Here is a 70,177-nt window from a genome sequence, read left to right as displayed (position 1 = left end):
TCCTAGCATATTAATACAAACATAGTTTTAGATTTTTATTTTTATTTTTTTATATAGTGTTATTATATTTCTATATATTTTACATAAATATAAAATTACTCTGTGGACTCTCAAATATATATATATATATATATATATATATATATATATATTAAATAAACACATATATTATCATTATTATTATTATTTGTGTTTTTTTTCTTCATAAACCAATCTCCAAGAAGAAGAAAACATTATATTTATTTGATCTAAACTTAGGTAAAAAAAAAAAAGGTTGTCTTAATTCTTTTATTTTCAGTCAAATATATGTCTGAATCTACAAAACCATATATATTAACCTTTTTGATATTTTCGTCTCTTAAAAAAGTGAACGAAGGAAATGTAGAAAGAAAGTCAATTACACATTCACTACAAAACTGCATGCTAGCCTAAATGGCGCGAAAAGTATAGGAGTGTATCTAATTTATTGGCATCTAATGAAAAGCAAGTGGTAATTTTCAGCCATCAATATTCGAAATCTTAATTTCGTTGTATACTTTCAAATTCTCCTATGATATGACTTTTTCTATCGGCAATTATATGAATTTAGTAGCGCTTACGACGTACTTGTCAAACGTAAAATTTTGACTTCAAAAACTCAACCTGATATTGTTTGGTCAGCGATTTCGCTGTCAACCAATGTATAAGAAGATATGAAACAAAATATATTTTCTTTATATATATACAAAAATGGAATCTATTCCCTTATATGAGGTATATGATCTACAACAATGTAGACCGTGGTTTGAACTTTTGGACCGATTATTTGAGGTCAGTTCCGATGGGCTAATCTGTTTAAACTTTCGTTTATATGAAATTTAGTCAACCACCAAAAGTAGAATACTAATAAAAAAAACCAATTCTCAAGCAAACAAAATCACCATTTAAGGCGATTGACTATTTAATTAGCAGACCCCTTCTCTCCATTCAATAATGCGCAAACAAACTTACGCCACGTCTATTGAAAAAAAAGTACATATCTTGACATTAAGAACCATGAAATTTGAAGGGAGTACACTCACTTGCATCAATTTTGGTTATAAAAATATATGAAAAAGCATATATTTTGATGTTTAAAATCTTAAAAAAATTTAAAGATTGTCTAGTTGGAACAAATTCCTCTTAAATGAATTTATTGTTGATCAAAAGCAAATAATATGTTGTCAATCTGATCTAAGAGAAGTTATATTAGTTTCCTTACAAAATATGCGATGACCTAACTCTTGAGATATAGAAAAAAAAAATATATGTATCAGACAAAGACCCAATTTTGAGCATTTTGACATTTATATTACCAAATTCCATAAAAATAATCTCAATCTTTTATGAGACGGAAGATTTCATTTCAATTTTTTATGGATTCCATAATTTTTTTTCCCATAAAAATTTGGAATGGAATATGAAATTCCATATTTCCATATAATTTTTTGAAACAATTATTTTTAATGTTATATTCAGGGATTTTTTTGAAAGGTTTTTATAGGTATAGGTAAAGTTGAAAAAAAATGACAAAAGTGAAAAAATAAAGAAAATAATTTAAAAATGAAATAGACTATGAATGAGTGGTAATAAACATATAAAATATGAATAAAAATAAATAAATTATTTAATAACATCATAATTGATTACATAAAATTTCAAATAAATGAGAAATATAAGTATCACAATAAAAATTACAAAGTTTCAAATTCAAATTTAAATTCAAATGGAAAGATGTGTTGTAAATTTGAGAGGGAAATGAGTGTTTGAGAGAGAAATGAAAGATGTGTGAATAAATAAATGTTAATGAGGATGTATTTATAAGAAAACAATAATTTGAGTTAAAATTTAATTTTTTTTAAATATTTTAGAAGTCAAAAGTTAATAAAATGAACAAATAATTTTGGCCATTGGCTCTCCAATATTTATAAATCCAATGGCCAAGAGTATTAAAAATAAATAAATCAAAACAAAGTAATTTAATATGAAAAGTTGGATATCTAAATTAATATGAAATTCGTCCAATTTTTTCCAATTTAATATGGGGTCCATCCAATTTTTTTATATTAGTTATTTTGGAACTTGGACTGTCCAAATTTTTTTAAAAAAAAAAAAAAAAAAAAAAAAAAAAAAAAAAAAAAAAAAAAACTTTTTGAGTAGTGTCCAATTTTTTTATTTTTTATTTTTTATTTTTATATATATATATAAAAAGTATACGAAATAAGCCATCTAATCTCTAATGAGTTATTTTGAAGTGGCCTATTATATATAAATTCTCTTTTTATATCGATACAGGTATCCCAAACTATTAAATCCCATTTCATGAAGCAGGGAAGACTGACCTAACTGACGAATTTCAATGATATCGGTTTAAATTGTTTTTATAGCTGTAATTATGGGACAAATCACAAATTATACCAATTTCGTATTAATGAAATAGTTAAAACAGTATATTTTGATTATTTTCCAATGTATGTGCGCTACAAATGTCAGTAAAGTGAAAAGCCCCACGAGCGGGTTTGACCTAGTGTTTTTTAGCTCCTCCTTTTTTATAGCAATTTTTTTTTAATATAAAGTAATTAAATATACAATTTCATCTTATATCATTTTTAATGAAGTTGAGTTTTCGTTCCAAAAAAAAAATAATAATAAAAAAACCCGACCATTTTCTCACGTATACTTATCTTATACTAGATAAATCGTATGTATCCTTGGATAAGCAATTCCATCTTATTACTTCGTATCATCAATCATCATGACTTTGTCCGCATGATATTTCTTAATCAATACGAATACGGATGTTTACTTGGTAAACTGTGCGTTCAGAAAATAATTGAATATATTTCCGAACGAGTGCATATATATGGCAATTAGCTTATCCACATCAACACGAAAAATATTTTTCAATCGCGACTTCAAAATTAAAGTATGTTGATCAGAAACAGTCGAACTTATTCGGATTGATTTGTCGTCTAGCTGGATCAACATATATTTGAAAATTGCCGCGTGATGTTAGATTATTAATCTTTTTTTTGAGAAATAGATTATTAATCTTTGTGCGGTGGGGAAAAAAGAAGAACACCCAATTATTTATTACATATCCAATAGTCATACCCTTGCATTTAAGGTGGCTAGGCATGGCTTAAGAACTTGAGAGTATGTGTACAATTTGATAATTAATTCTAATGTGTACTCTAAATAAGAGTAATAAAAACGAAAATCAAAATATAAATGTTTTTAATAATATTTTTATACTTCTTTTTGTTATATAACTAAAATAACCGGGTAAACCGTGAATTGGATCCGTTAAATTTTTTATTTATTTATTTTTTGAGGAAAAAGCAACTGGTTTCTTTCTTTCTTTCTTGTAAGTTAACAACAACGATTTATAGCGTCTCTCGAACTCTGACAACCTCGTAAATTGTCGCTGGAACTAAATAAAACTTGAGGGAATTTAAAATTGGTGATATCTTTTGACGTCATTGGTGGCTCAGTAACGCCAAAAATCTCTTATTATTGTAGTGGCTAACACTATTTACAAATTATTCTTTATTTAAACAAGAACATATATTATTGTTCTTTGTAAGACTATAACTTTGTTTAGTCAAATATTCAATATTTTAACAGGAAGAAGGTAAGCAATAATTGAGTAGTTATAATGAGAAAATAACATATATATCATGTGTTTTAGTGAAATGTCGATTTTAACCTTTGATTTTAAAAAATGTCGAGATCATACCATCTGTTTAACTAAAATGATGAAATTATACCCTGAAATGAATAACAGTGTCACAAATATCTCTTTCATTGATATTAACTCTTATATAAGAAAAACCGAATAAAATTCAAAACAGTATCCTAACTTCCAAATTTTCAATTTTGAAATAAAAATAGCCTTAAATTGAAATTAAATAATAAAATTCATATCTCCCAAGAGATGACTTCATTATGTGTTCGAATTGCAACTCTAAATCCTGGATTCTCTGTTCGAATCTTTAATTTTGATGACTATCAACTGTCGATTTTTACCATTTTACCTCAATTTTTGTGTTCTTCACGATCAAGAGACTGTTGTTTATTTTTTAGTTTTTTTTTAAATAAATTACATATATGACGCGAATGAATAAAAATAATTGGTGTTTACATATAAATATTATAGTCAACGTCAATTAAAATTCAATAAAAAGAAGATTTGTGATACTGTTGTCTATTTCAGGGTATAATTTCGGCATTTTAGTTAAACAGATGGTATGATTTTGATATTTTTGAAAACTAAAGGTTAAACTCGATATTTCACTAAAACACAAGGTATATGCGTTTGGTTATCAACTCAAAAACTGTTTTTGAGTTTTCAAGAAGTGAAAATATGAAACAAAACTGGAAAATGTGTTTGGTAAGGTGTTTTCGGAAAAAAAATTTCAAAAAATTTTGAAGTTGTTTTGGAAAAAAGTAAAGAAAACTGAAAACAAATAAAAAGTGTTTTTGAAAAAAAATTTATTCTCTTCTCTCCTCTTTCTCCTCATCTTCTCTTTTCATTCTTTCAAAAACAAAAATGGAAACTATACCAAACACTTTTTTCAGTTTTTTCACTTTCTCAAAAACAAAAATGAAAACTGTACCAAACAGCTTTTTGAAAACAACTACAAAACAGTTTTTCAGTACAATTACGAAAATTAGAAAACAGAAAACAAAAAGCAGTTTGAGTTGACTACCAAACACAAATGTGTCATTTTCCCGGTTATAATTGATTAGAATGTTTGTTCCAAAAAAATTGGCTCTCTTGACCATTATTATAGACTTATAGTATACAGAATGCTGGGATTAATTTAATATTAGAGGGCAGGTTTCATTCCAAAAAAGGATTTCGCGTATGTGGCTACGTCATTGTGCTACAGCTTTTCAAGTTCTTATTTAAGCAACGTTTTTCATAATACACGGCGTCACATAAATTGACTAAGCAGTCATATTTTAAACCGTCTTCTCGCTTAACATTAAAGACCTGTTAATGAATATAGACAGACATAAAAAGAAATGGAACTGAGATTATTTTCTTTCCAACATAAATCAAACAAGAAGAGACCGCATAGCGCAGTGGATTAGCGCGTTTGACTTCGGATCAAAAGGTCGTGGGTTCGACTCCCACTGTGGTCGGTTGTTTCATATCTTTTTTGTCCACTTGGCGTTGCTGTACTCTAAGCTTAGCAATTTGCAGAAATTTTTTGTCTGGTATAAGCATATATATGTTTGGATTACATATTTGATATTTCAAGTCGGCAACATTAACTTTATTAATCCAGCTGTAATAGTTTTCTTTCGCTTTAGAGAAAAAAAAGTTTCAATATGGGCTGACACGCGTGGTGATGATTATTGGGACCCAACTCTAATTGTTGGGCCTTTAACGAAACTTGTTTGGGCTAATTTGGGTAGAATAGTAAGGTTTAGAAGCCCATAGTTAGGAAGGGCACAATTAAAAGAGACTGCCTCAATGTTACAGCTAAATTATCGATTGAAATTATCCATAATTCCATATATCATCCAGGTCAAATGACTGCCTCAATGATATAGCTAACTTATCGATTGAAATTGACGGATTTATGAAATAACTAGGATTTGTCTAAAACTAATAAACTATCTAAAATTTACAAAAATATGCAAGTATTAAATTTCAATAATTTTTTTTACCATATAATTACATTTTTTGAAAATGATAAATTACTTATATACACCTGTCAAAAATTTTGACGATAACGTCAATTTTTTTTTAAGAACTAACTTTGAATAATTCGCTAAAAACTTAATACTGGATATTTTACTAATCATTTAATTTTAATAGTTTCGGGATGAAATGTGAATTGTGTTGGTACCATCGTAAATCATTAAAAAAATATATTATTTAATGTAATTTCTGTACATGAATTTATTTAAATAATACTATTTAAACAAAATATATTTGTGAGATTTCTTTTAAAACGTATTTAAGATCAGAAGGAAATAGTGAGTAGTGTATGTTTATCTTATTGGGTAAACTATATGTATAATATTCTAGTTGTAAAGTCGGTGTAATATAATTTGAATTATAATCTAACTATTGAACCCATTAAATTTTGATGCATTATACTGTAGAGGTAATCAAATTTCCAACTTAAAATTAGTAAACTTTTTGTTGTTGTCCTATGTACTACGACCTCTAAAGTCGCGATGTATATATGAAATTCCAGAAAAAAAAATGTAAATAACAGTCTACGCTTAGTTACCATATAAAAGTCTGAGTTGAGATAGTAAGTTAGCTAAGTGGTGAACATTTTTACTTATTCCAATGTGAGTTGGGCAAAGTTTACCTTGAACAAAAATGAAGTCTCTCTCCATCTACTATCGATCCTTTTACACTATCGAAAATTCGAAATGTTATATTAGCTCGATCATCTATTTACTATTTTTGGCAAATGATTTAAATTGTCTGCTTGACACTAATATCTAATATCGTCTTAATTTTACACGCATGTTTGCATGGTTAAATCTAGTATCAAGAAAATAAAAATATTATCTATAGATGGTGGGGAACTGAGAAATAAAAAGTGAATCCAAGAACATGCATGAATCTTCTTCTACACAGGAATGAAACGACCAACAAAAACGATGGATACGAAACAAACAAGTCCACAGAAAGAGCACGTATAGAATAGGCCAAGCTTCATGTAATTATGAGGCAGAAGAACCACATGTTGGAAAGGCAATGAAGGAATAATCTATGGTGTACGGACAACAAGTGAACAAAGCACTATATAGTGCGTCACATGCAAGAGTCTCTCTCATACTTCAATCAACACATTTTGTTGCTTCCATTAAGTCCTATCTCTCATCACTACCACGAATTTTGTGTCTCAACACACACATGCCTAACTTCCAACATTTTTGTCTGAAATTCCTATACAAATCAATCAATTACTAACTAGTCCCCACCAGCACCATGGATATATATTGCATATAATTTAACTCCTTATTATATGGGCTTTTCACTTGTCTTTACGTGAATATTGATGTGTCCGTTTTATACGTATGAATCTCTTGCATTTTCGGACTTCAATTTAGCGTGTCTTTAAGTATATTTGACGGTTATTTCAAATTTTTATAGTTAAAATTAAGGTAAAGAGTGAACATCGAGAATCAAGGCGTCTTGTAAGCTAGTTGGAACAAAAATTCAGCATTTACAAGCCAAAACGAGACAAAACGGAGTCATCGGTGAAAAGAAGCGCAAAAATTGGACTCCGTACGTCGCGCATTATTTTCGTGCAAGGTTCCAGAGCTACTTCGCGCGCAACGCACACACCTTCCCACATCGCGCCAGACGTCTGCGGGCCTCGCACTCAAAGCCCCACACTGCGCATCGAGTTGCATCCAGCCAGAGTCATTAATGCAGATTACGCCGTCGCACCATGCAATTCTTTGATTTTTGATGTAGCTTCTTTTCGTTTCAAACGTTTTTGGGCTATTAAATCTCATTAAAAGGCTTAAATTGCTCCGAAAATAACCTTTAAACCTATATCTACGAATTTGTTACCTCAAAGACACATCTTTACTTTCCTTTAGTTTGTGTAATTGTGTTTGGCTACTTTAGAGAGCTATTGGAGAAAAGAAAAAGTGTTCTTCACCAAAATTGACGAGTCGACGAGATTCTCGACCCTTCCTTTATGTGTTCTTCCTCTTTTTGCTTGATTTTTATTTTAGTTGCTTTGAATCCTTGTTGAACATCATTTTTAATTAATATGAATTCTTTTTTAGTTTCAGTCTTTATGTTTACTGATGATCATGAACGCGATTAGAGACTAGATTTTTATAGGGTTTCGATGTGGACGAGATTGATGATGATTGGGGGGTTCGTTAATTAGGGTTAGATGATACTTGTTTGTTTCAATTTATGGATTGCTTGATATGAATTATACTTAATGCTTTCTAGTGCTTGATCACCGTTAGAATTGATATCTACAATTGTTTGCTTTTCAAGAGAGAGTAGATAGTCGTGCAAATATTCATTTCATCATCGTTGACTTGGGTTAGTAGAAAACTCTAGGAGATTATGTAGTCATTTGAATTCTTATTCGTATTGCGTGTAATTATTTTTAATAGGATTAGAAGTCGAGAGGCTAACAATTCCTCAATTGTATAGGTTTGCTAAAACACTTTAGAGAGACTAGTGAGTAATTTCGATAGAGTGAGATTAGCATCCATTGAAATATATTAGTCCGTTTAAGCCCGAAACCTCCAATCTAATTAGTTCCGATGAAATCGTGATCCTTATTGAAATCTCGTGATTGTTTATTACTTTTTAGTTTAATTAATTTCGGTTAATCGTTAAAACCATCTCTCTTTTACTTTGGAATAAATACGCATCAAATTATATTAAATAGTTAAAATAATTAGTATTTGTGGGATCGATACTCATATTTTTGTATACTATATTACTTGGATGATACATACGCTTGAGTGTGTGAATTTATCGCAAAAAATATAGTTAAATATTTTATAGGTCTTCTTCTTGGATTGATCTTCAAATGTATTTGCACACTTGTGGTAAGTACTTACCAGTTTTATGCTCATCTTTTGATGAATTATTTTTCACCTGGCTATGTTATGCATACCGTATTCGTTATATGCATGATTTTAAATATTTTAATACATTTTTTTTTTATACCTTGAAATTTGATACAGGTGCAGCTTCAATGTTTTATTACATATTGTTATTTATTTAAATGGCTTTCTATAACTTTAACTCATCAATTCTGTTCAATAAGGAAAATTAATTACAATTGTTTATATAATACGTATGTAATATGTATCGTGCTTCTTTAGGGCTTCAAAATTAATATATTCACGAAAAAAACTAGCCTAAAGCAAATCAAAACTATAGCCAGCCCTCTACTTTGATCTCACGTGAAAATAGTATATCATAATTTCGTAAAGGAAAAATCAGCTTTGCTTTATTTTGCAAAGGTTATTACTCAATGGTTTTGTATGGGGAAATTTCATTGGGCTTAATAAGTCATTAAATATCAAGATTATACCCTAATATTTAAAAAGATCTAAATATGGACTTTTGGACACATTTTGGACCAAAATATCTCTGATTCAAAAAATACATATTTTTTTTTTTCTCATTTTCAAATCATTTTCATCACAATTCTTTTTATTTTCGAATTGGTTGCGCTAGGATTAGAATTTTCGGTGATCGTTTCACATTGTATCTCATCGTATGGTATCGTATCGCATCGTACGATATCGTACAGCATCGTACGACATCGTACATTATAGTGTGTATGAATTTTATCATATATTATAATGTATTGTATCGCATCGTACGGCATCGTACAACATCGTACGATAAAATTCATACACACTATAATGTACGATGCCGTACGATGCGATACGATACCGTACAAACCCTCAAAATCGAAGCTGAACACATACCCAAATTCTTAAAAAAAAAAAAAAAAAAATTGTATATACTTATTAATTATGACCAGTTGGGCCGCGTTGTTGAATCCCCAATATCCCAATTTATAGGGCATTGCACTACACTTTTATGCTTATAAGTTCTGTATATGGTAGGTTAATAATTGCCTAGTTATTATAATGGTGTTTATGCATGCTAGTATCGTTAACGTAGGTGCGTAACAAAAAATCATGTTCATGTGATATGTGTTGAATATAGGGACTTGGTATAGAGTTTAACTGCCATTTGAATATAATTAGACCGAAAACATAGGAGTTTGTGCTCATGAGTAATTGAACCCAAATATCACAAGAGCCTATTCTTAATTTGTCACCACACAAACTTTTTACTGTGCATTATAAAAGTGCATGCATTTAAACAAGTATAAATTATATTTAAGAAAAAAAAACTATTGAAGTAGTGTGAAATGTTACCAATGTCACACGCACATATGTTGCAACAAGTCACGAACTCAGAATACTTTGTGATTGACGAATCACATTTAAAAATCTCGTCTTTGCTCAGAATCTCTCACAAATTTGTGATAAAAGCCAGTACAGAGACAAATTAACACACACAAAACATACTCACATAAAAACAAGGGACTAAAAAAGAACCAACACTGAAACAATACTCGTTAATCGTCGTGCCTAAAAAGACTCTAGTTCGAAACTATATACGGAGGTCAACGGATGTTGTGATGTCAAAATTGAGTTTCTGAGAAGATTTTGTGCTGAGATTGATATTCTGCACAAATCATACGTAAATAATATATTTGGAAAATCAGTAAATCAACATTACGAAACGTTTCGTCGACACATATAAGAAATCAAACAATTATGAATAAACTATGTTTGATAATTAAACTGTGACATATATATTCATAGGCAAGAGATACAATATGACAATTAAGACTGGGGTCTATACAGAAATTATACAACTATTACTGCAGATCTTTTTCAATATTATAGAAATATAAATTACTCTAGAGAAAGCACAGAAATGAGCTCATGACTTGTGTTGATTCTTGAAGAAGTAAGTAATATCTGCCAAATTTTCAGGACACTCAAAATTGCTGGAAAAAAGTACATCCTAGCACTCAACTTTACCATTCTTCCAAGCAGAGCCGGCCCTGGGCTAAGGCGGGCTAGGCCCAGGCCTAGGGCCCCATATGTGGATGGGCCCCAAATATTTACACTTTTTGCCTATTTTTAAAAATATTTACATTTTTTACCCTAAAAATTTACACTTTTGGCCCATTTTTAAAAAAATTTACATTTTTTACCCTGAAAATTTAAATTTTTATTAATATTTTAGGGCCCCAAAATATTGAATCGCCTAGGGCCCCCGGTGAGTTTGGGCCGGCCCTGCTTCCAAGAAATCATATTCAGAGATTCAGGAATTATAATAATTAAAAAAAAGATAAGGGAAGAATAAAACAGACTTAAAACCCTCTTTATCGATCCACTTCCATAGGTCCACTTCTTTAAACGCGTGGTATAATAAAATCAGTTTCAAATGGACCCGCGGGCTAATTCTTTATTAACTGTAATCAGATTATTTAAAGCAAAGGATATTCCATATAAGCCTTTAAATAAGAAAATAAGAATTAGAATGTAAATAATATATATAGGAATGACTATATGACAAGTGCACAACGTATATGAGTAAGTAATAACTTCTATATGAAATACGTATATTGGATACCTCTTGGTCTTGGAAGTGTATGTAGTTTTGATATATATATATATATATATATATATATATATATATATATATATATATATATATATATATATATCTAGGTTATTAGCTGGGTTTGTCCGGAAGCGTTTTATTGCTTTCTTTTTCTTTTATAGTTGTTTCAGTTTATGTCGTTTTTTAGTCTTTAGTCTTTATGATTAAACGATCGGTCGTTTGTTGGACTTTCGTCGTTTATCATTTTGATGTGACTTATGTACATTTAAATAGGATTCAAGTCCTATCTTTGTTTATGCAATTCATTTATCCTTTTCTCTGAAATTCTCATTCAATCAGAGAAATCTTGTTTCTTGCTTCTTCTCCGTTAATCAAATTCTAAAATTCAATATTAACTGAAGAAAACACTATCAGAAATACATAGATTGGGCTCAGGTTTTGTTTAAATTTCCGCGCAGAGAGATTAAAATTGGTCAACCAAAGATGAACCTGCTCGTACTTTTATGTGAACTTTCTCAGAAGGAAATCACACAGTTCGAGCGTTGAGCTTTATATACACCGCAAACTTTCAAAGATGCGCAACGTTTTGTAACGTACAAATTAGACAAAAAGAAAAAGAAAAAAAAAGGCGTGTACTTCTAGTTCTAGTGAACGTCGCTATAAAGCTATATTGTATTGCATTTCATGTACTTTGATATCAAAATCAAGACAGATATATATGTGATGAGCTGAACTTTTTGAATAATGGTACTTATTTATAAACCAGGATATTACAATTAATTGATTAGAAGGATTATCTACATAACAAGGCTGGCAAAATAGCCGTTAATCACAAGGCAATTGATGAGTTTTACGCTTGTCTTCTTCTCAAGAATTATGCTCTAATTATTTAATGGCTTATTCGACCCCCTTTTAAGGCAGTTTTATGGGGAAAAAACTTGCCCTTTTTTTTTCAGTCACATCATTATACCCACTACATTGCTCAGTGTTTAACTAACAATTGTCCAGAATAAATTAAACTAGTTAAACTGAAAATATTGATTATAATACATTATGATCAGCTGCTGAAAAAGTTATACTTCGCCTCAAAATTATCACTACTTAAAAATTGAAATTAAAGCAACTACTACAGATCAATATGGTATTCTTACGAAGAATGTGATAGTCAAGAAAATATAATATCATATTTATTTGAGGATATGCTTGATGTGAGTCATTTTCAACAAGATAGGGTCTGTGATTTTCCATAGTATATAATATATATATCACTATAATCAACATTCAACAGGCAGCCAAAAGCCTTTTTCTTTAATAACCAATTAATGGAAGGACAAAGGAGTAAGGAAAGGAAGACGCACATGCATTTGTAGCTATTTGCAAGATATTTAATCAAAAGAACAAGTATCCTTATGTGGATCATATAATCCTTCTTTTGTGTCCTATTATATCATTCTAAGTATCTTTCCGCATATTAATCAAATATCGCAACTTTACCCCAAAAAAAAAAAATCACAACTCAACTAGTATCCGTTTCCTCACCAAATATTGGCCGACCATTATCGACTATATTGACCACTGCTTTGTTTCATTACTCCGGATTTTACTTAATCCAATTCAATAAGTTTACTTTCTCCGTTTCTTAGTTCCTAGAGCTACACAAACTGATTGGCTTTATTCGGAGGATAAATATGTCATCACTATAAATATTACAAAAGCCCTAGTTAACATCTGTTTAGCTTTGCACCAAGTAATTTCTACAATCTCAAATTATGTATATTGAGGTGTGGAGTTTAATTGATCGGCAAAGATTGAACAATTTGCAACAATGATTTTACGGATCGATCTGTTAGCTCTAATTCCTTTAAATACTTTGTGCCTTGATTTTAGTTGTAAAGCGCAAGAGAGGATTGTAAACACCTTTGATTTGATTATTTATATGCAGTGACAAAGTAGTCTTAGCTCTCGCATTGAGAATAAACCATTATAAATATGTGTGTTATTGTTCTTCGTATTGCGTGATTCGTTTTTTGATTATAGGTTGAATTTAAGGCTTGACTCTGAATAATGTAATCAACTGTGCATGAATTTACTGTTATGAGGACAAAAATCATATGTCCACATACGTGACCCTCGAATACACCAAATTGCCAACTAAATATACAGAACACAAAAATTTGAGGTAACATCGAATGAGATGCTATCGAGACCATAAGTTAAGATCCGATGTCCATTTAACAGAAATGAGAAGATGGAAGAATTTATCGATTATACTAGGAATAGACACATGAACGCTTACAAAGCAACATCGATATCAACGTCTGTAAAAAATTGATGCCCTAAATTTAATACATCAATTTCAAACCGAGTGAAAGCGCGACATGAAGAGCTATAATTAGACTTTATTTTGAGATGTCGGATTTTAAAGTCATCCACGTAGACAACATGGCAATCTAAGCATCGGATCGAAAACCCACATCTAAATTAAACGTGTGGATATGGAATAAAAGACGTCAGTTCCACAATGAGACACCGTAGAGAAGCAAGGAACGAGTGGAGGAGAGGCGAGGGTACAAATGTAGTATAAGCAACTACACGACGACGAAGGAGAAGTGACATGACATGCGAAATGTGACGGTCTTATAAGAAAGAAAAACTAATTAAAAGAGAATTCGAAAAAGTAAGAGAAAAACTATAGAAGAACACATTACCAGAATTGATGGTGCACATTCATCAGAATTAAAATCTTCGATGCAAACAAATTAAAGAGAATGACTTAAGGGTGAAAAATGAGTCATGACGCAACCTGATGAGTACTCTCTTTCTCTCTCGAATTTGTGGTATCGAACAACGATTTATAACATTACAAACTTAATGATGTCATTTTAAATAAAGTTAAATGATGAGCTAGTGTAATAGATTCATGTTAGTTATATCATGAAGTTCTACCCTAAAGTTAATTGATAATGAAAAGAATAATCTATAATCTCTATAAAACTCTATAATCTTTATAAAATTCATGTTAGTTAGCTTGTGGATTTCTAAGTAGGGATTTAACAACAACAAAACACTAGCTGAGAAATTGAACAATTTTATATATTTCGAGTCACTTAAGTGGCAAAACTAGGGGGAAAACGAAGATCAATTACAACGCATAATTAAAGAAATCGGGGTATTTAACCGGTGAAGTGGGTTATTATGCCATCAATATCGATTATTATTTAGGAAACAGAGGCCGGGAATTGAAAGCATATTATAAAACGGAAAGAGAAAAAAAAAAAAAAAGTTTAAGCAAACAACACATTCCATATGTATACGTATATATATATAACGCTATTAATAACGCTAGCCCTCGAGCTACGGGATTAGAACCACCGTCAAATGTGGAAAAATGCGTCTGCAGGTGTATATCTACTTAAAGTAAATAAATTATGTGTCAATAATTACGAGCAATTGCTCTAGCTAGTCAACTTAATTATTTAGCTTATTTTAGTATATTTAATAATACAGTGGTAATATAAATATATTTACCGTATTGCACACATAATACACTGAAAATAAGACAAACTTTTAAACCTCTTAATCTACGTTTATAATTATGGATTGTTACCAAAAGTAGTACACATCAATTTATATTACTCATCCATAGATGCATATAGTAAAACATTTTTAAGTGACTGAAAACTTTGTGTCATGAATACTATTTAAATTTGATTTGAATGTATTGATTTAAATATCTCCCAACATTCTCTGGATCATGTGTGAATACAAAAAAAATATAAACAAACAAAAAATCAAATGAAACGCGAGATTTATTAATTGACATAGAAAAATACAATTTGTGTATACTAGTTTCAATTAAGGACTTGTGACTATTATACTATGTTAGTTACTAATTTTTTCACTCATAACAATTATTAAAGAAAAAAAGAAGTTACGGCCACTTTTAAAGGTTTAGATTAATCAAACTCTCTGATAAAAAAAAAAGAGAGTAGATTATTAATCAAAACTCTTGAATGGTATCAAACGTGACCATCATATAAATACAATCACACTCATTCTTATTTCTAAATGTGAGACCTAGCTACTTCTTTTCCATTTCCTCTCTAGACACTTGGCCAACTATAAAGAAGCAAACTAGTTCACCAGAGCCACAATTCCAAAAAAGAAAAAAAAAACTACACAAAAACCCGATATCTCAAAACAGCTAATACCATTTGCTATCTCTTTCTCTCTCTACTCCAACCATGAAGAGAATGGAGATCTTATGTTCATCCCAGGGCTCAACAGCCATATGCTCAAGCATAGACCAACGCTCTATGGTCCGACGAAGCCACAAAACCCTTCTCGAACAAAACAGCCCTCGTTCAAGTACAAGCTCTTCTACGATGCACAAGATTCTCAACAAGCCTCTCGTCCCTTGCTCCTCCGAACTATTGCCCATAAACCCCAAGCCTCACCACTTCCAAAACGGTAGAAAAAGCACTTCTTGCTCTACCCATAACGCCACCGCCAATAACGCCAACAAGAAAAATAGTAACGAGTTAGGTCGTCGAAGAAGCTCCGCCGATGTATATGATCTCAAGATCCACCGCGACAACTCTTCTCGCTATCTTCTCGGCGAAACTCCGTCCACCTTCGTCGTCGATTGGTTACCGGAGAAAAACGATTGTGCTAATAATAATAAAAACGGCGTCGCTTCGGAACCCGTGGCCAAGGCTAAGTTAAGAAGCCTGAGTTCTAATAATAATAATAATAACTCCTCGCCTCTCATCAGATCTTCTTCCACTCGATCTCGTCACCAGGTAATTAATATATTATTACTTAAATTATATAAAAATGGGAATATTAATTCATGTTAATTAAAGGTGGTGGTGGTGCTGAGGGTGTCGCTGCATTGCAAGGGCTGCGAAGGGAAGGTCAAGAAACACCTATCTAGAATGGAAGGTAATTAATTAGAGATTAATTGCAAGTTTAAATAATTGATTAGAGGGGTTTCTGGATCACTCAATTATTTGGACTAGTGAATGTGACATGCATTGACGCGTAGATTAGATGTATAAACGGTTACATGAAAGTTTGCTAAAAATGAGCAGGAGTGACGTCATACAGCACAGACTTGGCAGCGAAGAAAGTAACAGTGATCGGAGACGTAACGCCTTTGGGAGTGTTGGCTAGCGTGTCAAAGGTCAAGAATGCCCAGCTATGGCCATCATCATCATCTTCTCCTTGGTCAGCATGAGTCCTCTTTTATATATATTATTTATTTATTAATTGTTCAATCAAGTGTAGTGCTTATAATAAAGTAAGCATGAGCGTGAGTGAGTGTGAAATCTTTTTCTCTCTGTAATTATAAGGAGTAAATGGCTGTGTTTACATATATGCGATGATAAAGTAAAAACCTTCTAAACGCTGATAATAATAAATTGATATAATAAATATTATATATATCAATAGTATATGGTCCTCCCTTTCAAATGGTTTTTTTTTTTTCCTTCTTTTGTTTACAATTTCGATGTCAATAATTTAATGCGACATTGGTACGTAGTGTCGGATGTCAGTGTGTATGATTTGAATGCATTTGTACGTCTCTGATCATTATAGCAATCTCAAGGTTTTGTAAGGGTTTGATGAGTATGAGCCAATATTTTCGAAGTTGATTAAATAAAAAGTGATAATACAATACAGCCAAAGCTTTCAATTACAGATGTACATGCGGATATGTTATGTACTCTAGGCCTGATCAAGAACCATCATATATATATATGTAATTCAGTTCTTCTTTGAACATGATTGCGGTTATTTATCTGCTGGAGTTGTAATAATTAATATACATGAACACACAATATATGTACACCACGCCCATGATAATTAGTTTGTTTAAACCGAGAAAATTCATTATGTGCGTGTGTGTGTGACATATTGTAGGTCATATACTCAACTATCACTCTCTTTTTCTTCTGTTTCAAAAGGTGCTAATTGGACAATGGAAATCATTACAAATGTTTTGGTGAAATATATATTTTTATTAGACACTTGTAAAACAAGAAAGAAAAAGTAAATAAGTTGACATTTGAAAAACCAATATAGCAAGGAAAACCTGGCCGAGAAACGTAGAATGAAAAAGTTTGTTTTTCCTTTAGATTCAATGGCGAAAATCACTGGAAAAGTTGCTAGGGTTACGCTTGTATCGGAATTTAACCACTGTAAAATAAAATCTTGAACGAAATTGTTAAAATTTGTTATGATTTTCATTTTTCACTCGAATTTTAGTTATACATTTTTCTTTGAATTTTTTTTCCTAAACATATATATAAAATCATATAAATTAGGTTTCAAACACACCCTATATGCAAAATACGAGACATAATTTAAATTACAAAGATAACTTACATTTAATACTAATTAATTTCAGCTTTGACTTGTCTCTACGTTTGGTTGCAGTTTTGTGAAAAAAGTTGTCATCCCCACAATTACAATACCAAAATGTTGACAGCAAATGTTTACTTTTGGTTTGAAGCTAGTCCATTTTGAAATGATGGTGGGGCTATTTCGTGTTTTTTTTTGTTTCTTTCCTATATTTACTTTATAGAGTTGTTTAACACTTTCATTATGGACAACAACAGGTGTGGAAGTGAGCAATCTAAATTCTTCACAAAACCCCATGGTTATTAACTTATTATAGATATTTTTTTTCTTTCCTTTGTTACTTTAATTAGCTTGACTAAAACAGACTTGGACGGCTGAAAAAAAGATACAGAAAAAAGAAAGCGGTCTAAAATCACCATGTTGTAGAAAATTCTGGTGCAATACGGGCTCAAATCCAACTTTCTCTCTCTCTCTCTCTCTCTCTCTTTTTTTTTCTTTAAAAAATACTTTGTTGAATTATGTACGCAAGTTTACTTGATATAAAACACATATACTAATTTTCTATAATTTTTAGAATGTGTATATGCGTGCATTAGCAGCTAACGGCAATAATTGAAATATATAAAAGGGAGATAAAGGTAATGTATGGTTCTAAGAAAAATATCCCAAGATCTCAAAAATTAAAGAGTAAATGGCGGCAAAAGTCCTTAAAGTTTCCAGAATCAGCTAAGTTAGTCCCTATTCTTTTTTTTTTACGGTGAAAGTCCTTCATGTTGAGTTTCCGTCATGCCGTTGATCCCCAACCCCATTTTGACGTTAATAAGTAACGATTTTAGGTCAAAAACGTTAGTTTTGACTGAAAACGTATTTTAATTCAGATATTAAACAATAAAACAAATAAAAACAAATAAAACAAATAAAAACGTGTGATAAACCGTCCTTGCGCGCGCGAAGCACCGGAGCTGAGGAGCGTCGCCGGAACCGGAGAAACCCGAGGACTCCGTGCCTGGTCGGAGGAGCTTGCGCGTCCACCGCCGAAAAGAGGAAGCTCCGATGGGCTCGGGACGGCGTTCTCCACCAAGCCCGACGAAGATCTCCGTCGCCGGCCTCTCTCTCCCCTTTCTCACGCCGCGGAAACCCTCGCCGGCGCTCCGGTGGGCCGATTCGCCGCAATCAGGTGTCTCTCCGACGGAGAAGGAAGCTACTCGCCGCTGAACGCCTCGTACAGCTTCTAAAGAAAACGACCGACCTCCGACGTAGAAATTCGGCGGAGATATATGCAGAAATTCTTACCCCCGGGTCCGTGGCGCAGTACTCGAGGGCCGTGGAGGCGGTGTCGGCGTCTCTGATGCGCCACAACGCCACCGTGATTGAGCTCAGCCCCGACGCCGGCGCCGTCATGCGGTGCGGCCTCGAATCCACTCGCCTCTTCTTCCGAACTCGCTCTCCCCAGACAGGCCGCTCCGATTACACCTTCAGAGCTGGGAGGTACTAAAAATTCCATGCTAGTCTCCAAGTTCATTTCAGTTTTTTTTTTTTTTGGTAGTCAGGGACTAGTTGGTGGTGGTGAGAAACAAGGGGGTCAGTACTGATATGTGCGTTGTGGTTATTGTTATGGAAATAGTCTTTGTTGGTGTTGGGTATGGTGTTGTTCTACTAGATTAGCCACACACAAGTTTCGTGTGCATATAATTATGGGTTATTATTTTCCATTGTTGCAGGGTTTGTTGCAGGGTTGTGGAAGATTGGGACTCGTCTCCGCCGTGCATATAATTATGGGTTATTTGTTTTATTTGTTTTTATTTGTTTTATTGTTTAATTTCTGAATTAAAATACGTTTTCAGTCAAAACTAACGTTTTTGACCTAAAATCGTTACTTATTAACGTCAAAATGGGGTTGGGGATCAACGGCATGACGAAAACTCAACATGAAGGACTTTCGCCGTAAAAAAAAAAAGAATAGGGACCAACTTAGCTGTTTCCGGAAACTTTAGAGACTTTTGTCGCCATTTACTCAAAATTAAATAATGTCCCTAGTGATATCCAAATGGGATCTTTGTCTAGATATTTTCTTAAAAACTAAGTCAAGAATTTAAAAGAAAATACTAAGATTAGTACAGTAACATTAAAGCAAATTTGGTAGTATGAGATTAATTTTCACATTTAGTATATGTAAATAAAATTACATACTAGTAGTAGTAATTTTCAATTCTTAATTTGCTAGTATATGTTATCATTTGGTAGTAATTTTCAAATGGAATTATATCCCAAGATCTCAAAAATTAAATTATATCCCTAGTGATATCCAAATGTTAATTCAATTGAAAATTACTACCAAAGTATATTTTGTAGTATACTACCAAAGAACACAAATAGTATAAATCAATAATAAGTTATTTAAAAATAAAAAATATAATTAATAAAAGTGAAAATTAATAAATTTCATTACATATAATACAAAAATTTTTAGGGAATAGATAATACATCATAAAAAAATGTGAAAATTACATACTATTATAAGTGAATTAATTCATATTCATATATCCATTCCACAATTTTAATTATTTTTATGTTCTTGTTTTTTTTATCTTTGTATTTTATATTTTCTTGTAAAGTTAAGAATTTTGTGGCAATAGTATTTGTAGTAGTATCTTTTAGTTATTGGTTTAATTAGATTTGATATCTTTAAATTATTGTTATTAATTATTTTCTTAATTTGATTTGATATTTATAATTTTTTTTTATTATTGAATTAATTTAAGTGGTACTGAGAAAAATTAATTTGGATTATAAACAAAATTTCAAACAGTTAAAAACATATTGATTAAGGTTGAATTAATTAAAATATGTATTTTTAATTAAAAATTATAAATTAATTAGATTATAATAATGCTTAAATATTTTGTGTAATTTTGACACCATATAAACAACGTTACATCAAATTTGATGCAACACTATCCATTTGATGTAAAAACTAGAGTTTCAGAGTTTCGATGTAATTACCGTAAAAGTAGTTTTGGAGATAGTCTAAGGAGCTGTGCATACTCTATCCAAGTAACTAGTCACAATGGGCTTAAATCCTTAAGCAAACAATGGATCTAAATCCCATGTCAAATATCTTGGGAGAAATTACGTGAGATTATTAAAAAAAACTATGATAATAATTGTCACGAAGAAATGAAATTTTTAATGACATTTATATGTCAAAATGTCATGAAAAAACTGTTTCTTATGGACATAGACCACTGGCAGTTGCGACCTAGACCGATGATCAGGGATGGAGGCACAGTGCATCCCCCCTCAATTTGTTTTCTTACACTTTTTGCCCCTTTATAAAAAAAAATTAATTTAATTTTACCTATAAATTTATAATTTAGTTCTCCTAAATTTTTTCTTATACATTAATTTCTCTAATTTACAATTTTGACATCGTCCCTGCTTATGACGAACAGCTATGGTCCTATGTACTACAACCAGATATCATATCATATAACTCGAATTTTATCTTGTTATAATTTATTTTTATTTTTTAGCAATTAAACAACAAAAGAATATCGATAATGTGTTTTTTTTTAATCTTGTTTATAGCCATGACTCGAAATCAGGGCTAAAAGAATTACACTCGTAAAGATTAAGAGAACTTTTAAAATCGACTTAATAATTTACATAGAATACTCATCAAAGTAAGAGATCACTTGCATTTTATAATAACATCAATAGACAAAGTCCTTTGCATTCCAATAATTCACAACAAAGTTCAACAATGTAATACAACGTATATATATATATATGATCAAACTGATTCACCAAATATTAATACTAACACACTTTTGAAAGGAAAGATGAAAAGAAAAAAAAAATCACAAATACCTCACGTACGTCAAATAGTATCAAACACAAGATACTATTAAACGAGGTAGACAGTGAACTCAAGAATGGTCTCAATCCCATCGGTGTTGTGCTGGTCCAGACTCGGCGGGAACGTCTTGACGGTAGCGAAGCCCTTGGCGTTGAGAAACTTTCCGGTCCCGCCCATGACGGCGAGGTGGGACTCGGCGGCGGCGGTCATGTGGACTCCCATGAAAGTGAGCGTGTCGTCGTAGCCGCTTCCGCTGCCCTTGAACATGGCGGTGAAAGCCATGGTCTGGCTCGTCCCGTCCACGGAGCTCGCCACGTAGAACCCCTCGGCCTTTCCCACGAGCCCCGACCCGATCTCGTGGCTCTCCGTGAGCTCGTCGTCGAAGGCCGTGATGGTCCCGAACATGAGCTTCTGCAGCGTCATCCCCGGAGGCAGCTGGGCTCCGTTGATGAAGGGAAACCCCGACCCGCCGGAGATCAGGTTGTTTCCTCCGCCGTTGCCGTTGTTGGAGTTTTGGAGGAGGTTGGCGGTGTTTCCGGCGAGGCCCGTGAAGAAAGGGACGTTGTTGTTGCTGACGATCCCGCCGTTGTTGTTGTTTTGCGGGACCCCGTTGTTGACCGGCAGGACCGCCCCATTGGGCTTCGCGAACGGGACCGACCCGCTCACTGCCGGGTTTTGGACTATCCCGGTTATGGCCATCGCCGATGGGTTCGTCCCGCCCACGATGTCGTGCATGTAAAACACAAGCCCGTGCTCCGGGACCACTGCTGGCCCAGCGCCGGCTCCTGGGCCCACAACGGACCCAGTTCCTGTTCCTGAACCAACTACTGGTCCAGCGGCAGTTCCTGGGCCCACAACGGGCCCAGTTCCTGCTCCTGAACCAACTATTGGTCCAGCAGCAGTTCCTGGGCCTACAACGGGCCCAGTTCCAACTCCTGGGCCCACTACGGGTGCAGTTTCAGCTCCTGGACCAACTACTGGTCCAACGGCTGTTCCTGTACCCACAATTGCCCCAGTGCCGACTTGGGCTCCTGGGGTGGTGGTTGGGCCTGCTGGGCCCACCACAGCGGGGCCAAGGCCGTCATCGTCGTCGAGGAGGACTCTAGACGAGGACGCGCATGAGATTGCGAGAGAGACGAAGAGAATCCATGCAACGGTGGAGACGAGAGGCTTGTTGTGGAATGCCATTTGTGGTTTTTGAGGTTTTGATGATGATTTTTGGGGGTTATTTAGTTGGTGAAGATTGTTGTTGTTGTTGTTGTTGTTGTTTGATGGGAAAGGGTTTGGGGTGATTGGGTTTTTATAGGTGCCTGTTTTGTTTTGGGAGCGAGAGGGAATAAGGAAGATGGAGTTGATGAAGTGGAGTTGGTATTTTTCATTCTTTTACAGAATTGCATTTGTGGGTACCTAAACCAAAAGCCTGTAACATTATATGTTTCCGAATGTTGTTTGCTTTGGTTAGGTAGTTATAATTTGAGCAGCTTCCCTACTCCAAATTCATTGCTAAGGTGATCTCCTGCTATTCCACTTAATTTGATATACCCAACAGGCCCATACCAATAATTTTATTAATAATAATATTTTTTTTAAAGCTGAGTAGCCTAATTAAAAATTGGATATGAAAACAGCCAATCTTTATTAATACCTAATAGAATATTTAAACGAACTACGACACTATAAACGTTTGAATTGCAAAATTATGAACGAGGTCTTTATCTCATATGCTTTAGTCTTATTATGGTAGAGCTGGAACATGCGAAATGGCGGCATTTATAGTAACAGAAATGATTCGACGGAAGCGGTGGTGGAGTGGGCCCTTGAGTTCGTGGCAGATTTTTGAGCTGCTGCATCCGGGGATAACAACCAGTTAGAAGATTGAATCGATTTTTTTGGCCGATGAGCCTGCATTTTTAGTGAACTGATGCGATTCCAATAAAAAAATATATATATATCGAATTACAGTCAGAGGCGAATCCATGAATTTACAATGAGGAGATGAAAATTCATGTGAAATAACATTAAATATGGCTCTGTCTGACAAAGCTTATTAAGCCCAATTTTAATTTTTTTTTTCTAAAAGTTTTAACCGTTTTGAACTGTTATTAAAACATATTTTAATAAAAGTTTCAAAAGCACTTTTGAAAATTAAACTTAACTTCGAAAAGCTACAAATTGTAGCTTTTGGGAAAGCGTTTTTATTTTTATTTTTAACACAATTATTTTTATATCATCGTCTAGTCATTCAGAAATTGATGTAACAAAAAACCAAAATACACTCATTTGTATTTTTAACGAGTCGCACTTTCATTTACAAAATATACCGAGTCATAAATACCTAAACTGTCTGCAACAATCTCTCTACCAAATTTCTCAAACAAAAATGTATCTTTTCAATTATTGAGTCGCGCATTCCGATAACAACATATACCGAGTCACAACATATATGAATCATTTCTATTAATATTTAAAGAGATATCTATTTTGGTCTTTTTCAATAATCATGTTTATTTTACTAAATGCTAAATCTGCTTTTGCTATCAACAAAAGCTAATTTAAAATCAATTTACTAAATATATGTCTACTTTTAAAAAAACAGCTTTTTTTAATAGTAGAATCTAAAAACATTTTTTTTAAAAGAAAAACTATACCAAACGATGCCTATACATGCCTATACTAAATATATGTTGTTCTTGTCTCAAGATTTTTAGAGATACGATCATATTTGATTTTTCGATTTATTAATTTCATAGAAGATTATATTATCAGTTTTAACAAACCTCGGTCTAGTGCTCTTGTTAATTACGAATTATCTTCGAGTCGCACATGATCAATATATCTCTCGCTCGTTTCTTTTGGTTTAAGATCTTCATCGACAACAAGTGAGAGAGTTACTTTCAATCTATGTATTGCTTCGAACTAGCAGAGACTTGAGACTTGATTGTAACGTTTTTGCGTTGATTTCGCAGAGATAAACTTCGAGAGAGGATGTCGTGTAAGAGAGAGATATCTATGATTTAAGGGGAGCTTAAATTGTAGTGCATCAACCTGGCTTGTTGGAAACGGAAATGCGGAAGCCGTCCTTCCTTCCGCGCGTGGCTCGGCTTAGCGGCATTGCGGCTTCCGTCTATACGGAAATTCGGCTTCCGCGGAGCCGTTTACACGGAAAATCGGCTTCCGCGGCTTCCGTCAAATCCGTTGGTGATATGTGACCGTTGGTTGCGTTTTAATCTCGGCCATTGATTTTATTACCGTTTTTTAATCAATGGTCACAAAAAATGGCCGTTATTTTACTGTTTATACACGGATTTATTAATTTTTTTTACACTTTCATCATTTTCTCTATAAATATAACTCATTTCAATCCAATTTTCACAACATCATCCATCAAATTCTCTCTACAATTCTCTCTACAATCTCATCAAGCTCTATGTAATTTATATAATATAGTTTCTAAATTAAATTTTCTATATAGTTTAATATAATATAGTTTCTAAAATATAGTAACCCCGGTTTTCCTCCGCCACAAGTGAGAGTTCATTAATAAAATTTCCGTGGTTCCGTTCACGTTTCTTACTTAAAACAAAAACGTCTCGAAAATATTTTCATTATATAGTTTGTATGTAAAGATAAAATTTAGTTTGCATATTAACCCTTTTTATTAAAAACGTAACATTTTAGTCCTTTTGATTTTACATTTTAATTGAAATCAAAACGGCTTATTGGCTTAACGGAATAATGGCTTCCAATAAGAAACGGAAACGGCTTAATGGCTTAACGGAAGAAAAATTTCCGTTAAGCCATTAAGCCGTCCTTATTGGCTTATTGGAAGGCCGATATTTCCGTTAAGCCAGGTTGAGTAGTGCAGCAGAGATTGGAGGAGACAACAATTTGAGAGAGAGTTTGGAAACTCAAGCTCTCGCACTTGTAATTATAGCGAGCTTCTTTCCACCACCAGACTTACATCGCCCTCCAAATTAAAGTGGTTTGTCATTGAACTGGATTACCAATTATTTGTGTCATCTACTGTTTTTCTAATTTATTGATTGCTTGCTTTATATGTATTGCATAAATAGTTAATTACTCAACCCGATAGTTGAACAACTATCTCATTACATGCCTAATAATTTTATATATATTTGTTTGGAAGTTCCTAACATTCATAAACATAGAAAAATTAGTATAGATATAATGTTAAATATCAACTATATCATAAATTATAATGGCGCGCCAATTATCAATGTCAATACAAAGAGTGGTCGAAATGTATGGCACTGCTAGTTATGCACTTGACAGTAACTAATTTATTAACAAAACAATCAAGTTTAAAATTTTCCGCAACAAAATTACATGGTAAAAAAAACAATTTGAACACAAATTTTTCGATAATGTATAAGCAATTTATCACTTCAAAAAAAAAAGTTAAATTTTTTTTTATTAAATTCTAGTGTTCGCATTTTTTTTTTTTTTTACCATGTCACTAATATTGGACAAACTAGGATAGCAAAAGAAAGACATATCACAAACTTGTAACTTTGTGATCTCTTTTCCTTGCATTTTTTTTATCGAATAAATGTAATGGCGGTTTTCTCCGCCATATGCAAGGGTTTATTAATACAATCTCCGTGATATCCACAAATTTTATTGGTTATTTAGCTATAGCAGGTAAATAAAAAAGATGGGATCTAAGAAGTACTGCCCGTCTATCAGTACCTTTCAAAATGTATTCCCGACCGGTTTTTAAACCCTAATAATTTTTACTAATCTACTTACGTTTTGATTTTTTACAATTCCCAACTCCCCCGCATCACTTGCTTGCATTCTGAGTAATTCCATTTACATTATCCTGAATGTGTCCTTTCGGTTATAAATTCTGTTTTAAATTAAAACTGCAGTTAGTTTTGCGCTCTCTCCAAACAGATCAAGATGCAATTTCTCTTCTTCCTCTTGACTTGCCTCATGCAGTTTAGGCTTTATAGCATCTCTGTAGAACTTCTTTGGCCAATAGCTTTCGCATTCCCGGTCTATCATGGGACTAACCTCAAATTTCGGTCATACGTACATTACAGGAAAATCAGATTCATCATCCCAACTCCTACACTCGTAAACACGACAAATGACTTCACTGTCGATTCCACCAATTCACGCTGTAACTTTATCAGCCATGTATCGTGAAACTCGCAGCATTTCCCGGGGCCTGCAGGATAAAAAAAAAAGGTGTGAGAACATGTTATTAGAAATCGAAACATCCGAAACAAAAGTAGTTGAACGGGCAATTACACACCATGAACGAGTGTTTTATAACCGAAACGGTAGAGTTACTGTTCCGGCGATCACACGAGAAGAGAAGCCTCGTGTGAGGGACACTCTTCCATGTCTCTCCGAGAGCGGGCTTCAGACCGCCTCCCTCGCCGCCCACCGTGTGATTTGTCACCTTCACAAAAAAAAAAAAACGACACGCAATTAGTACAAAGACAAGCTTAAACTAAGCTCATGTGGTTGAACTTGAAAGTACTTACGAGCACCGCAAGATTATATTCGTGTGCCAATTTCTTCAGAAGAAACCCGGCAGAGACCATCAACGCGTGCCCTGCAAAAATACGCGATGTGTAAAACATACGATTGTTTGGGGCGGTGATAAAATTCCTAGGAAAGAATGTGATACCCTGTGAGCCACTGCCTCCGAGAATCGGGGCGATGAGAGAGGAGATCGAATCTACGATAATTAAACGCACCCGATGAGCTCCTTTGGACCGCTGAATTTTCAGACAAGAACCCACATTAAAGATAAAATAAATTAAATTAAAAAAAAAAAAGACTGTTTAGTACAACGCGTGAACCTGGGATCTCAAACCGAGTTCAAGCTCGTGTAAGACACTGAACATTGTGAAAATGTCGAACACGCAATGGCATGCGATGTTGTTCATGACGCTTTGGAGATGAGCTTGATTATCCTACAATTTTTACAATCTGGAGGGAATCAGTGTGAAAATTTCAAAACTACAACGAGGCATCGAAAAAGAACATATAAGGTCAGTGACGAGGTATAAAGAAATCACTCGATATATACGGAATTGATAAAATGGGCGATACGCCGAGGCGAGAAAGAGTTGGATGTATCTATGTATATAACTCGTCCCGAGTGCTTTTTTGCGATATTTGAGGCAGCTTGTAGACAAACCTGAACATATTAGTAAGCATTAGTTTTGTAAACAATTCTCTACAAGAACAAACCACACAGACAATATAAAAGCAATGATAATGAGTTACATACTTGTGTTTTTCCTGAAGATGAAGGACCAACAAATTCTGTTAAGTGTCCCTCTCGCAATCCACCCTCAAGCAATCCATCAACACTGAACAAGGAAAACAAATTATTGGGCCTGTACAGTGACAATTAAGTTAATGAAACTAAAAGGAATAATTGAAAAAATTGGGCAAGGAAAGATATATACCCTTCACACCCAGTTGATAATACATGTTTGTTGTGCAAAGACTCTTCCAAGAGCTCAATGCCATTCATCCAAGGCTTGCGTTGACCGTCATCAATAGAAAGGAGCTTCGTACTGCCCTGCTCGTACATTTTGGCTTTTACTTTACCCTCTCAAGCATTTTGACTTTTACTTTACCAAATGGTCGGATGAAATTCCCCCAATGCTCAAGGACGGTACTTTCTACACTGTGAATTGACCAAATTCCCACGGTTGGATGTAAGAGCTTGAGAAAACAAGTATAAAGATGAGTTGAGAAAAACTCAAAAGTAGCAAATACGAAATTTTAAAATAACAAGCACAAGCACAATGAGCAGAGTGGCATGAAAAATCAATTCATTCTATAATACAGAGTGGTGGAGGCATCAAAATAAACCAAAGAGAAAGAAAGAAGGGCTTACCTTGAAGCGGAGGAAGGGATGATCAAGATAGTAATCCTCGACCGGACACAATAATTAATATAAAAAAAAAAAAAAAAAAAAAAAAAAAAAAACTGAGAGAGAGAGAGATGGGAATTGGGAGAACTGGGTGGAAGAGGAGTGTTTTTTTTTTTTTTTTTAATACGTCGAACAAATTTACATTACTCTTAATCTAACCGTCCAAATCGAAGTATCTAACGGCCTTATATGAATAAATAATCGACAAGGACTGTCGTTTGTAAACAACATATGTCGTTTCTTTCGACCAAAAACAGATATATGTCGTTTCTTAGATTTTAGATTTTATGGCTCAAAATATATATCGGCCTGATACAAAAGTAAACTTTGTTTGAGAATTTATTTGAAAATTAAAATTCAAAATTAGAAATATAAAATAAAAAGTAGCTATGTATTGGAAAAGAAAAAAAAATAAAAGGCTAATATAGCTAAATTTGATAATGAAAATTTTCAATTTGAATAAAATTTTCAAATTATATTACACAGTTTACACTATACCAATTATATATTGGGACTTGAATATCGCTTAACTTTTATTTATCTTTTGTTTGTTTTATCAAATTTTTCTTGATTTGTCTCAACCGGTTTTGATTTGTATATATAGGCCTTTAGTAATGAACAAATACACATAATCCGAGAGGGTGGATTACGATATACATTAAAACATAATGGTATATCTGAAAACGTTGTTATTTAGCCAAATACTTTATGTATAGAAAGAAAATAAAACAATTATAAATATAAAGATATGACAGAGAATAAATATCGAATCAAATCTCTTATCTATAATTCTTCCAAGGTTTTCAGATATGTGGGTTGGTACAAAATAAAAACAAATTACATGGAAGCGCACTTACTATATGGAATGTTATAGTAGTCACGAATACTCGTGTGTATGTAGAAGCGCACTTACTACACGGAATGTTATATGCGCATGCTTTATAGGGAAGTTATATAGTTAAGTGAAAATAAATAATAACTTTTTAATTTTTTTTTACAGCATTATGGTTTTATACTTCTGTGGTTTAACTAAATAATTAATTTAAAGAAATAGATTTGTAATATAATTAAAATTTGTCTAAAATCAGTAAAGTAGCTAAAATTTACGATATATAATTAAATATTTTGATTACAATTATATTTCTTGAAAGTAATAAATTATTTATAACAATCTTCAAAAAAATTAATTTTTGTGTAAAAAAATTGACAATGAAATTCTAGCTATTTTATTGAAAATTGAAAATTTTGGTTATTTTGACAATCAATTAATTTCAAATAGTTATTTTTATTAAAAAAAAATCTTAAAACTAATGAAAAATGGGATTATTTTACATATATAAGTTTGATTATGCGATCATATCACGTATTATTCTCTAGCAACTATAATATTTTAACTGCAGTTAACAAAATTTAAACTAAACACAATGGAAACGAAGAAAGTAAAATAAAATAAAATAATATCAAAACCGTTTCGAATTCGAATTCAATATTCGATTTTAATTTATTCATTAACCATCTATAAATACAGAACCTCAGAACAGAGTCTCACTCACGTCTGTTCTGAGAAACTAGTTGAAGCTATGGACCTCGATCTTTCCCCAAAGCTGGCGAAGAAGGTGTACGGAGGCGAAGGCGGTTCTTACTACGCCTGGTCTCCGGCGGAGCTTCCGATGCTCCGGCAAGGCAACATCGGAGCCGCCAAGCTCGCTCTCGAGAAGAACGGCTTCGCTCTTCCGCGTTACTCTGACTCTTCCAAGGTCGCTTACGTCCTTCAAGGTAATTTATTCTTTTCTTTTTTTTCAATCGTTTTTTTGTGTGATCGCCACTTCAATACCGTATTTTGAGTACATGCGTTTTGTGATTGTTTTTGTTTTTGTTTACCTTGACTTATGACTGACTACGAATATCTGTATTTTTTTTTTTTCTCGCTTGATTCAGTGTTATTCTGTGATTCTGTTTTCTTGTTTAGTTAGTATGATCAGTTTGTTCCTTGGGTGTAAAAACACATTCATCTGTTTGTTTTTTTTGTGTCTGCAATTACGTTAAAGCACAATATTTTATTTTTCTATGATCAGTATATAAAAATCTCCCTCGGTGTGCTTCTGTTTTTCTTGCTCGGTGTTTTATAAGTATGTAATCAATTTGTTCCTCAGGATGTAACCTTAAATATTTTTTTATCTTGTGATATAAACAAGAAGATATTTGTTGTAGTAATCAAGGAATTTCCTCCGGTTTCTCATTAATTTATATCAGATAACTTTTTGGCTCAATTGATTTCATGCGTTCAGTTTTCTTGTCTTTTTGTTTGTTTATCCGTGATCAATTTGTTCCTAAGATTATATAAACAACCAGATATGAAAAAGGTTGAAAGATGGTGGTGGCCGTATTTAAATGAATTTGTTCCTTAGTTGTAATTAATTAGGTCCCATCCATCGTGTGGGTGTGTGTAATTGGGTTGTTTTGTTGTAGGAGGCGGAGTTGCCGGAATTGTCCTCCCGGAGGCGGAGGAGAAGGTGGTGGCGATCAAGAAGGGAGACGCGATCGCGATCCCGTTTGGAGTGGTGACGTGGTGGTACAACAAGCAAGAGAGCGACCTGGTGGTGCTCTTCCTGGGCGAGACCTCCAAGGCCCACAAGGCGGGAGAGTTCACCGACTTTTTTCTGACCGGGTCCAACGCGGTCTTCACGGGCTTCTCCACGGAGTTCGTGTCCCGCGCGTGGGATGTCGACCACGCGTCGGCGGAGACCCTGGTGCGCAGCCAGAAGGGGAGCGGGATCGTGAGGGTGGAGAGCGGGTTTGCGATGCCGGAGGCGAGGGAGGGAGACCGGTCGGGCATGGCCATCAACTGCGAGGAGGCCCCGCTGGACGTGGACATTGCGGGGGGAGGCCGCGTTGTGGTGCTCAACACTCAGAACCTTCCGTTGGTGGGAGAGGTGGGGCTGGGGGCCGACCTCGTCAGGCTCGACGCTGCCGCCATGTGCTCCCCGGGATTCTCCTGCGACTCCGCCCTGCAGGTCACCTACGTCGTCAGGGGCAGCGGCCGCGTCCAAGTCGTGGGCCCCGACGGCAAACGCGTCCTCGAGACCACTCTCAAGGCCGGCAACCTCTTCATCGTCCCGCGATTCTTCGTCGTCTCCAAGATCGCCGACTCCGACGGCATGGAGTGGTTCTCTATCATCTCCACGCCCAACCCCATCTTCACGCACTTGGCTGGGAGGACTTCCGTCTGGAAGGCTCTGTCGCCCCAAGTTCTGGAGGCTTCCTTCAACGTGGAGCCTCGCATGGAGCAGCTTTTCAGGTCAAAGAGGACTTCGGATGCCATTTTCTTCCCGCCCTCCAACTAGACCATCAAAGCTCCAACTAGTTTTTTCCTTCTTTCTTTATTTTCTTCGTTTTGCTTTAGTTGTTCGAATAAGTTTTGCTCTACCGCGCCGCAAGAGAGCTTCTCGGTATTTTTTTTTCTTCTATTGTTTCGGTTATGAACGGGGCTTTCCTGCTTCGGCAGGGAAGTATTATTATGCGAATGAAGTTTGCTTTGCTTTGGCTTTCCTTAATTCTTTAACATACTAAGAACTATATTAATGTTACAAGTATAGACCAAGTTTCAAGTTCTTATATTGATTGGCATTTGAGCTAAAAGATGGTGTGTTTGTGAGCACACACACACATACATTGATTGAATGCTAAACGAGACTAAAATAGACAAAAAAGGCATGCGAGGTAGCGTGTCCCCAAAAATCAGTGAGGAGGGACACGAGTTTATCGAGCATCGAAATCTGCGTGCCATCCAAGTCAAGCTCCGTCGATTATTCGTTCGACTCCATCTGCGTGCCGGTTCGTTATCTGCACTGACCAAGGAAAAAGAAGAAAGCAGATAATTGCAGATTCGAATCTTTGCGTGTATGTTCTTATGTTTGTTTATCACGAAATACAATGAAAGAAATAGGAAGGGTGTGAGCTTCTGTGTGGCGGGTTTGGCTTGCCCAATTTTGAGAATTAGTGAAATATGTGGTGTTAACTTTTGAATTTGTATATGTCATGAAATGGTGTTGCACTGGAGGTAGAACGGTGGAGGAGCATAATAGATCCATGACGACTGTCTTCCGGCGATGCGGCAACCGCCGAGTATGGAACTGGCGGTAAAGCGCAACTACGTGACGGCCGTACTCTGCGGTCTTGAATTAGTGTTGAAGTAATTGCGAATAAGAAAGCAGAAAAATATATAAGAGTAAATTTTTAAAATATAGACTATTTTATATCTTTTCTAAAACAGGTTTTTTTTTTCAATCGATAGAAAATTTCTTATAAATTAAAGAATTTTGTAACTAACTAGACCACCTTAAACTCAAGGTTTGAGATTTAGTCCACCACGTTCAGATGGTTTTAGAAAAATAGTCAATTAAATGAGGTGACATTAGAAATAATTGGTTAAAATTTCATATTTGTCCTTAAACAAAATATAACGTTTTTTTTAGAGTTATCACATTCTCTTTTTTTTTTTTTTTTTTTTTTAATTCATCACTTTCTCTCTCTTATTTTTTTTCGAACATTTTTTTTATCAGAACTTCAAAAATCCATATCTATCTCATACGAACTCGAAATTAAGTGATTTCAAATCCTACAAATTCGTGGCGCCGAGATCTTAAAAAATAGATTCATTGTGTTGGATGAAAAATTATGTTTAATACATCATGTTTACGTTTCCATTTATTTTCAGATGATTTCCGAAAATTTTCAGTTATTTTCATGTTTAAGGCAATATCGTGATTTTTCTACATCTATGGCATTAAATATGATTTTTCATCAAACACAAGATCTCGGCGTCACGAATTCGTAGGATTTGGAATTACTCAATTTCGAGTTCATATGAGATAGATATGGTTTTTTGAAGTTTTTATGAAGGAAAAAAAAAGTGTAGGAAAAAAAGTACGAGAGAGAAAGTGACGAATTTATTAATGGATAAGGGCAAATCCGATTTTTTTTTTCTTATCGGTCCGTTTGGCTATATTACTAAAGTTTGGCAAACATGAGCTAAAAACCAAAAAATTAGGTTTGCTTTTGACCATATTTCTAGAAGGCCCTAAATTAAATGGTAAATACAAAATTAATTTAAATAGAGCCCAAATTAGCAAACAATTTATTTTTAAAAAGACTATAAAAATTTAAAAATAATGTTCACAATTTAAAAATTATCAACATTATTCTATGTGTTTAATTGAGATGCGATATTCTTCTCATTAATTTTCAAAAATATCATGTATCTACACTCAGTTTAATATAAATAAGAGAATTGTTAACAACTAAACCACTTAAAACATATTAATTTTATTATAACCAACGTTTAGTTAATAATTGATAATTAGCCAAATTGATTATGTGGCGAGTGAAACCACTTATTTTGTACCGAATATACCCTTATTACTTAATTAATAAAATTTATTTTCGTATTAAAAAAATATCATTATTATTTAAATTCATTAATTATAGGATCTGGATTTTATGATTTCAAAATAAACTTTAAAAAAAAAAAAAAAAAAAAAAAAACCGTTGCTATTTTTAGTAAATTTCGAAGTTCATAAGAAAAAGCTTGTGAGTTAAAAAAAAAAATTTAGATTTAAAGAAAATTACTCTGCGCTCGTTTCATTTTTCTGTTTTTCTTCAAATTTTCGCAGTAATAATTAGTAATATATAACAGTTAATAATCGTTAATAACGTACTGGTCTCAAGATTATATGTTCTTCACAATAAATAATCGTTAATTTTTGTTAATAAGTATTTGTTTATCTCTTTTCGTCAATATTTTTATGGTTTTGTGCAGAATTAATTATTGTTAATTATCATTGATACGTGGCCTTTATCTTCTCCAAGAGCTTTTTTCTGCGATTTTAATGTGTTGAATGACTTATATGTTTTGGTTTTCTTTTTCAAATTGTGTAATTGGTTACGTGTACCCTTAAATATGCCTTATTAATCGCATCATTAATTTTTTTATTATTATTTTCGTTTTTTCATTATGAATTAATGAGCTGGACGAAATTTAAATTAAAGGGCAATTCAGTCTATATCTGATAAGAAATAATGTTGTGTGGCTAATAAATAATAATTATCCAAACGGTGGCTATTTTGCAATTTCAAGTTTGAAAATTGTCATAAATCTACACTGCCCTATAAATAACACACACTTCTCTTAACAATATATTATATATTAAATACCACTATTTTCGTTTATTTTAAAAAAAAATTACACTTCCCTGAATGCTTTTAATGAAATAACTCTTTATTTTTTGTTTTATATATAAAAAAAATCAAAATATATTTTATAAAAGTTAAGGATTTTTGTTTAAAGAAGTGATTTGATTTTTTTTTTAAAACAGTAAATAAATATTTATTTTATTAAGAGTTTTTTTGAGAGTTCAAATTTTATTTTTGTAAAAAATAAATGAAAAAGAGTGATATTTGCAATATAACATATTTTATTTCTTTTTTCATATTAAAATATATTAAATATATAGAGACATGTTCAGAAATATCTAAATTTGAAAAAATGAAATTAAAATTTTTGGAGACATTTTTTCTTAAAAAAAAAATTGTACCATGAATAATAATTTGAATGTATAGGTTGATCCTCTCTTTTATAATATACAAGCAATATATGCTCTGTGCGTTGCTGAGGAATAATTAATATATTTAGTCTGAAAAAAATTTATAGAAGTATGTCCATAAATATTTAGGTTTGAAAAAAATTTATTTAAAGTTTTATGAAAAATATTTTTATGTTTCTGAAAAAAAAAATCGGTACGAATGAACAGTATTTACATTTAAAGTTCAATCTAAGTTAAAAAAAAAAAAAAAAAAAAAAAAACCACCACGGAACACTGTTTATTGAGAGGGAGGGTCTCTCACTCTCTCTACTCTATATATAATAATAATAATAATAATAATGGGTGTCGAGTACTTTTTTTATATATTGGCCAAAAAAAAAAAACAGTAGTTATTTCTCTAAGCAGCAAGCATATACAATTTTCTATGATATTTTTTTTTAGTTTTATTTTCGTTAACTCTTTAGCACTCCCAGACAGCGAGAGACTCCACGAATGGTCCAGAAATTTCTAGTAATCCACTTCAAACCAGGACCGCCAGAACTAACCAGAATGTTCATCAAATCTATATACACACGATAAGATAAGAAGGCCCCTTAAAATCAAGTGCTCAACGACGTTCTTTACTTATTACTATTATACGGCTATAGAATCATGTCGCTGATTCCAAGCTTCTTGGGTGGCCGAGGAACCAACTCTTTCGACCTCTTCGCTCTCGACGTGTTCGACCCATTCAAGGACTTCCCTTTCCCGGCCACTTTCCCTCGCCTTTACCGCAATTCCGCAATAGTCAACTCACACGTTGACTGGAAACAGACCCCGGAGGCTCACGAGTTTAGGGCGGACCTCCCTGGGCTGAAGAAGGAAGAGGTCAATGTTGAGGTTGGGGACGACGGTCGAGTGGTTCAGATCAGCGGAGAGAGGTACTTCGAGAAGGAGGAAAAGAGCTACACGTGGCAGTCTGTAGAGCGTAAAGTTCCAGAGACGGTTCAAGCTTCCTGAGAACGCGATGATGGAGGGTATGAAGGCTTAGATGGAGAACGGAGTTCTCACTGTTACCGTGCCTAAAGCTGAGGTTAAAAGCCTGACGTTAAAGTCGTTGAGAAATCTGGTTAATAGTATGCGGGTGGTGTTTATGTTGTGTATGTAACCAAGATGGTCAAAGAGTCTGTGTGAGTAGTGTTCATATGTTTACATTATAATATAAGAGGCTAAAGTTCCATATATAAGAGAAAAACATAAATACAAATAATAGACGAAGATTGAAATACTTATAATATAAATATATTATTTTAATATTTTTTCTTTCAAACTCACGATATATTAGTGTGAAACATCGAGAGTTTGTTAATTAAAAATTGAAAACGTGGAGTGAAATGAGTTTTCGTAAACAAGTCGGCAATTTGCATGGCGGAAGTGATGAATGATAACGTAATAGTCCTACTCTGTTAGTGGTGACAAGTGAAATGTCTACCGATCTCAATATTTTTTGTGCGCTCATGAAATATAGAGTTAATTACGAGTAATTTGAATAACATTAACATTGTCATAATGCCTTCTAAAACATATCTGGGTGTTCTATATTGTGTGCTCGTGTTTTACTTTTAGTCTTATTTAGCATTCAATCAATGTATGTGTGTGCTCACCACCACACAATATTTTAGCTCAAATATCAGTGAAGTACAAACAGTGCCCCTAATATTATTATGTGTGTTTGTTGCGTTCATTCTCTCGTTACTCTTTTTATGGTTACATTTGTTCAGAGGAATAATAAGATAAAAGATGTGCAAATAGTTTACCTATATTTATTGGGAGACATAGAAGAAGAGTGAAATCAGTCCAAGGATCCTGCTAAGTGACATAAATTTTCGGTATAACTTTTAATTTTTTATGAGTCAAATTAAATTGCGGTCATCATAGATCATACGCTGTTAGAATTCTTGAGAAATTCTTCCCAATCCGCCAAGAGGAATGGTCTGAGAGTGGTGTGCTTTGCAGCTCCAAAAAATTCAATTGGTATATGCATGTCAATGGTAATTGAAACAGATGAACAGTGCCGGTTTGGTGATCCACTAATTACGTAGTCTTTTGACTTGCACAATAACAAATTTACCAACAAATTTACCAAATTTTATTTTAGTCAGAGTGGCTCGAATTCACCTGTGGAGGAATATATGATTTTTTTTTTTTTAAGGAATATATATAAGAACTCGAAACTTGGTCTATACTTGTAAGTTGTAACATTAATATAGTTCTTAGTATGTTAAAGAATTAAGGAAAGCCAAAGCAAAGCAAACTTCATTCGCATAATAATACTTCCCTGCCGAAGCAGGAAAGCCCCGTTCATAACCGAAACAATAGAAGAAAAAATACCGAAAAGCTCTCTTGCGGCGCGGTAGAGCAAAATTTATTCGAACTACTAAAGCAAAATGAAGAAAATAAAGAAAGAAGGAAAAAAACTAGTTGGAGCTTGATGGTCTAGTTGGAGGGCGGGAAGAAAATGGCATCCGAAGTCCTCTTTGACCTGAAAAGCTGCTCCATGCGAGGCTCCACGTTGAAGGAAGCCTCCAGAACTTGGGGCGACAGAGCCTTCCAGACGGAAGTCCTCCCAGCCAAGTGCGTGAAGATGGGGTTGGGCGTGGAGATGATGGAGAACCACTCCATGCCGTCGGAGTCGGCGATCTTGGAGACGACGAAGAATCGCGGGACGATGAAGAGGTTGCCGGCCTTGAGAGTGGTCTCGAGGACGCGTTTGCCGTCGGGGCCCACGACTTGGACGCGGCCGCTGCCCCTGACGACGTAGGTGACCTGCAGGGCGGAGTCGCAGGAGAATCCCGGGGAGCACATGGCGGCAGCGTCGAGCCTGACGAGGTCGGCCCCCAGCCCCACCTCTCCCACCAACGGAAGGTTCTGAGTGTTGAGCACCACAACGCGGCCTCCCCCCGCAATGTCCACGTCCAGCGGGGCCTCCTCGCAGTTGATGGCCATGCCCGACCGGTCTCCCTCCCTCGCCTCCGGCATCGCAAACCCGCTCTCCACCCTCACGATCCCGCTCCCCTTCTGGCTGCGCACCAGGGTCTCCGCCGACGCGTGGTCGACATCCCACGCGCGGGACACGAACTCCGTGGAGAAGCCCGTGAAGACCGCGTTGGACCCGGTCAGAAAAAAGTCCGTGAACTCCCCCGCCTTGTGGGCCTTGGAGGTCTCCCCCAGGAAGAGCACCACCAGGTCGCTCTCTTGCTTGTTGTACCACCACGTCACCACTCCAAACGGGATCGCAATCGCGTCTCCCTTCTTGATCGCCACCACCTTCTCCTCCGCCTCCGGGAGGACAATTCCGGCAACTCCGCCTCCTACAACAAAACAACCCAATTACACACACCCACACGATGGATGGGACCTAATTAATTACAACTAAGGAACAAATTCATTTAAATACGGCCACCACCATCTTTCAACCTTTTTCATATCTGGTTGTTTATATAATCTTAGGAACAAATTGATCACGGATAAACAAACAAAAAGACAAGAAAACTGAACGCATGAAATCAATTGAGCCAAAAAGTTATCTGATATAAATTAATGAGAAACCGGAGGAAATTCCTTGATTATTACAACAAATATCTTCTTGTTTATATCACAAGATAAAAAAGTATTTAAGGTTACATCCTGAGGAACAAATTGATTACATACTTATAAAACACCGACCAAGAAAAACAGAAGCACACCGAGGGAGATTTTTATATACTGATCATAGAAAAATAAAATATTGTGCTTTAACGTAATTGCAGACACAGAAAAAACAAACAGATGAATGTGTTTTTACACCTAAGGAACAAACTGATCATACTAACTAAACAAGAAAACAGAATCACAGAATAACACTGAATCAAGCAAGAAAAAAAATAAGTCAGTTATAAGTCAGGGTAAACAAAAATAAAAAACAATCACAAAACGCATGTACTCAAAATACGGTATTGAAGTGGCGATCACACAAAAAAACGATTGAAAAAAAAGAAAAGAATAAATTACCTTGAAGGACGTAAGCGACCTTGGAAGAGTCAGAGTAACGCGGAAGAGCGAAGCCGTTCTTCTCGAGAGCGAGCTTGGCGGCTCCGATGTTGCCTTGCCGGAGCATCGGAAGCTCCGCCGGAGACCAGGCGTAGTAAGAACCGCCTTCGCCTCCGTACACCTTCTTCGCCAGCTTTGGGGAAAGATCGAGGTCCATAGTCTCAGGGAACAGAAAAAGAATAACGAGAAAAGCGATTTGAGCAGAGGTGAGTGAGAGAGAGGTTCTGTATTTATAGATGGTTATTGAATGAAGTCGAATATTGAATCCGGAATTTGAAACGGTTTTGATATTATTTTATTTTATTTTATTTTACTTTCTTCGGTTTTATCTCTTTATTTTATTGTGTTAGTTTTAATTGTGCTAACTGCAATCCTTAAAATATTGTGGTTGCCAGAGTAATATACATGATTTGATCACATAAATCAAATTTATATATAAACTAATCCCATTTTTCATTAGTTTTAAGAGGAAAGCTTGAATTTAATAATAGCTTAAACATTTTAAAAAATGTACGACTACTTAGTCATAAATATAAAATTATTAATATTTATTAATATTTAAATTCACAAAAATACATAGCTTCCGGATCCAGAAAAGCTTGGGAGGGACAAATTTGAACATAAAAAATTCAAGAAATGCTAATTTGAAAAAAAAAATCTCAAATTTGACTAATTTGTAAATTTTTTAAATAATTTGAAAAAGAAAAAAATAATTAAAAAGAGCTAAAAACATATTTAAAAAAAAAACTGAAGGGTCCTGAGTCCCACGTAAATCCGTTATTCCATCTAGATAGTGCGCATTTAAATTTTAACATACCATATAATAATTAGTAAGTGCGCTTCCACAGACAAAAAATATTCTATAGGCTTTTAGATAATAGAAGAATAATTTTTTTAGTTTATTCCAAATCAAACCACGTTCCGGAAGAGGTTGAAAATCGATAGATAAGATATCTGATTCGTTATTACTTCTCTATTGTATCTTTCTATTTATTTATTTATTATTATTATTGTTGTTTTTTTAAACATTATTATTGTTCTCTAGCCTTACTAAACCTTTCTTTCTATATAATTCGGTTTCTTAAAGTTCCTATATAATCTGAATTTAAGTTTTAAATACTTTATAATAAAGATGCTTCAACTTTCAACTACATATATATAAATTTCCGTTGTTCTTTTGTCTTTATACCAAGGCTCAAAATGTCATTTTCGATGTTGTTTCGAGCCTCCTGATTTATGGAAAATCGACATGTCGATGGAAAATCGAATGAAAAATATAGAAAAAAGCAATTAATATGCCGTTTTCCATGTAAAATCGACATGCCGATGAAAAATAAAACGGAAATAATATGTTATATATATATATATATATATATATATATATATATATATATATATGTGTGTGTGTGTGTGTGTGTGTGTGTGTATATTTCAATTTTTAAACACGAAATTTATGCTACTTATATATTATAATTTTAATTGTTTTTACCCCAATATTATATCAAATACTCTCGTTAATTTCAATATCAACGTATTTATTCCCAATACATATATATGTATATATAGTTATATAAATATGTATATACATATGTATATATATCTGTATAATTTATATATCTGTATAATTTATATGTGACATATTTTTTATAACTTAATTCATAATATTTATATTTTTATTATTTTATTTCTCTTTTTATATTGATTTATATATTAAAGTTTTATATTTAGATATCTTATATTAAAATTGTATAGAATGTAACAAGTGTCAACTTGATCTAATGTTAAGAACTTGTGCACCCAAGGTGTAGGGCTTGAGTTCGAATGTCATATATGTCAAATTCTATCAATTTAAAAAAACGACAAAAAACGAAAAAACAACGAAAAACGATGACAAAACGAAAAAAAAAACTGCTATTTGTTAGTCGTTTTTGCTCCGACAGAGACCGTCGTCGATTTTCGTCGGAATTTAAAACCTTACTCTATACTAACAAAGTTTATTACCTTTGTGACTTCAACAACCAAAATACAAGATAATTTTTTTTATTAACAAATAGGTATAGTAAAGATAAAATCAATATCCTATAAGGGGAAAAAAAAAGATAAAACAATATTTATTGAGTATAATTTTTATTATTTTAAAAACTTACTAATTCTATCTTTTTCATAAATAGTGAATGAAAAATGTAAATACATACAATGTTGGGGAAATTAGATCAGTAGCCCAATAGTCTAACTTTCTTTTAAAAAATAGACCAAATTCTATTTTATTAAGGAAATAGTTCAACGGGTCGAAGCTAATTAAATTAATTGAACTAGTTAATTTAATTAATTTCGGTCTGATGGATTATGTTGCTAATAAAATAAAACTTTGGTTAGATCTTTAAAAGAAGGTAGATAATCGACTAATTGGAACAAATAGCTTTATAATGTTATAAGTGAAAAAATAATGACACATATTAACCGTATGGGTCCAAATCTTGGTTGGGGATACCACGTAAGCAAAGATGATGACATGATAATCTGGCGCATTAAATACATTCTAATATATAGAAAGTGATCATTGATATTCAATGAGCAAATTATTTGAGATATTGAATGGCAAGTAATTTGTGAGTACCCCTAATCCTTATCGAAAAAGGCAAGAAAACATGTTCACGGTAATTGAGTGGGTTCAATACATTTTAATCACATAAATTACTACTAATCAAAGATGGAGATATCTAAAATAATAATTATAAACTAAAATAATAATTATAAACTAAAAAATGACTTTAACTTTTAAATATATATTTGTAAGTGATTAACCGATTTTTTGAGAAGTAAATTAAAACTATAGTCAAATTATCATTTAATTTTATAAAAATAGTCAAATGTTATAATATATTTCCAAAATACGCTTTGGATGATTATTTCGGATAATTAACTTCCAATCTTATTTATCAAATAAGATTTTGGTGTCTTCACAAAATCTTTAATATCAAACAAAAGTTAATACTAATAAAATGAATGGGTAATTGAGCCGCGATGTAGACTTGCAGATAAGTCAATGGACAAGACTGCGAGTTTTCTAAACGAGTTTCGCAATGGCAAGCTGCGGACGGCTCCTCCCAATCATGCTTAGTAACAATCGATTATCCGGTCCCCTTCGAATACATGCATAGAGATGGTAATTTGACCCGTTACCTGCGTTTCGGTCCATTACCCGATTTTATCGGATCGGATAATACCCGTTCTTTTTGGTTAAACAGGTAATACCCGTTAAGTTGAAGTGTGTCCAATCCTCGTTAAGCTTCAGCAGAGAAGCTCATCCACTAGTATCGATCCGATTACACGCCCTTTCTCACACAACTTTCACCATATAAGAATTCTCTTACAACTCCCACTCTACCTGAACCCAAGAACAGTGAATATAACTTCACAACCGAGAACTCAGAGACATACATTTTTTTTCCCACAAGTTCTTGCAATTTAATAGTACAAGTTCTTGCAATTTGTTTGGGCCTGTCAGATGGGCTTCACAAACCGTTCGCTGCTCATTGCCCTATATTTCAACATAGGGCAGTCCTATTTAGTCCAGATTTGCCGGCTGAGTTTAGAACGACGTTCAGAGAGTCGAGTCAACAATTTCATACATAAACGTGGTAGTTTGTCAATAGCATGTCACATTTGTTGACTCTATCGTAGCAAAATATCCAACTTCTGTATGGTTACATTCATTAATTTAGGTACATGGCAAATGTTGGGTATTGGTAAGAATTATATCTTGTACTGTTGAGAAAAACAGTAACAGGCAAACTCTGGACTAACATAAATTTGATCTGGGCCTCTTCTGATCACCATCTCAAAAAAAAAAAAAAATTATGAGAAATCACATCTTGAATAACATTCCAAAAGAAATAAATTACGAAAACCAAAACCAAAACCAAAGCAAGACTAATGACTTGCGTAAGGTTTTCTACCAGATTTCCTATTACAACAGGACTAACTTTCTTTTCTTTCTTCCCATAATTAGTCAGTCTATTCTTCTTCATTTTTTGTTGTGGAATTGGGGCATCATAGAATCTCTCAGTCTCCATGGATAAACAGTAGTCAGACACTAAAAATAGGCCATTTAGCTCTAATCACCCCTTTAAGTCGAACACTTAAAAGGCAATCAGTTTCGCAATTCCTCTCCTAATCAAAGTTAGAGACCGTACCGAGCAGAGCCTTCTGTCAAGGAATCCCTTTCTCGGGACTAGAATCTCGATTCTGTAATTCCTCTGGTGGTGGAGTTTTTTGAGGGGCTTTTCTCAAGAAGCCTTTCGCATATAAGGAACCAAAGACAATCATCTGATGATTTAAACCCAACAAAAAAAGTCAATATATCTCTGGATTATTTGGGAATTCAATAGTGGGAAAAAGGTCGGGACTTACAGCTCCGATCCACTGTTCCCAGCTAAGTGGATGAGAAAACCAAACGCACGACAACATAATGCTCACCAACTTCACCACCAAAGAGAATTCGGAGTTTGTCAATTCTCAAGGACATGGATGAAAAGCAATCTAGTTTTGTTCGTTTTTTGGAAAAAAAAGTTGATTAAAGTACCTGTCTTGTGGTCATTATAATGGCGAACGTGAGAGCGCCGAATGTCCGAATCGTGTACGATATGAAGAACTGACTGGCCGTTGCTACCTGCAAAAAAACATCATTGAGGAATGAAGGTAAAAGAGAGGTTATTTATGAGGACTAGTTTAGCTGACAAAATAAATAGGCGAGGAAGTAATTTACTCACTGTGGAAAGCAATGCAACATCGTAGAAACAATCATTGTGGCGAGAGATGAAATCTATTGCCGAGAGTAAATGGCCTTGTAAGATAAGACCTGAAGAGTTTAAATCAAAACAAAAAATCAAATAATCATTTAAGCAACCTAACCCTAGGTAAATGAAGTAAAGTGATCTACAAGTCACCGATATAATTATTTTAAGACCCGTATTTGGGCGAATGAAATACTACAAAAAGCACAGCAAAAAGCTGAGTTTTGTAACCAATTTCAGACGACAATAGGGATATTACCTGACAAGCTTAGGACACAAGAACATAGTGTTGTGTAGAAAATTTGATTATGTATTTCCATATCATAGCCTTTGAATAATTTATCTTGGAATGTGCTTGTAAACCCGTCAAACCTGAAAAAAAAAAAAAAATATTGAGCATCAGAATGTTGAAACGAAGAAACTTATCTACCTTTAAACTTGAGCCATAAGAACTTGTTAATCCGCAAAAGATAAAAAGCACTATCTTAACAGATCAATATTTGGAATTCACTATCCTAACAGATCAATATGAACGGTTAAAAAGTGACGAAAATGTTGAACCTCTAAAAGATGACAGCCAACAAAAAGAAGAGTTGAAAGTCATACCCGAGGTAACCGAGCATCAAGGAAACACCCCAAACAGTATTCTCTCTTCCTCTGCCATATGGACTACTCTCAGACCCTGCCTACAAATGAAAAGTAGGCCATGATTAGTTCAGTGCATATTGCATATCCCATTAACAGTACTTCCAGGTTCATCATCATCTCAATATCAGAACCTGCCAACTGATAACTGTAAATACAACTACGTATATGAAATCAGAGACAATACCGGATACAAAATAAATATGGAACAGCCCACGGTGACCACAAAAGCCAAAAAATAGTCGAGTCCTTTGTACGTCTTTTGCATAATTATTGTGCCCCATACCTGAACACCAAAGAACATACACACACATCTACGAGCTGAAGGCGAAACACTTCAAGATCACATATATGTATAGATTCCAAAGAAGATAATCTCACCATAACAGGTATCATTTTGGCACACTTAGCTAGTGTCTGAACAGGAAAGCTAACATACTTGAGCGCCTGGAATTGCGAAAGTATAGTAGTCAGTTCACGAGATTAAAAAAAAAAACCTTCCACATTGGCAAATTGAACAACTCGCCTCATATTGACATGTTGTGGTTAATATGTTTGATACTGATATAAGACCATACTTATAAACTGGGGCTACCGGATTCAAAGCCTTTTTACTTGCCTACAAAAAATAAAAATAAAGCATTAGGACAACTAAAAACCCTCGTGAAATGAGACTTTGAACACACCCCAAATAGACACAAATAGCGATTATACAAATCAACAACTTGCAGTGGATGATTGTACCGAATTTAAAGCAACGTACCAACAAAAATCCAGCGGACACGGCCGACGTAGTAATGCGGTTACAGAAGACGAGGAACAGCGAGTACTTAAAATATTCCTTGTCTACGCCATATGGGACTCTCATAATCTTCTCCTGAAACAAACAGGGATCCAAATTGCTCTCATAATTTTTTTTATTTATTATTTTTTTTTGCTATCATAATTTCTAAATGGGAGTCATTTTAATTAATTTCCGAGCACATTTAAAGACTACATTACATATCACATATAAAATAAAGAGCAAAAACTATCAAGCATTGCCTAAGTCATGGTATTTTCATTGAACAGAACACTTGGAATCTACGAGCTTTGAACGTCACAGAATCAATGCACACGAAAGAGAAAAAAAATTATAACGCAACAAACAACTTTTCATATAAAGATGCCAACTTTTCTTTTAATCACAAAAATCATGTGATTCTCTGCTTAGAATAACTTTCTTCTCTCTCTCTATTTCATTTTTTTGTTACTTGGAATTAACAAATTACTCAAACCGAAAACTCATCTGAACCTAAAATACCTGTAAAACGCCATAGGCGACGAGTGTGATCATAATTCCGGAGACAGCGAAAATGCCTTTCCACAGCTTGTTACCTTTAAATCCACTGCTCAGGCTCAACGACGGTTCAGCCATAACCACTTCCCTCCTAGCTGAAAAACAGAGTGTACGGACGATAGCGAAGAAGTGGAAGAGCGAAACGACGATCAATGCGCTGTCGTTTGGCGCCCGGGATCGTACGGACGGAAGCTCGCCAGAGACGAAGCCCAGATTGGGGATCAGATGAGAAACTGGATGGATACGTGGCGGAACATGATTGATCGAAATACGGATGTGAAGGAAGAGAGAGGAAGAGGGGTTTCGGAGTGAGATTGTGTCAGTGTGCACCGGAGCTTCCTTTTCGCCGGCGACTTCTTCTCTGTTCCTATTTTTCTGGGTTTTGAAACTTACTCTCTCTCTTTCTCTCTTCGGGGTTTTATAAATGAAAAAATAAATCAACGGAAGGGAAAACAAATTGGTGCCACGTCAGCTGTTGAAGTGCAAACTGGTCAACGCGCAGGGATGTTTGCATTTACATTGTCGTTTTCCTGATCTCAACGGCGTCGTTTATTAACTCTGCGTTCGATTTGTGTTATGGATGGCTATTTGAAGATTTGTACAATCCACCAAATGAATGACGAACTTACGATTTATCTTTTTCTTACTCTCAAGACTGTGTAGTTCAGGAAGTGAGACGCAATGATTAATGTGGGCAATGTGAAGCAACCCATTCAACAACAACCATGGTCAAGTCAATTGCACTAAAGCTTTTTGGATTATGATTTGGATGACGTTTCTACGTCGAATCGTCGAATATTGTTTACCTCGAATTAGAAACTATTTAAAATTATTCCAAAACAACATATTTTATAGAGAAATGTGGCACGACACGTGAAATGTACATTTTCTATATGCACTGGTGTGTATCAAAGATTATTTTGGCACACTTCAGTTTTTTCTTCTTTTTTCCTAGTTTACTAACGTGCTACGCTTTCATCATCAATAATGCTATAGAATGTGATGACAAGTTCTTTTTTCGGATTCCAATGCGTGATTGATGATAGGTTTTTTTGTCCAATAAATAAAAAAAAAACAATGTCGTTTTGCCGTAATTGCATTTGTCCACAAACAATCGTGTCGTTTATAATAAAGAATAGTTTTGACTTTGACCACACCGGTGTAGTTTGGATAACGGTTTCGCAAATCAAACACATCCAAAACCAGAGGCACACAACATGCATGCCAACCCAACCAATCACGTCAAAAGAAAAACAAAATCATCCAAAACACAAAACAATTTCCGAGTTTTTTTTTGTTTTTCTTCCTTTCCTTTTTAGAAAAAAAAAACATGGACTGCTGTAATTTGCTTCCACGCCATATCTTTCTTCACATCCTAACCAGCAACTCAAGGTATTATAACCAACTAAACCTTCTTATAAACTCGAGCTTAATTAACACAGATGCTCTTATGTGATTTTGGTTGACAGATTGCAGAGATCATTTGCGGCTCCGAAAGTGGGGTTCGGACAGTGGAGACTGCAGAGAAAGAAGAAGAGTTGTTGGGCGATCGGTGACGAAACAAACGGCTCTGTATTTGGGACCGTGGACGCCGAGATCACGCCCGAGACCGTCGATTTCTTCGTCAGCGAAGCCGAGGGCGATCCGGACCGCCCGTCCGAGGGATATTCCTCGATCGAGCACGCCATCAACACGCTGCGCCAAGGAAAGGTAAAAACGACAACACTCCACAGCCGTGACTATTACTATTGTTGACACGTGTTGGGTCTGTTTTCAGTTTGTGATTGTGGTGGATGACGAGATCGGTGAGAGCACTGAAGGCAACATCGTTATGGCTGCGTCGCTCACGAGCCCGAGTGACGTGGCGTTTATGGTCAGGCACGGCTCGGGGATCGTTTCGGTGGGCATGAAGGACGAGGACCTTTTGAGGCTTAAGCTTCCTCTCATGTCGCCGGAGACCGAAGACGATGACTCTTCCGCCCCAACTTTTACAGTCACTGTGGTATGTCTCATTGCTCTTTGGCTCTAATGTTAGGATTAAAACTCCCTAATTCGACCTGAACAAAAAAATAATCGTCAAAGCAAAGATGTCCATTTTGCTGCTGCAGATTTCACTGTGTACAATCCCTCATTTATGCGATAAAAGAGTAAAATTCTGAATCAAAATTCGACAAAGTAGGTGATGTTTCTTACAAAATCAATTAACAATGAGAAAAGTACGATAAATGTGTACATGAATATGCATTACAATATATAGACCAGATATTGATTTGAACTCTTTGGCTACAGTACTTTGATATCAAAATGAATTGAAAACATGAAGAAAGCAAGTCCTTGATAAAAATTTCTACTATTGGTAATATAGGATGTGAAAGCAGGGACGTCTACGGGAGTATCGGCTTCGGACAGGGCAAAGACAGTGCTTGCCCTTTCATCTCGTGATTCAAAGCCGGAGGATTTTCGAAGGCCGGGGCACGTGTTTCCTCTAAAGTACCGGAACGGCGGGGTCCTGAGGAGGGCGGGCCATACCGAGGCTTCAGTCGATCTTGTCGTCCTAGCTGGCTTGCCTCCAATGTCTGTTTTATCGGCGATTCTCGATCCCCAAGATGGGTCTATGGCCTCTTTGACCCATTTGAGAAAGTTGGCTTTGGAATATACCACCCCTATGGTCTCCATAACGGATTTGATTCGGTGAGAGAGACCTCAACTCCACATCGATTGTTTTATATTTTTACGTTGAATAATCGCCTTTGACATTGTAAGTATTTCAAAAATAGCTACCGGAGAAAAAGGGAAAAACTAGTTGAAAGAACCGCGATTTCCCGTCTTCCTACAAAGTGGGGTCTATTCCAAGCTTATTGCTACCGCTCGAAGCTAGATGGAACCGAACACATCGCAATTTTGAAGGTAACATTAAAAAAAAAAAAAAAAACCACATAAGGCTACTTCATGACATGAAAAACAAAGTTTTTAAGTTTATTTTTTGTTTTGTTTCAAATAGGGTGACATAGGAAATGGAGAAGATGTGCTAGTGAGAGTTCACTCGGAGTGCTTGACCGGCGACATATTCAGGTCAGCCAGGTGTGATTGTGGCAACCAATTGGACTTAGCGATGCAGTTGATTGAAGAAGCCGGAAAAGGAGTGGTTGTTTATCTCCGAGGCCACGAAGGACGTGGAATTGGGCTGGGACACAAACTCCGGGCCTACAATCTTCAAGATCAAGGTCATGACACAGTTCAGGCCAATATAGAGCTTGGCTTGGCCATCGACGCCCGCGAATACGGTATCGGCGCTCAGGTCCGTTTCCTAAATTACTCTCGTCGATAGATCGATGCTCTTTTTGTTGGAGATTAGAGAAGTAAATAGACAATATTGAGTATTTATTGTCGATTAAGCTGCTGACTTTAAGCAAAAAAGGTTGAGTGGGTTCCACTCAACGGAATTTGATAATTCTTTCGTATTATTCTTCCTTGCGGAATGGGGTATAATATCGATTATAATTTTGCCAAAAATGGAGCTAGAATGAATGAGAAATTGATGTTTGAAGTATGCTTTGTCACACACTGAGAAAGTGACGGACTGGACGAAGTGACTAAGTCATTCCAGCTCGACTGGGCGAGGCGAGGTCGACTGGACGAAGTGACGAAGTCATTTCAGCTCGACTGGGCGAAGTGACGAAGTCATTTCAGCTCGACTGGGCTAGGTCGAAGTCATTCCAGCTCGACTGGCTAGGTCGACTGGACTTAGTGACGAAGTCATTCCAGTTCGACTGGACGAGCTCAACTGGACTTAGGTCGAAGTCATTCTAGTTCGATTGGACGAGCTCGACTGGACGAGCTCGACTGGACGAGCTCGACCGGACGAAGTGACGAAGTGTACGTTTGAGACTTAAAGCCAACAGTTTGTATTCTTCAATTCAATGGTTCTTTGAGCTTTAAGTGCGCTATATGGTTGTGTAATAATGCCATTAAGGCTGAAAACGTTGGACTGTTCGCTTGGCCTTGAATTCAAAACGGTGTTTTAACTGGTTGTAATAACCTGCTTTAAATGCCTTTAAGGCTGGACAGTTTTGAACTTCAAACAACGCAGCCTTGGCCTTTATAAATAGAGGCTTGCTCATCTCATTCAAAAGACACAGAGTTTTCTACTGCTTCTCTCAGCTCCTTCTCTTTCCCAGAAATTGTTTTTCTTTTTGTAGTCGGTGCTCAGTTCTGTTACAGATTTAGTTCGCCGGAGAAGTCCGTTTGGTGCAAACCTCTTCTCTTTCCGCCGTTGTATCCTGAGAGGTAAATTGCTCGTCGATTCCGGCACCCACGGGGAGGGCAATATTACTTTAAGGAGACCGTCGAACGGTCCTCGGCCTTTGCTTCTCATTTTGTTTATTTTTCTTTTGTTCATAATATTGTTGTGTTGTATTTTTATTTCCTTTTTCCTAAGCTGTCGGTTTTATTTTTCCAGAAAAATAAATATTTTGAAGTAATAATTCTAACACTTTTTTTCATTTTTTAATTATTTGGGTGATTGAAAAGCAGATTCTGAGAGACATAGGAGTGAGGACGATGAGGCTAATGACTAACAACCCTGCAAAATTTACGGGCTTAAAAGGGTACGGACTGGCTGTGATTGGAAGAGTGCCTGTTTTGACACCCATCACAGAGGAAAACAAGAAGTACTTGGAAACTAAACGGACCAAGATGGGTCATATTTATGGTTCCGATATTCAAGGCCCTTTAGCTTCTTTTTTCAAAACAAGTGTTGATGATAACAAGAATGACACAACTGAGTCCCAAACTCCAAACTGAAACTGAGAGTTGAAGATGTCATATACATTTTACGTATACAATATAGTGCATTGATCAATTTTTTTCTGTCATGATTTTTATTGAATATAAATATGGGTGTGCTATTTCTTTCTGTTGTTGATCTTGGGTAGTAAGCATACTGAAACAATCATGTATATCAAATCATGTTTCAACTCCAATTGCGCAACTCTTTTATTTTGGTCACGAGGCCATACTCATAACTAAATGAATACCAATTGGGTAAATATGATAAGCCAGCTTGTACTAACTTATAAAAGCTTAAGAGAGTTAGGTTTATACTGAAGCAAATAGTTGCATTCTCTTCTTTAAATAGTGTTTTGGTACTGAAAAGTTTATATAAACAATCTGTGTGTGGGATTTTTTTTTTTTTTTTTTTTTCCATGCATAAAATCCCCCCTAGTTGCAATCAATGTTCAAAATACCCGCAAGTTGCAACTACCTCTCAAAATACCCAATTATTCTATATATATATATATATATATATATATATATATATATATATATATATATTCATATTTTCTTTTTAAACTCTAATGTGATAGCTTATATATGCTTAATTTATTAAAGGTTACTGATGTATTTGTGTATAAATTTTTAATTCATGTTAAAATTCATTTGATAAAAAAAAGTTACAAAATTTTAATTAATGTTATTAATTCGTTTAATGTTATAAATCTATGTAGTATTTTATTTATGTATAATTCATTTGCAATTGATGTATTTTGAATACTGTATGAGACTGTGAGTTACATTATTATTTATGTTGTATTTTTTAATCTATATATAATTCTCATATTATAATCTATATATAATTCTCATATTATAATCTATATATAATTCTCATATTTTTAAATATATTTTTATAGGGTTAATGGTGGTATAAATACTTAATATTTGAACAAAACCATACTTATATACTTAATCTTTTTTCGACGACAATAATACTGAACGTTACGTTCCTGTGTTTCCGTCACTACCTCCATCATTAACTTGCAACGGATGTCCACGTGGTATCATCATATTTAATCTGCATATTTTGTATTTAAAAAGGAGTGTGATGTATATAATTTTTTTTATGGGAAATTGATTTCATTAATCAAATAAAGGTTTTTTTTAGCCAAAATGGCATTTACAATTGAAGGAGGGACATCAGATAACCAGGTAACAGAATGATTAAAGGCCAGAGCAAATTTAGCAAGCAACTGCGCTGAGTTAAAAAAAATATATAGAAGAAGAAGACGACCAGAAGGAACCACGCTGAATTTGGGGATTAGGGATTTAAAATGTATACATCTTTTCTTTTTTTTTTCTTTTCCTTTTACAACATTAAAATAACATATCTCTTTCAAAATTAAATAACCCAATAAATTATATACATTTTACTCCTTTTTTAATGCAAAATATGCAAATTAAATATGATGATGCCATGTGAACATCCGTTACAAATTAACGATGGAGGTAGTGACGGAAACACATAAATGTAACGTTTAGTAATATTGCCGTTGAAAAAAAAAATTAGGTACATAAGTATAGTTTTGTTCAAACATTAAGTATTTATATCACCATTAACTCTATTTTATATGAAATTTGTCATTATACTCGTTGGTATCTACTATATCTAAAATTTTGAATTAGTTAAAATCAGCGGCAATACTAAAAACATTAGTCCATATATCATTAAAATTAGAATTTTGATACGGATATCGGTGTTTTGACCATTGCCATTGACAACAAAAAAAGCTACAAGACTTGTAAAGAGTATATACACTTTTAGAATTCTCCAAAACTTGCGTTTGTGGTTGCACTTTCTAACAAGGTCTTCGAATTGTAATCCGGGGTGTAGAAGCTTTTGCAGTTGCACCACAAAACACTCTTTCTCGCACCATTTGCCATTGGCCGTAACAAACTCATGTTTATTTGTCTTGAGAAATCGACAAAAAAAAAAAAAAAAAAAAAAAGGGATCCGAAGATGTTTCGTTTCATTTCAGAGAGAAATAAAAAAAATTGATAAAAAGACAGAAATGAATTAAGATAAATCCGCAAGAAAAATAACACTGTTACTGCGTTACATTCCTGTCCAACTTTCCTATAATTTCCATCTGACTATCCATCGAGGATTGGAAAATTGACCAACGATAAAGTTGAAAAATATATAATATATAATATATATATATATATATATATATATATTAAAAAGCTATGTCATCATCATCATCATAAAAGACTTAAAATCCAACAAAATAAGTGCCTCCCCATATAAACACCCAAAAAAAAAAAAAAACCGACCCATCTTTCCTTCCTGATCTTCTTTACACAAAAAGAAAGAGTCCAACTAAACCTCTCAAACGACAATCAAAACCCCTCTCTTTCATTCTAATATCAGTGTAGTCTCTGTCGTTTCCCAATCGGAAACCGCTCGTTCATTCCCGACCTCATCGGAACCATCGCCGGACCACCGTTCCCGAAATTAAATACAGAACCCGAACACGTCCGCTGCGAATCGCCGTACAAATAGCTTGACGATCCCGGCGCCACGTTGGCAGCGCCGCCGGAGGTAACCATCGGGATCCTGAACGACTGAATCTGCGGCGGAGGGTTTCGCCACTGCGGCAGAGGTCCGGCGACGAGGAGCGTCGTCAGAAGCGGCCCGGCGTCCATCACCGCCTGCATCAGCCTCCCTCTCTCCGGAAGTTTCCTCTTCGCCGCTAGGGTTTCGATCACCAGGTCCGCCGGGCACGCCACGGCGGCGGAGCACGGAAAGTTCGAGAATTCCGGCGAGGAAACCGCCGCGGCGTCAAAGAGCGACTCGACCGGCGAGGAACCGAGGCTGTTCGACTCGGTTATGCTGGAATTGGCTTTGTTGGCGGCTGGGATTAGGGTTAGCTTGTTGAGGATCTTCTGGAGCTGATCTCGAGCCTCGTCTCTCTCTTTGTTCGCTGTTGACAACAAGTGAATGAGGTTTTTGATGTCCTCTTCGTTCTTTCTCGCTTGCTCTTTCGCTTCTCTTCTCGCTGTCTCTAATTCCGTGTTTGAGTAGTGCAGCTTTTGGATTAGATCTTCCATGCTCTGTTTTTCCAAATACAAAAAGGCGGTGATTATTAATTACTTGTGTGAGAAGACATATAAAGAAATACGTATCACAAGGTTGAAAATATCCATTGGGAGAGAACGTGTGTTCTGGGCCCTATGCAGTTAATGTCATTTGACAAAGGATACAAAAAAAAAAAAAAAAAAAAAGAGTATCAGAAGGTTTTTTCGGAAGCGACGTAATAATTAGTTTTTTTTTTTTTTAAATAGCCAATTGGAAGGGTTTTGTCTTGATTTGTTCTAGTTTAATTCTCTACGCAAATCATGGATACGTAAAATGATATACACACTGCACAATGACATTTGTAATAACTGAAAGAAGTGGAAGAAGAAGAGGAAAAAAGGCTTAAAATAAGAAGATTGTCGGGAAAAAAAATATGAACAGAGTAATGCGAAGATACAAGATTAGGGCTAGCAAGCAGAAAAGAAGAAAAAAAAACATGAACAGAGAAATGCATAGAGAGAATAAGACATGTTGATGAAGATGATGATGATGATGAATCATTATTAGAATATTCTCATTATTATTGCGATGATGAAAGGCGAAGAAAGAGATGACGCACCAGTTGATAAGTCCAGAGAGAACCCAACTCATCCATGGTGAACCACTAGATATTGTCAGTCTATGTCTATCTGAGCCTCTGAGAACTTTTGCGGAGAATATGAGAATTGCAGACTTGGGAGTTCTACAAAAGCGAGTTGTATGTCATTTATAGACAATGAGCGAGAGAGAGAGAGAGGGAGAGAGAGAGAGAGAGAGGTATTTTCTTTTTACGGGAAAAAAAATTATATATTTAAAAGAAACGGCTTTGTCACAGACTCAGAAAGTCCAAAATATTAGACTTTATTTTATTGCATCTGTCTGTCTGAGACCTTTTTTTTATTTACTACCGCTGAAATTATTTTTTAAACTCTTTATTTTTTGGCAATTACTACCACCTATAATATAGGATGGTAAAGATACAAACAAAAGTTAAGGACTAAATTATCACTAAATAAAAAGCTGAGGATCCACCTAGGAAATAATAATTAGCGGTCTTTCTAGTTAGTGATAATGATTTAATTAATCATTCTTTACAGTGGAAATGCATGTATATATATTTTTAAATTCATGATAATTTGTTATTTGGTATATTATTATTATTAAAATAACCAATAAATCTCTTGAATTACAGTAAATTTATTATGTATTTTTTTATATTAATTACTAAAAAATTCAATAGTCAGTTCAAGACAAAAAAAATATTATCATAATTTTTTTTAGATAAAACTTTAATTATTGCAAAATAAACATGTAAAAAAATAAACTATTTTTACTCAAAAAATTGTCATTAATTAAAGTACATCATAATATATAATATATGTAATTACATTAAATATGTCATTTTTGATATATATATATATATATATATATACATATATATATACACATTATCATGTTTGGCGATATAATTTTAGGCACAGTTTGATATATTTGTTTGTTAATGTAAATTTTACACACTGGATTACTTCATAATTTATTTCTTACAAAAATGAAAGAATATTCAATTAGAACTGGCTTGTAATATTAATTTCGCATACGAGCTTTACCACAATGTCCATTTCCGAATAATTAAAGGGGTGATTTAGCTAAATAACTAATTTAAAATTATAAATTTGTAAAATAGACAACATTTATCTAAAATTAGTGAAGTAGCTAAAATCTGCAATAATCAAATTTCAAAAAATATTATGACTTTAGGATTAATTTTTTAAAAGTAATAAATTGCTTATAATAATCATCAAAAATTTTAATTTTTGTGTCATAAAATGTTTATGACAACGAACTTTTGACTATTTTGCTGAAAATTTGAAATTTTAACTATTTTACTAATGAATTTATTTCATATAATTATTTTTTAAAAGGTTCCATCTAATCACTCGATAACCTTTTATATATATAAGAAAATAAAATACATGAGTTAAAACATTTCCCCCTCTCTTTCATGAGCTTTTTGTATCTATCTCAGATTCTATACCTCTTGTACTTACAGCTAGATTTTCCTTCTATATACGTATTAATAATAACATTACAATTAATACGTTCCTACAAAAAATGAAACGCTTATCTTTTCGTGTTTTTTATGAAGCAAGTTATTTATATACACCCTTTTTGTACGCAGAAATCCGAGTTTCCCTACGGCGGGTCTTGCGAGTCGAGGGATTTTTTTTTTTCTTTCCTTTTTAGATTAATTTTTATACGATAATTTTAAACGAGGCGTGGAAAATTAAACAAGATACACACGAGAGGAAGTTTAGCCTAATAATAACCTTTGCAGTAAATTTGCATTTTCTTAAAAAGAAAACATAAAGAAAATGGAACTTTTTTTTTATTTAGGGAAACTTTTGCGTATTGTGTAACTTTATTATTTTATAAACGCAAATTAAGTGTTAGCTAGTCTGCAACTGTATATACAGTGTTTTTTGGAAATTTATATTCTGACTATTAGTTCATTGCTTAAAAAGTAAAAAACTTAACTTTCTATAAGCAGCCTAGAGTATAATACATGAAATACGAGATCTGCAATATAATTCTTTTAAGCATATATATTTGGATCATTACCAAGTTTATATTTATATGTATGTGCATGTATTGTATGTATTTGTATATCAACGAATACCTGCTATATCGTTAACGAGCGCAGATAATTAGAGGAAAACAAAATAATTGTTTTGCAAATATTCTAAACTAAGGTGTGAAAGGTTAATTATTTATTAGTTAAGAAATTCTAGTTAATTCCTCAAGTCAAATCATGTAACTAAATTCCTTAAGGTTATCAAATTACTGGTTTCATGGCCTCCATTTAATTCTCTCCATTTCTTTTCACTTCCCATTTATAATTTTATTTTTAAAACAATTTAGATATTACTTCAGACCGAGGTTTAAAATTGTGTTTTCATCATAATTCTATAGTCGGGGAAACATTACCCGGGAAATCGACGAGAGAATGAAAAAACCGACCGACAATAAATGAGTAAAATGGAAGAAAAAGGTATAAATATGTTGACGAAATAATCAATTTTCGACCAAAAAATAAACCTAGTAACTGATGAAAGTACGGACCATAATAAATAAACTTTCTACGCAATCCTAACGAAAAAAACTTAATTTTTTTGTAATAATTAGTAGTAGTATTTTATATACTGTGCTGCCCCAAGTTTCTACTCTTTTATTTTCTACATTCATCAAATTTTAATAAGAGAGAGTTACACTACTACGAATTTCATTTTCTGTTGCGCAAGGGTATCCGGTGCCTATATATGTAATAGTGTTAGACATATAATTTTTTTTAATAATTCAATTTTACATCATACATCATGTTATCAATTACATTGAATATTTAAGCACAAATTACAATATATAACCTTCCAACGTCAATATTACATTTCCTAAAAATTGAATTATCGCCCTTTCGCGGAGGTCACCTCACAGGCAAAAAGTCTTGACATCCAAACTAAGCCTTTAAAGAATTAGACATATAGTTTATTTAGTCAAATTATATAATAATCAAGAAAATAATCCAACTAGGACAACACATATACACTATATTTGAGAGAGTTAGACATGAATTGGACTATATTTTTTACTATTTGAATAATTATATTATAATGAGTCAATTAAATGTATGGTCATATTTACATTTTTAGATTCCTATTTAGCCATTTTTTAGTAAATATTTGATAAATAATTGCATCCATATATTTACACCCGTAAATTGACTAAAATACCATATTTTATTTACACACTGTGCGAGAAATAAATGAGGTATTTTAGTCAATTTACGAGTGTAAATACGTGATTATTTATCAAATATTTACTAAAGATTGACTAAATAACAATCTAAAAGTGTAAATATGATTAATTTGTTAATTATTTATATTATAATATTAATTTAGAGTAATCTTTAAATTATTTCAAACAATTGTTTAGATTAGAATTTAGAATTATAAAACATCGGTTGTTTACTGGATATTATTAGCCATGATGATTTCATATTTATGCAAAGGGCTTAAAAGATGAAGAGCCTCCACATGCGCAGTGAGATTGAATCAAAGACATGATGTTAAATTTTAAACCAAGTTAGGAACACCACACACTTGTACTAGTAATGTGATGGTGCAATATGTTTCAAGCAAGAAATTGGAGGTTTTTTTTATTTTTTTTATTTTTAAGGATAGAAAAGCCTCGTTAAAAAAATATAGATATAAGTGTGAGGCACGTTGTACAACATCAATATTTGATGTTTACAAGGGTCATTCTCATAATCTTTACAAGTACCTTTATTTTATATTTTATTTGTGTTCATTACTTATTTTTGTTTAGAGGAAATGACGGCAAAAGTCTCTAAAGTTTTCAGAAACACCTAAGTTGATCCTTTTTTTTTTTTTTTTTTACAGTAAAAGTCCTTAATGTTTAGTTTTCCTAATTCCGTAGTTCACTAACCCCATTTTGGCGTTAATATGTAACGATGTTAGGTAAAAAAAACGTTAGTTTTGACTAAAAATATATTTTAAATCATAAAGTAAACAAATAAAACAAATAAAAACATATTTTCTACATTGAACAATAGATCTGTAAATTTCATCCTTCCCTATTCTTAAGTTCCGTATTTCTTGGTCGTAATGAGCACAAAGGCTGCGGTGAAATCCGGGCTGAGCAAACCCGAGGCTATGGAGGAGATAGACCGGCTTCAGAAGAACATCCTGACTCTGCAGACCGAGAGGAGTTTTTGAAGAGCTCGTACGAGAACGGGGTCGCGAAGTACTGGGAGATCGGGAACTCGATTCTCTAGGACGAGTTCGGCGAGGGGATTCTGATCGACGACTGCTAGGCTCGGAGTCTCATGGCCGAAGCGGCTCTTCGTTCATGCTAGGACAAGAGCTTCAAGGACCAGAATGACAATCTCCAGATGCATTTCACTGGGGCTAATTGTAATCTAAGTCCGACGATGAGAGGATCAAAACCGAGCGAAACAGAGAGGACCTGGCCGACGGCGGAGACGCCCTTGTCGGTGCGGGCGGAGCGAGGATCCTACAACTGGCGAGAGAGTGCCAGCTGATTGCATTCGCAACGAGATAGAGTCTACTATCATTCGCGAAATGAAGCGGTTGCGACGCAACCAAAAGCCAAAGTTATCATCTAGATTTTTCAACAAGTTTTGCGGGAAAATAGAGCTCGCCAGAGAAGAAACACCAAAGGGCTAAACATGATTGAAGGCAATAGAGGTGTTCAACATACCGGAACATAAGGTATGAGCTGAACATGATTTTTTTTTCTCATCGAATCGAATTAAATGAATTTATGTCTCGCAGGCAAAGGCTGACCGCAACCGACAAAATGCGAAGAAGAAGCAGACAAAGGCCAGACAAGGGTCGATACCTTTTTTCGCTCATCGACAGAAGAGCGTAAGTTGCTTAATTTTTATTAACATTAGACACATTAGTCTTATTTTGATGATTAAAACTTGCAGAGGAAGGAGGATGGGACATTGCCCTCCGCATTAGCGACGTGGGAGAAAAAGCATCAAGATATTAATGTCAACTGGACAACGCCCTTCGCGAGTCAACAATTTGTAAGTTACTTTATTTAATTACTTAATAATAATTATATTATAATTTTATTTGGTTTTTTTGTAAAAGCGCGAATCAACGCCCAAGTGGCAGATATTTTGCGACAAGCGGAGGAGAGAGGCGAAGAGGTGAGCCTCAAAGACGCAGAGGAGTATGCGATGCATGACGTTCTCGGGCCACGTCGTGATTGGGATGTCGGGATAGGACCCACGACACCAGTTGGGGCTTTGAGTGTGGCTCGAGCTCAAGATGGAAGCTCGTTTGGTTCGTCATCTCAGTCACGTGCCGATCCAGTACTGTATACAAAGTTGCAAGCTCAGTTGGCAGCACAACAAGCTCAAATGGCGGCACAACAAATGCAGATGGAAGAGATGCAGCGACAGCTGCTCTCGTTTACACAGATGCATACTCAGGCTTCCCCTACGCCGACATCAGCGGCAATGGCTGATAATGAAACGCCAGATTCTGCGGAGTTTCAGCGTGATCGTCCTAGCGGTAGCGGCAGTGGCCGAGGAGGAAGCAGAAGTGGCCGCGGAGGCAACTTATTTGGAAGAGGAAATTCCTCTATAGATAAGTTTTATAGGCAACAACGAAAATAATTGCACTTGTATATTTTTATATTAGCGAACAAACTCGTATTAGTTGTTTGTATATTAAAAATATTTTAATATGAAATATTAATTTCTAATTCTAATTATAATTCTATTATAATTCTAATAATATTAATTTCTAATTCTAATAATATTATATTCTAATTCTAATTATAATTCTAATTCTAATTATAATTCTAATTCTAATAATTGTAAAAAAAAAATTAATAAATTGGGAATCGGGTGCGACATGTCGCACCCAATACTATGGCGGGAAGGGTATTGGGTGCGACTAGCGCACCCAATAAGTTGGCGCGAAGGGTATTGGGTGCGACTAGTCGCACCCAATACATTGGCGGGAAGGGCATTGGGTGCGACATGTCGCACCCAAAAGTCAAATTCCCGCCTTATTCTTAAGTTCCCACGGAAAAATAGGTGCGACTTCAGGTGCGATAAGTCGCACCTAATAGTATATACTATTGGGTGCGACATGTCGCACCCAATAGTATTAGCTGCGGCCTTTTAGGTGCGACTTCAGGTGCCCATATTTGTAGTAGTGGTAGCGGCTGGGAGCGAAGCGGTCGTGATCGGGGACGGCGCCGAAGTGGAAGAGAGCCTCCTCGAGATCGCCCTCGATGGTCTTCACGTCGGGATTCTTCTGCATGAGGCTCGAGATCGCCCTCGGCTTCTTCTCCAAATCCTTTCTTTCTTTTTTTTTTTTTTTTTTTTTTCATTTAATTGTTTTATTTCTAATTTAATATGTGTTTTCAGACAAAACTAACGTTTTTTGGCTAACATCGTTACATATTAATGGCATATTGATGTTAGGGATCTACAGAATTAGGAAAACTAAATATTAAGAACTTTTGCCGTAAAAAAAAGAATAAGGACTAATTTAACTGTTTTTGAAAATTTTAGGGACTTTTGCCGCTATTTCCTCTTTACTTTATATCCGTTACGTTAGTTCTTTTTTCAACCAAGTTACTCTTAGTCTTTAATGGCCAATCTCTCACCATCAGTTTTATCTATCCTGAAACAAACCGCAAAATATAAAATTCTTCCAATGCATCCATGAACAACACTCTTGTTTAAATTCTGAGTGCTTGTGTGCGTCCAATTAAAATTAATTGAAAAATGTAGGAAGTATTAAAATATTGGATCCTAGGTGTACATTACCATGTTGTTAAGAGTTAGGGACGGCTGTGCTAGATTACATTCTGAACTCCCCGAGAAAACTGAACTCAACCATATAGTAGTTGACCTATTTATTATTATCTTCTTTTTTTAAAACTAAACTTGTATACTTTGCTCATTATATTACTCTTGACAGATAGAGTAGCGGATTAATACTAAAAACAAACTCTCCATATAGTGTTTTTTTTTTTTTTTTTTTTTTTGGAAAGGTAGCTAGACGTTTTTAAGAATAGCATATTATGCATATTAATATTTTGATTATATTTCTGATCTACTTTTTATAAGGGTTTGAAATTTTGGCTTGAACTTAATTTCTTGTAATTTGAGTTGTTTTGGAGGCCTTTTATTGCAATATATATACATATATATATATATATATATATATATATATATATATATATTGTCAGGTTATATTTACATTACAGAGAAATTTCATTTTGTAGATCTGAAAACTATCAAAATATCAAGATTAGACCCATTAGTTTAATAATATCTGAAATTTGACTTTTGGACACTTTTCGGACAAAAATGCCCTTGAAATTCAAATAACTCATATTCCTCTCTCATTTTCAAATCCTCTTCATCACAATTCTTGTCACCTTCGAATTGGTTGCGTTAGGATTAGCTTCGATTTTGAGGGTTTCGCATCGTTTTTGGAAAAAATTCCATAATTAGAATTTGAAAAAAAAAAATCCGATGAATCACAGCGGAGATCATCGGATTCCGATGATTACCGATGAATTCCGATGATCTCCGATGAGATTCATCGGATTTTTCCATAGTGAGAGTTTTTAAAAGAAACTTTGATCATCGGATTTTTCCATAGTGAGAGTTTTTAAAAGAAACTTTGATCATCGGATTTTTCCATAGTGAGAGTTTTTAAAAGAAACTTTGAAAAATTCGATGAATCTCATCGGAGATCATCGGAATTCATCGGAAATCCATGAATTTCGATGATCTCCGATGAGATTCATCGGATTTTTCCGATGAGATTCATCGGATTTTTCCGATGACCTTCAACCCAAAATTTGTGTTCAAATTCTGATGAAATCCTCCAAAATCCGATGAAATCCGATGCTTTTTTACATATATGGACTTGCAAGGGTATTTTTGTCCGAAAAGTGTCCAAAAGTCCAATTTCGGATATTATTAAACTAATGGGTCTAATCTTGATATTTTGATAGTTTTTAGGTCTACAAAATAAAATTTCTCAAAGAAAATATGTATGCACACAATTGAAAAGTTGGTGAGACACTACATAACTATATTTTTTATCTTTCAACAAATCAAACCTCAATTTTAATAATCAGTAACGTAACTTTGGATGAGTGATACGATCCATAAAGTTTCATAGATGTATAAATAAAATGGTTTCTCATAAAATGTTAATCATTAATTGTAGAATACTAGACTTTATGCTCGAGTATTTTTATGATTTTATTTTATTTTATTGCAAACGAATTCAATTTCTTTTTGTACTTATCGCTTTAGCACGTTAAAATAAAAAATAAAAAAGAATCAGCTTATTTGCGTTGCAAAATTGCGCTCTGGATTTTAGCTGATAGTTATTGTTCTCTGGATTAGAAACCCACGTGCAGCTACAGAATTTATGGTTGTTACGTCCAGACAGGAAACCACAAATTCTTAATTCTTGTACATGACCAAAATTAATTTTATTGACATCTAAGTACAAAATCTAAGCTGATAAAACCTCGTTCTGACTTCTGACACAGACAATGCACATGGATGAGGTCTTCCCTTAGAAATACCAACAATTAAATATTCAATAAAAAAAATTATATCCATGCTTATGTACGTGAATAACCATATAAGTATATCTATATATATATATATATATATATATATATATATATATATATCTGATCAAACCATTTGTAATACGAAATTTATGTACCACACTCAACCCAACCGTCAGATTAACGATTTAATTATGCTTGCTTATGTATTAGCCGCGTCAATTTTCATTGATCTAACAGCTAGGGTTAAAGTAGTATGCATTTTAGTGTACAACTGTTGGATGGAGAAAGAATTACTCTGTATTTATGTATTATTCTAATTAGCCGTTTCATAATACATGATTTAAAAAATTTAGGGTATTATGTGAGGTTCTCTTTCTTATCAAGCTAGGAACAGGACAAAGCTGCTTAATTTTCATAATTGGTTTCGTTTACGACAAAGCTGCTTATTATACAATTATTACTTTGCTCTCTAAATACAATGCACCTATTCGCCTACATCGTGCGCGAGTGAGTGATACCTTATTGACCGTTTCTTTGTATATATGGTTTTATACTTATACTCAGTTAATATATGCAAACACAAGGAATCTTGGTTGAGGAGCTAATATGTTAACAAAAGTTCAAGAGGAGTTGATTTATAAATTTTTAGGATAAAAAAATTGAAAAAAACTACCAACACGTGCCAAAAAAAATTAAAAGTAAAAAAAAAAAAAACTAGTAAAATCTGCAATAATAATGATCATATCCCAATAAGTTCGACTAGGCGTCCAGATCTTCACTTCTAAGGTGATCGCCTATAGTGTGGTCGAATCATAATGTATATACAAAGCTTTTACAACGATACAATAACCGTTGCAAAAAGTCCACCTTTTACAACAGTGCAAATTAACTTCCGTGAAAAATTGACTTTTTACAACGATTATTTTATATCGTTGTAGAATGTTGGACTTATTACGACAGTACAATATTCTTGTTGTAAAAAAGTACACAATCTGGCCGTTATACAACGATACAATATACCGTTATAATTTCAATTTTGGGTGATATTCTTACAAAGGTATGCGTACCGTTGTAGAAAAACCAACGGTACGCGTACCGTTGTAGAATCTTCTACAACACTGGCTTTTACAATGGTACATAACCATTGTAGAAGTATTTTACAATGGTTTCGTGCCGTTGTAAAATTTCAGTTTTTTAGTAGTTCCAAGATTTTATATATGATAAAAAAAAAGTAAGGGATATGCGTTAGCCTTTGTTTTTTTAAGGGGCCAAATATGTAAAAGAAACATTATATCTTTGGCAAATATATATAGAAAGGTAAAAACAAGATTATAAGCTTTTAGTTCAAATCTTATCAAATGCAAAACTCTTTCATATAGAAGCTTATGACTTATTCATTGTAATTTTTGTTTAAATATTCACTATTATTGAATATTGAATATTATATGGACTAAGAATGAAATGTTAAACAAAGACATAGAAAGTATATTACACATTTTTTTTTGTTAATTTCCCGTTTGAAGCTCATTTCTCGGACTGTGAAGCTAAAAAAAATCAACTCGGACTTCGAACAAGTGTATGAAAACAAATTAATTTTTTAACACTAACACTCCACACTCACAAAATTCTAAATATCATATCTCGTAACTCCCTAAAATTGAGCATTTATAGAGTGCAAAACACAGAGTAATAACTCTGCTTGAATGTGGCCTCGACGCAATAAAAATTGTCTTACATATATGATTGCACTCAACTCATTGGATTGCACCGACCACATCGTTAGCATTGCATCGTCAAACTTTGAATACTAATATTTTTTCAAATGCGAATCATCGAACAAAACAATCTCAGTTCCAAAAATTTGGTCTCCTGGCTGATCCAATATCGTAGAACTTCTTCCCCTTTCGAAGCGTTGGCGTTCGAATAAATTGACTGCAAAAAAAAAAAAAAAGAGTCATTCATCGTAGTCACAACAATGAAAATAAAATAGAGCATAATAAAAACGTGTAGATGATTCGTATCAGACTCAATTAAAGACCACGACAACTTAGCCATATGGAGATTGGAACCTGGTTGAAAATGAAACAAGAGCTCTCAGTGAACAAATTGTTTTGCGTGGATTTTAGAATGTTCATAATAAATAAATTCGAACCGTATAACTAATATCGTTTATAAGATGAATGAGCGCTGAAAACTAATTCAAATGAGTGCACCTAATCAGAAATAACCAACTACTATAAAGAAAAAAAAAAGTAAAAATATCATGCCCTTAATTAGCGTAGATCAGAGTTATTTAAACGCTGTAATAAAAATGAATATAAAAAAACAAAAGTATTATAAAAGGCTATATTTGGCGATTCAACACATGGATTCATATGTCAAGTCATCATAATGGCTATTTGTTTCAAAATTTAGAAATGTTGGCTAGAATAAAAATAATAAGTTTAATGTTGCCCTAATTGTTTACCAAATTCTTATTTTAGTTTTGTAGTTTGAAACAACTAAATGTATCATTAAATGTCAAGTTTTTTCGAACTTCAATATAAATAAAGTTGGTTAATTATATTACCGGGTGAAATTTTAGGAATATGGTGAAATTCAAACTAGATCTAAATAATAAATATATAAAAACAAGATAAATGTTTCAAAAAAATGTTTTCTAAAGTAGTTATTACTAAACATTACTGATTGAAGTGTTGAAAGAAGAAAACTATTACAGCTAGTTATTTTGTTTTGCTTATTTATTTTTCTTTTCGTGAACATGAATCCAATGTCCCTAGACCGCATTAGAAAAACAAAATCAAATTATTATAATATCTTTTGTCCTTGATGTCAATTTCATAATGTCATGTCAAGAAACGGATAAAAGAGAGAGAGACACACACACACACAATCTTGTGTAACAAACCAAATCATCCGTAAGATGTTAAAGGATCTTCTTTAAGATCTCAAACGAAATAGAATTGAAAACAAGAATGCTCATTTGAATTTGAAGCATACATTTCATCCAAAAAGGCACATGCCTATGGTCAATTGATAGTGCTACTTCAGATTACATATTTTTTAAAACTAAGAGATAGTACTCCTACTACAGTTTCAGCCAAAACGTAGGGGTATTTTAGTAAATTCAATTATTTATGCTGAACTTTGAAGAAGTGTCCAAAAAAGTGTAGACCAGTTTCCCTTTTACCCTCTCCTGGCCGCTTTAACGTATAACGACTTTACCCGTCGACCTCATCATATTCATATAAAATATAATATCAATATCTCCCCCCAAAGAAACAATAAAATAGATAAAAAGAAATTAGAAAAATATTTACAACTACTTGCTCATAATTAGACGGTGCAACGTGTCATGTCACACTTGGAGAATCTATCTTGCACTACGAACTTTTCTTAATCCTTCCATTATTTTATTCCACCAAAAAATATAATAGTATGAAATATGTCATTTCTAGAATGTGTGGTATACATCTTCTCAAGCTGCCGCGCGAGTTATTAAAATGATTAATGAGAGTAATATTAATGAGTTTTCAATTTCATTAAATTAAGATTGACATTATTATCAATAGTTTTTAACAAGTAACAAAATATTTAGAGATAGATAAATAATTTTGTTATCTTAATGTTTCAGTGATTTCAAAAATGTTGCATGTTTTTTTATTATGTAAATTTTTTTTAAAGTAATATGGACCAAACTATTTATCAACTAAATTACAATTTTGATGACCAAAAAAAAAAAAAAATTAGAGTGATATAGAATATTGAAAATAAAAAAGTATCTTACATATATATATATATATATATATATTTATATACATTAATAATAATGATTTAATATATTTAAATTTAAAAAATGTATTATATATCAAACACTAACATTTAATAATTGATTGTTTGTTGCCTTAGTTGCGGAATCTAACACATATCACAACTGTGGGTTTAGTATTTAGGTGCTATCATTTAGTAGATGAGCCTTTAATATGACCCATTTATTTGTACGATCTTCAGTCTCGGAGTTCTGTTAAGTATTGTTCACTATAATATTTTTTATATGGATGCGTTAGAAAATAGTCAATTTAAACGTTTGACATTACTAAATAATCAACGTTTGGTAAATCTTGAATAAATAGCTATTTTCATGTATTTACAGACGTAAATCTTAGATAAATAACCACTTCCATATATTAGGTCACATCATTATTTACGACTATTTACCTAAGATTTACCAAATATTGGCTATTTAGCAATGTCTAACATTTAAGTTGACTATTTTCCTAATATTTTTTTATATTAAAGTATATTTTATGTTTTAATTTTTTCTAATCATATGAATAGTCCCGCAATAAATTTGAAGGAAGTCTTCTGTTCTATTTGGATTTGAACAAGCTCAAAATGAAATTTCATGCTCGGTGCATGTACATGTTAATAATGTATTTTTTTTTCAACTTTATCTGTTATCTCGTTCTTTTTTTAGTTATACCCATTCTTATATAATACTCTTTACTTACATAAGGTTGAGATAAGACGGGTTAGCAGCACATACTCTCCTAAACGAAGTTGTGATTGGACACGACAAAAGACCGCAGTCACTGCAAGACCTTAGAACACAACAGAAGACCGCATGTCACCGCGGACAGGGCCAGCACTGAGCTTGTACCTTGTACCCCAAAAAAAAATTATTTTACACTTTTTGCCTATTTTTAAGAAAATTTACATTTTTTACCCTAAAAATTTACACTTTTGACTCATTTTCTAAAAAATTTACATATTTAACCCTAAAAATTTAAATTTTTATTAGTATTATAGGGCCCCAAAATATTGGATCGCCTAAAACCCCCGATGAGTTTGGGCCGACCCTGACCGCGGAGTTGTGATGGGAACGTAGACTACAATAAGAGATCGTATGTCACAATAAGAGACCGTAGGACGCATCAAAAGACCACATTACCACATTTTTAAAGATTCGTAATGTATCAAGGAACCCAATTTCCCAACTTTCATCACATATTTTCCCAAATTTTCCAAACAATTTGCTCAAATTTTTTTATTTTTTATTTATAGAAAGGTAAAGACTCGCGAAAGTTATTGCTAAATAATAAAAAAAAATTACATAAGGGTGAAGATACTAAGTACTAACTATATTTAACTCCTCGTCACATAATTGATTATTCACGATAAATAAAATCTAAAAGAGTGGGGCCCGCAAAGGGCTGCAGCTATAAAAACGAGTTGGGCGAGCGCACATGGTGGTTAGATGCCCAGTGACGCCACGGATCCAATGGGACGGCGACGCGTCCACAAACTGCCAACCCGCCGGACCCAAAGTCACGCGCACGTGTCACACGCGCGCCTCCCATCTCTTACGTGGCGACTCCGCCGCACTCTCTCCCTATTCCCACACACCCATCGCTATTAATTCCTTAATCTTCCACTCGCACGTGCTCTCTCAAGTCTCCCAACTAACATTTGTTGTTTTTTGATTTTGGGTTTGAATGTGTTTCGAATTGTTGACCGATATCTACGGAATGCAATAAGCAGATAGTCATTATGTTTGTGAGTGTTGTCGTTTTTGTAGGGTTTGGTCTTTCCACGTAATAAAACGGTCAACCACGGCATTCCCGTGGCAACCGAATCAAAGAATCTCTCTATCTCCTCCTTGCTGTCGATTTCTGTAGCTTTTGCAGGCATTTTTTTTTATTACCAATGGGAAGAAATTTGGTTAAAAGAAAACTGATATCATGTGGCAATTCATTGCATTGGATAACACAGGAATATGCAAAAGAAATCATGTGTGATTTTCACGGCTTGTTGACTGGACTGCTTTTTCTTTGTTCTTTGTAACACATGTTGTACTCACACTGATTCTTTTCGTGTGCTTTGATTATTTATATATGTTACCAAAAATTAATATACCCTGAAAAAGCTCATCACTGTAAATAACACTCGTGATGTGGTTTTATTTTGTTTCCCTTTCCTCGCGTAAGTAAGTTCAATAGTAATGATATGAGGGATTGACAATGGTGTAATTTCCAGTTCTTAGTTCACGTGGTTTCTTATATATTGGAACAAATTACATGTAGACATACGGCATGTTAAAAAAAAGTCTATCAGTACAGCTATTGAAATTGATTTATACCACTAGACTAAGTACATATAATTATCAAATATTCTCTTAGTGTAAGTGAGTTTGAAATTATGAAATGTAAATTTAGTCTACTACATGAATTGAGACATTGTTTCCATGATTTGACATGGAAATTACTCTTGAATTAATTTCCACGTATTTTTAGAAGCTTAGTTGACATATATTTTCGATATTATTAAACTCCTTGCAGACATACTTGTTCTAAGTTATGTAGCACACTAGAGCTTCATGCCCATGAAACAAGTTAACCCATATGTATACATATATACTGTGTACACACAATGACACACACGCATTTATATATATATATATATATATATATATATATATATATATATATATATATGCGTGTGTATGAAGAAGGGGACTTTAATTCACTCAATTATTGTTAAATTATTATTACTATCATTATTTCATGATTACTAGATGTATAGTCAAGCTGCGATTTCGGACGGGAGAAACACGGAAGGACGGAATTCCGTGCCTCCATTGCGCCTCGTGGGAGTACTGATTTCCGTGAGCTGACAGACGTAAGTGTTCCTTTCGAACAGGTGATGGAACTCGGCATGGTACAGACGGAAGTAAACCTGGTAAACAGGTTTGGGTTTTTTTTTTTTTTTTTTTTTTTTTTTTTTAAAAATCAGGGCCGTTGGATGTAAAATCTAACGGCCCAGAGATCTCCTCTGCCATTAACGAGGTTGGAAGCTCGTCCTTCTGATAAGTTTAACCTCGATCGACGGAAATCCGCGTTCTGTGAGCACGGAAGTGCCGTCTTGAAGGCTCGGAAATTTTCCGTCCGTCTTGAGTCGGAAATGGTCGCCGCCGGACACGGATCTTCCGATACCGTCCGATGCGCAGCTTGAATGTATAGATTAAAAAAAAATGAAATAGTGGTAATTGATTTAGTGATAATTTGACACATATTTCGATTGAAAGGTCATGAGTTCAAGCTGTATGAGTTGCAAATATGCATGCTCTTTTAATATTTATCTTAAATTATATAATTTTATCCAATAACTGTTAATATCTCATGCGATCTTAATAAATAGTGTCATTTCTAAAAAAAAAAAATAGATAGTTCTAGGATTTGGTATATCATAGTAGGCACTACTATTAAAATATTATCATATAATTCATATTACATATACAATCAGATGCCGG

The 70,177-nt window shown here is 34.0% G+C and overlaps 9 protein-coding genes, 1 non-coding gene and 1 pseudogene across 12 annotated transcripts; 6 read left to right on the top strand and 5 right to left on the bottom strand.

The window, feature by feature from the left end:
* The first annotated feature begins 5,095 nt into the window (after positions 1–5,095).
* Positions 5,096–5,169, top strand: TRNAR-UCG (transfer RNA arginine (anticodon UCG)). Its single transcript has one exon. It is a non-coding gene; the product is annotated as a tRNA-Arg (tRNA).
* A 10,187-nt stretch (positions 5,170–15,356) lies between these two features.
* LOC149381975 (Chloroplast-targeted copper chaperone protein) lies at positions 15,357–16,946 on the top strand. Its single transcript, XM_089629846.1, has 3 exons — positions 15,357–16,005; positions 16,069–16,147; positions 16,297–16,946. The coding sequence occupies exons 1-3, from the start codon at positions 15,448–15,450 to the stop codon at positions 16,440–16,442; spliced, it is 783 nt and encodes a 260-aa protein (XP_089485972.1). The 5' UTR covers positions 15,357–15,447; the 3' UTR covers positions 16,443–16,946.
* A 1,409-nt stretch (positions 16,947–18,355) lies between these two features.
* On the top strand, positions 18,356–19,342 carry LOC149381974 (uncharacterized). Its single transcript, XM_089601448.1, has 3 exons — positions 18,356–18,414; positions 18,524–19,057; positions 19,291–19,342. The coding sequence occupies exons 1-3, from the start codon at positions 18,356–18,358 to the stop codon at positions 19,340–19,342; spliced, it is 645 nt and encodes a 214-aa protein (XP_089457574.1).
* A 1,920-nt stretch (positions 19,343–21,262) lies between these two features.
* Positions 21,263–22,681, bottom strand: LOC149381973 (dirigent protein 10-like). Its single transcript, XM_089601103.1, has one exon. The coding sequence runs from the start codon at positions 22,614–22,616 to the stop codon at positions 21,477–21,479; it is 1,140 nt and encodes a 379-aa protein (XP_089457229.1). The 5' UTR covers positions 22,617–22,681; the 3' UTR covers positions 21,263–21,476.
* A 3,242-nt stretch (positions 22,682–25,923) lies between these two features.
* On the bottom strand, positions 25,924–28,457 carry RAD51D (DNA repair RAD51-like protein). Of its 2 annotated transcripts, none has more exons than XM_089629810.1 (9): positions 28,318–28,457; positions 27,881–28,104; positions 27,700–27,808; positions 27,496–27,606; positions 27,266–27,379; positions 27,091–27,181; positions 26,945–27,015; positions 26,710–26,859; positions 25,924–26,622 (listed from the first exon to the last, which is right to left on the bottom strand). In XM_089629810.1, the coding sequence occupies exons 2-9, from the start codon at positions 28,006–28,008 to the stop codon at positions 26,584–26,586; spliced, it is 813 nt and encodes a 270-aa protein (XP_089485936.1). In that variant the 5' UTR covers positions 28,009–28,104; positions 28,318–28,457; the 3' UTR covers positions 25,924–26,583. The 2 variants fall into 2 exon arrangements, with proteins under 2 accessions (XP_089485936.1, XP_089485937.1); XM_089629811.1 differs by having other exon boundaries at positions 25,946–26,622; positions 27,700–27,781; positions 28,318–28,449.
* Positions 28,458–29,886: 1,429 nt separating this feature from the next.
* Positions 29,887–31,900, top strand: LOC149381971 (11S globulin seed storage protein 2-like). The gene is made up of 2 exons (XM_089601936.1): positions 29,887–30,129; positions 30,823–31,900. The coding sequence occupies exons 1-2, from the start codon at positions 29,934–29,936 to the stop codon at positions 31,695–31,697; spliced, it is 1,071 nt and encodes a 356-aa protein (XP_089458062.1). The 5' UTR covers positions 29,887–29,933; the 3' UTR covers positions 31,698–31,900.
* A 3,480-nt stretch (positions 31,901–35,380) lies between these two features.
* LOC149381970 (18.5 kDa class I heat shock protein-like) lies at positions 35,381–36,203 on the top strand (annotated as a pseudogene).
* A 1,027-nt stretch (positions 36,204–37,230) lies between these two features.
* On the bottom strand, positions 37,231–39,277 carry LOC149381969 (11S globulin seed storage protein 2-like). Its single transcript, XM_089601946.1, has 2 exons — positions 38,985–39,277; positions 37,231–38,305 (listed from the first exon to the last, which is right to left on the bottom strand). Exons 1-2 carry the CDS (start codon positions 39,178–39,180, stop codon positions 37,431–37,433), a joined length of 1,071 nt encoding a protein of 356 aa, XP_089458072.1. The 5' UTR covers positions 39,181–39,277; the 3' UTR covers positions 37,231–37,430.
* A 3,074-nt stretch (positions 39,278–42,351) lies between these two features.
* On the bottom strand, positions 42,352–46,204 carry LOC149381968 (UDP-N-acetylglucosamine (UAA) transporter family). 2 transcript variants are annotated; one of them, XM_089601970.1, is made up of 12 exons: positions 45,768–46,204; positions 45,228–45,341; positions 44,991–45,083; positions 44,846–44,911; positions 44,652–44,750; positions 44,426–44,505; positions 44,079–44,191; positions 43,796–43,884; positions 43,609–43,695; positions 43,437–43,505; positions 43,220–43,352; positions 42,352–42,852 (listed from the first exon to the last, which is right to left on the bottom strand). In XM_089601970.1, the coding sequence occupies exons 1-11, from the start codon at positions 45,879–45,881 to the stop codon at positions 43,236–43,238; spliced, it is 1,041 nt and encodes a 346-aa protein (XP_089458096.1). In that variant the 5' UTR covers positions 45,882–46,204; the 3' UTR covers positions 42,352–42,852; positions 43,220–43,235. The 2 variants fall into 2 exon arrangements, with proteins under 2 accessions (XP_089458096.1, XP_089458095.1); XM_089601969.1 differs by having other exon boundaries at positions 42,352–43,352.
* An 870-nt stretch (positions 46,205–47,074) lies between these two features.
* RIBA3 (monofunctional riboflavin biosynthesis protein RIBA 3) lies at positions 47,075–50,785 on the top strand. The gene is made up of 7 exons (XM_089601854.1): positions 47,075–47,195; positions 47,273–47,513; positions 47,581–47,805; positions 48,169–48,494; positions 48,581–48,710; positions 48,805–49,101; positions 50,337–50,785. The coding sequence occupies exons 1-7, from the start codon at positions 47,134–47,136 to the stop codon at positions 50,604–50,606; spliced, it is 1,551 nt and encodes a 516-aa protein (XP_089457980.1). The 5' UTR covers positions 47,075–47,133; the 3' UTR covers positions 50,607–50,785.
* A 1,807-nt stretch (positions 50,786–52,592) lies between these two features.
* Positions 52,593–54,430, bottom strand: LOC149381966 (uncharacterized). Its single transcript, XM_089629948.1, has 2 exons — positions 54,278–54,430; positions 52,593–53,693 (listed from the first exon to the last, which is right to left on the bottom strand). The coding sequence occupies exons 1-2, from the start codon at positions 54,311–54,313 to the stop codon at positions 53,007–53,009; spliced, it is 723 nt and encodes a 240-aa protein (XP_089486074.1). The 5' UTR covers positions 54,314–54,430; the 3' UTR covers positions 52,593–53,006.
* Between the last annotated feature and the right edge of the window lie 15,747 nt (positions 54,431–70,177).

Source organism: Urtica dioica, chromosome 11 (assembly GCF_054948205.1).
Source record: "Urtica dioica subsp. dioica isolate 48M chromosome 11, U.dioica_male_clone48M_v1_H2, whole genome shotgun sequence".
Classification (NCBI taxonomy): domain Eukaryota; kingdom Viridiplantae; phylum Streptophyta; class Magnoliopsida; order Rosales; family Urticaceae; genus Urtica; species Urtica dioica.
This window is presented reverse-complemented; position numbering and strand designations above follow the sequence as displayed.

What these genes read in the sequence shown, in the direction of transcription:
- LOC149381975 (XM_089629846.1), top strand. Translation starts at nt 15,448, where the DNA reads ATGAAGAGAATGGAGATCTTATGTTCATCCCAGGGCTCAACAGCCATA. An exon ending in CCACTCGATCTCGTCACCAG is followed by an intron (nt 16,006 to 16,068) that starts GTAATTAATATA and finishes TGTTAATTAAAG; the next exon opens with GTGGTGGTGGTGCTGAGGGT. An exon ending in ACACCTATCTAGAATGGAAG is followed by an intron (nt 16,148 to 16,296) that starts GTAATTAATTAG and finishes AAAAATGAGCAG; the next exon opens with GAGTGACGTCATACAGCACA.
- LOC149381974 (XM_089601448.1), top strand. Translation starts at nt 18,356, where the DNA reads ATGCCGTTGATCCCCAACCCCATTTTGACGTTAATAAGTAACGATTTT. An exon ending in AACGATTTTAGGTCAAAAAC is followed by an intron (nt 18,415 to 18,523) that starts GTTAGTTTTGAC and finishes GCGCGCGCGAAG; the next exon opens with CACCGGAGCTGAGGAGCGTC. An exon ending in TACACCTTCAGAGCTGGGAG is followed by an intron (nt 19,058 to 19,290) that starts GTACTAAAAATT and finishes CCATTGTTGCAG; the next exon opens with GGTTTGTTGCAGGGTTGTGG.
- LOC149381973 (XM_089601103.1), bottom strand. Translation starts at nt 22,616, where the DNA reads ATGGCATTCCACAACAAGCCTCTCGTCTCCACCGTTGCATGGATTCTC.
- RAD51D (XM_089629810.1), bottom strand. Translation starts at nt 28,008, where the DNA reads ATGTACGAGCAGGGCAGTACGAAGCTCCTTTCTATTGATGACGGTCAA. An exon ending in AATATAATCTTGCGGTGCTC is followed by an intron (nt 26,860 to 26,944) that starts GTAAGTACTTTC and finishes TTTTTTGTGAAG; the next exon opens with GTGACAAATCACACGGTGGG. An exon ending in TTATAAAACACTCGTTCATG is followed by an intron (nt 26,623 to 26,709) that starts GTGTGTAATTGC and finishes TTTATCCTGCAG; the next exon opens with GCCCCGGGAAATGCTGCGAG.
- LOC149381971 (XM_089601936.1), top strand. Translation starts at nt 29,934, where the DNA reads ATGGACCTCGATCTTTCCCCAAAGCTGGCGAAGAAGGTGTACGGAGGC. An exon ending in GGTCGCTTACGTCCTTCAAG is followed by an intron (nt 30,130 to 30,822) that starts GTAATTTATTCT and finishes GTTTTGTTGTAG; the next exon opens with GAGGCGGAGTTGCCGGAATT.
- LOC149381969 (XM_089601946.1), bottom strand. Translation starts at nt 39,180, where the DNA reads ATGGACCTCGATCTTTCCCCAAAGCTGGCGAAGAAGGTGTACGGAGGC. An exon ending in GGTCGCTTACGTCCTTCAAG is followed by an intron (nt 38,306 to 38,984) that starts GTAATTTATTCT and finishes GTTTTGTTGTAG; the next exon opens with GAGGCGGAGTTGCCGGAATT.
- LOC149381968 (XM_089601969.1), bottom strand. Translation starts at nt 45,881, where the DNA reads ATGGCTGAACCGTCGTTGAGCCTGAGCAGTGGATTTAAAGGTAACAAG. An exon ending in CCATATTTATTTTGTATCCG is followed by an intron (nt 44,506 to 44,651) that starts GTATTGTCTCTG and finishes TTTCATTTGTAG; the next exon opens with GCAGGGTCTGAGAGTAGTCC. An exon ending in ATGTTGCATTGCTTTCCACA is followed by an intron (nt 43,696 to 43,795) that starts GTGAGTAAATTA and finishes GTTTTTTTGCAG; the next exon opens with GTAGCAACGGCCAGTCAGTT.
- RIBA3 (XM_089601854.1), top strand. Translation starts at nt 47,134, where the DNA reads ATGGACTGCTGTAATTTGCTTCCACGCCATATCTTTCTTCACATCCTA. An exon ending in ATCCTAACCAGCAACTCAAG is followed by an intron (nt 47,196 to 47,272) that starts GTATTATAACCA and finishes TTTGGTTGACAG; the next exon opens with ATTGCAGAGATCATTTGCGG. An exon ending in AACACATCGCAATTTTGAAG is followed by an intron (nt 48,711 to 48,804) that starts GTAACATTAAAA and finishes TGTTTCAAATAG; the next exon opens with GGTGACATAGGAAATGGAGA.
- LOC149381966 (XM_089629948.1), bottom strand. Translation starts at nt 54,313, where the DNA reads ATGGATGAGTTGGGTTCTCTCTGGACTTATCAACTG. An exon ending in CTCTCTGGACTTATCAACTG is followed by an intron (nt 53,694 to 54,277) that starts GTGCGTCATCTC and finishes TTGGAAAAACAG; the next exon opens with AGCATGGAAGATCTAATCCA.